Source organism: Ylistrum balloti, unplaced genomic scaffold (assembly GCF_031769215.1).
Source record: "Ylistrum balloti isolate Yb309-2 unplaced genomic scaffold, AGI_CSIRO_Ybal_v1 Utg369614, whole genome shotgun sequence".
Lineage (NCBI taxonomy): Eukaryota > Metazoa > Mollusca > Bivalvia > Pectinida > Pectinidae > Ylistrum > Ylistrum balloti.
The window spans coordinates 1,792,840-1,864,928 of NW_026781888.1; the positions used below are offsets into that span (position 1 = coordinate 1,792,840).

General features: G+C 35.4%; 3 protein-coding genes across 3 annotated transcripts; 1 reads left to right on the forward strand and 2 right to left on the reverse strand.

Moving 5' to 3' along the window:
• Nucleotides 1-1,626: 1,626 nt before the first annotated feature.
• Nucleotides 1,627-6,410, reverse strand: LOC132547943 (uncharacterized). The gene is given in 3 exon segments (XM_060211759.1): nucleotides 1,627-3,386; nucleotides 4,834-5,705; nucleotides 5,992-6,410. Coding segments are annotated over 3 exon segments (3,051 nt in total).
• An 11,562-nt stretch (nucleotides 6,411-17,972) lies between these two features.
• LOC132548162 (uncharacterized) lies at nucleotides 17,973-24,736 on the reverse strand. Its single transcript, XM_060211987.1, has 5 exons — nucleotides 24,452-24,736; nucleotides 22,143-22,208; nucleotides 21,590-21,676; nucleotides 19,105-19,239; nucleotides 17,973-18,278 (listed from the first exon to the last, which is right to left on the reverse strand). Exons 1-5 carry the CDS (start codon nucleotides 24,734-24,736, stop codon nucleotides 17,973-17,975), a joined length of 879 nt encoding a protein of 292 aa, XP_060067970.1.
• A 15,044-nt stretch (nucleotides 24,737-39,780) lies between these two features.
• Nucleotides 39,781-53,986, forward strand: LOC132547950 (b(0,+)-type amino acid transporter 1-like). The gene is made up of 12 exons (XM_060211770.1): nucleotides 39,781-39,895; nucleotides 41,543-41,644; nucleotides 42,710-42,949; nucleotides 43,936-44,061; nucleotides 44,662-44,761; nucleotides 46,659-46,703; nucleotides 47,036-47,159; nucleotides 48,370-48,473; nucleotides 50,126-50,222; nucleotides 51,510-51,659; nucleotides 52,840-53,008; nucleotides 53,919-53,986. Exons 1-12 carry the CDS (start codon nucleotides 39,781-39,783, stop codon nucleotides 53,984-53,986), a joined length of 1,440 nt encoding a protein of 479 aa, XP_060067753.1.
• The last annotated feature ends 18,103 nt before the right edge of the window (nucleotides 53,987-72,089 follow it).

Here is a 72,089-nt window from a genome sequence, read left to right on the forward strand (position 1 = left end):
GGTCAAAAAAGTTATCTATGTCTATAGATCCCATTGAACCCGAGGCTCTTATCGTCTCGAATATATTGCTGACATTTGTTCTAGTGTTTAACTTTTATGATACTGAATGGAATTGAAATTGAAAAAAAAGGTGAAAAATATTTCCGTTTTCATTATTTTTCATTAACATTTTTTACTTTAACACGTGTCAAAAAGTTACTTTTCTGAATTGTGATAAAAATGTTTCAAATTTGCTTTCATTTCAGTATGCAATTATAGAGCAGTAGCCACCAGGTAAAATGTTAAAAAGAACAATTTTGTTGCAGTTTCACAGTTAAGCATTTTTTTATTAGGAATTCGTTGATTACTGTTACGATTTTATTACATTTGGACATCACACATACATACAAAAGTAAAAACAAAAACGAAAGAAAGTTTAACAATTATTGCAGGAAGTCCCAGTCATAGTCAACTGTCGGGTAAAATTACCAATGGAAACCTAGTAAATCTACCAATTATAAACTCTCGCGAGATTAGAGCAAATGGCAGGTTTATAAGGCTTGAAAACATCCGTATATTGTAAATATGATGGAAAGAAATTGGGAAAATGACAAGGAAATATTTCGACAAAATTTTAATTGCTTTGAAACATTTAAGTCAGAAGAATACAAATTTTATTTATCCATCGATATGTGATTTGTAGTACATAAAAGCATGCCTGAATGTCGACCCATGCAGGTTTTTGACATTTTTATATCGGGATGCAGGTTTTTGACATTTTTATATCGGGAGGAAATCCGAATATCGACTGCGACGAAGGGAATTTTTAATCACGTCTAGAGAGTCAAACAAACTTCTTCGGACTACCTCCGCATGAAAAAAATAAATCTTTCAACAAAAAGTAAAAATCACAATACAAATCAGCAAGATGGGATCGAAAATCTACTTGGGAGATGATGTAGTCGTTTCCGCCATGTCACCATCGGAAAATATCATCTTGGTTCTAGACGTATTATTGACGAAGACGTATTGTTCAGAACCATATATTTGCATCACACGAGGGTTTTACAGTCACACTGAAAGGATATTAAATCGATTTTTATGGTCACCAGAGTGATTTCATTGATAAATATTCTATGTCATTGTGTGATATGAAGCTGGACGTATTTGATGCTCGTTAGTTTACCTGTTTGTTCCGTTGTTGTATACCTTGTTCTCATTTGAGAACGTGACATTACTTTCTTCGATTGACCAAGGTTTACACGTCTGGTGTCGTCGATGAAGCAGCAGACGCTTACTCTTTCGGACAACCTGGTCATTATTATCCTGGTACTTACTTTTGTTCTTATTTTGCCCTAGTTTGTATGGCCTTTGGGTTTGGATTATGATTATGTTAACATGGTGATGTTTTTACAGCATGTGCAGCGATTATATCAACTTCCTAACGATCTAGGAATTTGCACTAAAATGTTTCATGTCTTAAAGATGCGTCAGTATAAGAAAATATTTCGAAACAATATAATTGAGTTCTTTCTGTTATCATTCATATCACAGCTTCACACCTAAGATAAAGGATTATTCCCAGACATCTTTCATCGCCGATATTATTATGACACCTGTTCATTTTGTCTTTATATCACAGTAATATCACATCGACTGCAACTTTCGATTGTATAAACGAATGGCTTTGAGGTCCCGCCGATCCTTGATTACCCACATAATCCCATTATCATTTACATCACAGGCACAAAAATATGCAGTGTCGTCTTGACAAACAGTTCGGATAAACTTTCCAGTTCCTTGATCGAACATTTGGATGATATGATCATAACATAGAAGAATATTACCACGTCTGTCAAAACAAAAATCATTGATGTCTAAAGATAAATCAACATCAATTACACATCTCTTGGTCAACAAACCGCCATATACAACGACTTGTTTTGATGTTTTTTGTGCATAAAGGATGCCTATATCCTTTGTTTGTGGACATTCCCTGATACGTGTCGCATTTGTATCAATAGCAACGTCATTTTCTACCACAGAATGTAATAAAACATTTCCTGTTGTGCTATAAAGTGTTAGCTGTCGGGTGTCCATCTCGGAAACAAGTACGCGTCCGTCTCTTGTCACGCATATACTTTCCGGTTGATCTTTGACCGTGAACACAGTTTCAAACTTCTCTGGTGATGTCGATCGTTTAATACTAAAATCACCATCATTTTCATGACATGCATACCAAGCAGTGTAGTCAATAGGTGACAAACACTCACAAAACTCAGTCTCTGTAGTAGAGATGTTCATTATGTTTTCAAATACACACACTGCGGAATCTACGCAGTATAACCTGCACCAGCCATTAGCTGAATATGGCAGCACAACATGTTTTGTAACCACATTGTCAATTGTTATGCAACATTTTTCTCCCTTCTCAATAATATTAATCACTTGGTAATCAGTTGCAATATGTGCACCGGTCCGGTCTGTATTTCCGATAGGAATGGCAGTATCACGTGACAGTCCCTTTTCCCAAACTTTGGCCGTTGCGGGATTTACTTTGTATTCATGGCATATGTCTGTAATGGTATCATTTTGTGCCATTGATTGCATTACTTGATCTGTGCACAAGTCACCATTGTTTGGTTGATGGTCATTTGAGGATGTCGGGCTTTTGCCCCCTAAAACATCCATGTAACAACGCTTATCACTATTTGTCAACGTCTTTACATCGTTGGACGCAAACCGCAACGGCGGATACACATCTCCGAACGTCGGTATAGCTGACACTGTTCGATCAGGTTGTTTTACAAATGTTTCTGATCCTGATTCAGTGGTTGCTGTCATGAATCCGCCAACTGTTTCATTACTGATCTGGCAAGGAATCTCAGTAAGGGTTCCTAGCTTTTCTAAGAGATGGACAGGTCCCGTAGGGTAAACAAGTTTCGTAAGTGGATATTCATCTGTCATAATAAGTTGACTAGGTTTCTTAGACAGTGTTAAAAGTCTTTCGGATACCGGCTGCATCCTTAATTCACTGTTTTTGCTCTCTGGGGAAAATGCTAGATTTTCTAATTGGGATTCAAATGTCTTCAGTTTCCTCTCATTTTCAGACACCTTCTCATTCTGAACATCGGTCCATTTTACCAACTGTTCCTTATAAAACTTATTTCTTATGTTAATTTCTCTTTTCAGTTACAGAATATTATCCTTGTGTTCCTGTATCATTTCCTGATGTTGAGATGTTTCTCTCCTCAAATACTCCCTTTCCTTTTCAGCAAGATATGCTATTAGATCAATCATGTTGTGACTATGATGACCTTCTAGATGGCATTTGTAGCATAAGGGTAATTCATTACACGTCTTACACAGGTAGACAAGCTCTTCATCAGGATGTAAATGACATCGGTCTTTTGACAAAATTAGTTAGCATTACAACACCCATTTAAATTGAATATTACTTATACACTTATCAAGATTGCATGTTGAAACTTATTTCATGTCGGAAATCACATTATATTCAGCTTTTAAGCAACCACGGTTAAAGTACTTTACAATATTGGAACATGGCCATGCAGCCATGAAGTTTAGTTTAGTTATCTTTTGTGTTAAAGTAACGGAGTTACAAAATGTTTGACAGTAGAACTTGATTTGCAGACGGAACCTTAATTTTTTTTCAGAACTTAAATACCAATGCTATTTTGTTAAATATAATTTTTACTGATATCACGTGCCTTATCAAATCATGAAAGTATGGCAATATGTTAAAATAATATCCTACACAAGTTGGCAAACTTTTCTATGTTTTGTACTTTTTGGAAACTTTTTCTATAGACTACTGTTAGCATCAATCAAAAATATCTTTCGTAAGGTCAGTTTGAAAATTGGTGGAAATACTCCCTGCCAATATATGACTAGACTTTCTAAATTTAGTCTTACGGCCATGTGTAAGGGATTGCGCTTAATTTTGCTCACCATTTTTAAGAGATATTTTCTATGACAACTCAACAAGATATAAAGGAATGTTTTCTGTCGATAGGACAAGAAATCTAAACACCGAGAGTACTGTATCATTTCAAAAGGACTACCCAAAAAGATATATATAGAACCGGAAGTACTGTATCATTTTAAAAAGTCTGCCCAAAAAGGTATATACAGAACCGGAAGTACTGTATCATTTTAAAAAGATTGCCCAAAAGGATATCTTCAGAAACGGAAGTACTGTAGCGTTTACAAAAAGAATGTTCAAAAAGATATTTCCAAAGTATAGAAACGTTTTCTTTCATCTGTTTCTTATCAACTGTTAAATAACGAGAACGTTTTACTTAATTATGAAGGTATGACAATAATCTATGTGGTTTGGCATTGTCATCCATCAGGACAGACCGATTAACCAATGGATGGACATCAAATTGCGAAACAACTAAAGTTCGAAGGATCTGATCGTGGTACTTCTGCTCATTTAAAGTCCCATCAAGAACATGCAACTGAATCTTACATTTTTAGAGGAAAGAATTTCAAAGTAGCAACATCATGAATGTGGCTCGCCTTGCCTGTCTATACATAATTCTATTTTCTCTATCTGTAGTATTTCGCGGTCTGCCAGCGTAGTGGTGTATAACGGTAGGTTATTTGTGAAATATGAATGCATACAATTATTTTGACATCAGGGACTTTACACAAACTAATAAAAGTAGAACTAAAGGGAAAATGCCACAACTGGACAAATGCACACGATGAAAAGTCCTACAAATTTGAGTATCGCAAATGGTTGTATAAAGCATAAAATACTATAACATCGCGTGGTATTTTACGGTTTTCCACAACATTTAAATACGTACCCGTATGGATGTGTACCGACTTGCACTCCTGCAAACTGCTTTTGCGTTGTTGAATTGTACACAGCTTCCTTTCTTGGCAAGACAGCAACAAAGTGATTCGGAGTCCACGAACTGGGATTGTGTTGCTTCCCCATTGTGTTAGTCCACATGACGTGAATAATTCGTCTATCGCCCTGTCGAAATTGTCGGGGCATGAGTATACGATGAAGATGCTGCCTCACATTGTACCCACCGTAAGATGGGTAAATGGAAAATATCTGTACACCAAGAACACTAGCTAGCGCGAATATGCTCCACATGCTACAAAAACTGTTAATCTTCAGTACATCCTTCGCGTATTGTCTGAAGGTAGAACGGCATACGTCATTGTTTGTCGGGACGTATATATCGGTATACAACGCTAAGGTCATTGCGAGGTCTTCAAATGGGTTATCAGTGCCTCTGTTCAAATATGAGTCTTCCAAGTAGCTGTCCTCAAACTGGCATAATTCCATACATATCCTTACTCTTATTTCGACGTGATGTGTCTCGTTCCCATAAGCAAACAAACTGCCAATTCTTGGTAAGCAATTTCCGTCCCCGAGAATTTGTATTGGTACGAAAGCATTTGGAGCATCATCATATGGGTACAAACAAGAGGCGACGCTATCCAGTTGGTAATCCTTTGCATCAAGGTTTGGTAGGTCTTTTATTGGAAATTTTTGCTCAACAAGTAACGAATATGCACTACATAGCCTCTTCATGTCGTCAAAGTCAGTAGTCTGTGACAGCACCGTATGTAATGTTTGAAAATAAGCTCGTCGTGCACCATCGTGTGTTATGTTGATGCTTTCGTTTTCTGTTCTATTTTCTAAATTTCTTTGCAGAGATGCGGTTCCTTCGGCCGGCCTTTGAAATAAATATAATATCATTCATTTACGTACGGTTTTCAAACTCACAAATATACGAAAAGCATTTTCGAGAAATAAACCTATCTATTCATACTATTGTTTATGCCACTGACACAATTATTAGAAGCGTTTCGATTTTATCTAAAGTCGACTTCCGGGATAGCTTTGATATGACCATATACTTGTGTGCAGTATTTTTCATTAGTAGCATTCGAATACACAAAAATAAATAAATAAAATAAAACAAAATTGTAATATTTGATTATGCTTATTGTTATCCATACCTGTCACTACATAGGTTAAGTAGAATGGCAAGACATTGATCGTCACCCATGTCATCAACATCGCTACTTTGGGATGATTTAGAATCTATCGCCGATTGGTGTTGATCAAATGATGGATTCGAGTCCAAATCAGTATAATTTGATATAAATGTCTCCAAGGCTGTAGTATGACCTCCGGTTTCATCAATAACTTCGTTTACATTTATAACGGAGACAGCCTGTTTTGAGTCCAACTTCCGCTTCCTTTCCCGAAATTTTTCTTGGCGTTTCTTGCAGAGTTCTTTGTCATGTTGTTTTTTCTCCACTGAACGTTTTCGTCTTTCCTGTCGTTTTCTTTCCCTTTCCCGTTCCATAAATTCTGTATTGTCCTTTCGCTTTTCACGCCATAACTTAGATCGAACGGAGCTTGCAGAAGCCATTTTATTTCTTTTTACTTAAAATCACTCAAGTGACATCCATGCCTTAGAAGAGTTTTATTGGATATGGACATTTTTCTTATAACCTTCTGCGCCACCTAAAACATACAGAAACAACACTTGTTTTCATAAATCTTCAGACGTACTAGTATCTTACGCCTGACAAAACGGATAAAACTTGAATTAACATCGATACTTCGGTCCACGAATTAATTCAAAACTATTAAAACCTTTGGTATCTATAACATATCACGATTTCTTATATATATCTGAAACTGACAGACATATTCAGGAAGAAGAACAATAGTTAGTAGTTTGTGTCGATTTAGTCGAGATCTAGGAAAAGTCGGTGTACTGAGAAAGTCTGTCTTTTGACAAATGTGTTCTGTTTCAAGCAGTAGAACAACGCAAAATCTAGTCTAAATATATATTGTCTTTGTTTTTGCATAGTTTGACATTATTTTTATAAAATAGCAGACATGGTCTATTCACGAAAAGACAGAAATACTTCTTTCCATTCTCTCAAGCATAACAGAGCAATATATCTTATGATACATGTTCCAGCCACATTCAGTCCCAAGCATCATTTAATATTACTAACAAGTTTAAACTTTCATCCTCAAGCATCACTGACTGGTACTGTGTTATATTACCCCTAAGTTAAAACCTTCAGCCAATATCATCACTGACGAATACAGTGTTATGATACCCATGTTATATTTCCTCTGAGTTAAAACTTTCATCTCCGAGCATCACTGACGAGTCTAGTGTTATAATACTCCAAAGTAAAAACGTTCTGCCCCTAGCATCACTGACGAGTCTTGTGTTATAACACTCCAAAGTCAAAACGTTCAGCCCCTAGCATCTCTGACGAGTCTAGTGTTATAATACTCCAAAGTAAAAACGTACAGCCCCTAGCATCACTGACGAGTCTTGTGTTATAACACTCCAAAGTCAAAACTTTCAGCCCCTAACATCACTGACGAGTCTAGTGTTATAATACTCCAAAGTCAAAACGTTCAGCCCCTAGCATCTCTGACAAGTCTAGTGTTATAACACTCCAAAGTCAAAACGTTCAGCCCCTAGCATCTCTGACGAGTCTAGTGTTATAATACTCCAAAGTAAAAACGTACAGCCCCTAGCATCACTGACGAGTCTTGTGTTATAACACTCCAAAGTCAAAACGTTCAGCCCCTAGCATCTCTGACGAGTCTAGTGTTATAATACTCCAAAGTAAAAACTTTCAGCCCCTAACATCACTGACGAGTCTAGTGTTATAATACTCCAAAGTCAAAACGTTCAGCCCCTAGCATCTCTGACGAGTCTAGTGTTATAATACTCCAAAGTCAAAACGTTCAGCCCCTAGCATCACTGACAAGTCTAGTGTTATAATACTCCAAAGTAAAAACGTACAGCCCCTAGCATCACTGACGAGTCTTGTGTTATAACACTCCAAAGTCAAAACGTTCAGCCCCTAGCATCTCTGACGGGTCTAGTGTTATAATACTCCAAAGTCAAAACGTTCAGCCCCTAGCATCACTGACAAGTCTAGTGTTATAATACTCCAAAGTCAAAACGTTCAGCCCCTAGCATCTCTGACGAGTCTAGTGTTATAATACTCCAAAGTAAAAACGTTCTGCCCCTAGCATCACCGACGAGTCTTGTGTTATAACACTCCAAAGTCAAAACGTTCAGCCCCTAGCATCTCTGACGAGTCTAGTGTTATAATACTCCAAAGTAAAAACGTACAGCCCCTAGCATCACTGACGAGTCTTGTGTTATAACACTCCAAAGTCAAAACTTTCAGCCCCTAACATCACTGACGAGTCTAGTGTTATAATACTCCAAAGTCAAAACGTTCAGCCCCTAGCATCTCTGACAAGTCTAGTGTTATAACACTCCAAAGTCAAAACGTTCAGCCCCTAGCATCTCTGACGAGTCTAGTGTTATAATACTCCAAAGTAAAAACGTACAGCCCCTAGCATCACTGACGAGTCTTGTGTTATAACACTCCAAAGTCAAAACGTTCAGCCCCTAGCATCTCTGACGAGTCTAGTGTTATAATACTCCAAAGTAAAAACTTTCAGCCCCTAACATCACTGACGAGTCTAGTGTTATAATACTCCAAAGTCAAAACGTTCAGCCCCTAGCATCTCTGACGAGTCTAGTGTTATAATACTCCAAAGTCAAAACGTTCAGCCCCTAGCATCACTGACAAGTCTAGTGTTATAATACTCCAAAGTAAAAACGTACAGCCCCTAGCATCACTGACGAGTCTTGTGTTATAACACTCCAAAGTCAAAACGTTCAGCCCCTAGCATCTCTGACGGGTCTAGTGTTATAATACTCCAAAGTCAAAACGTTCAGCCCCTAGCATCACTGACAAGTCTAGTGTTATAATACTCCAAAGTCAAAACGTTCAGCCCCTAGCATCTCTGACGAGTCTAGTGTTATAATACTCCAAAGTCAAAACGTTCAGCCCCTAGCATCACTGACGAGTCTAGTGTTATAATACTCCAAAGTCAAAACGTTCAGCCCCTAGCATCACTGACGAGTCTAGTGTTATAATACTCCAAAGTCAAAACGTTCAGCCCCTAGCATCACTGACGAGTCTTGTGTTATAACACTCCAAAGTAAAAACGTTCAGCCCCTAGCATCTCTGACAAGTCTAGTGTTATAATACTCCAAAGTCAAAACGTTCAGCCCCTAGCATCTCTGACGAGTCTAGTGTTATAATACTCCAAAGTCAAAACGTTCAGCCCCTAGCATCACTGACGAGTCTTGTGTTATAACACTCCAAAGTAAAAACGTTCAGCCCCTAGCATCTCTGACGAGTCTAGTGTTTCGATACTATCAATTAAATGCTTTCAGTCCATTGTTTTAATGCACGACGAGTTTGATTTCGGGCAATCATAGCAAAACTTTAAATTAGAATCTTCATGAAATTATAACACTCTCTGAGATAAATTGATAAAAATAAAGCTAGCCGACACTCCCTGTTGTGTCTATCACAGATAACCGAGTTCATCACGTGACCTTTCAAAGCCTCGTTTTAACCTGACGCATTGATGTGTTTTCTTACTAAGTATAATTATGTGATCAGCCAAAACTTCATTTGCAAGCCATGTTTCAATTCTTACTTTGTACAATGACATCTTATTTCACGCTGTACACGAGACAGAAGGAAATAAATGAAACTTAATTAATTTGAATATAAAATTTCATGCGAAAAGACATTGTTTACACCCTCCGGACGATAATGATACAAATCACTGTTAGTCGCTCCTGTTTTATTTGGATTTTTTTTGACGTTGTTTATAAAATGGTTACGACTTTAAAGTATAATAATTAACAGAAACTACACAATTTTTCTGCTCTTTCAGAAAGGAAAACACACACTAACATTTGAAGATCGTATACAATAAAAGCGTTCTAATGATCGCAATTCGCTCATAACGGGGATCGAAATTATTTGTAATGCTAAATAAAACAACTCCAGCTACTACATAATTATAGCCGTCAAATGTACTGTTTTATGATTATCTTCACTCTGCTATAAAAATAGACTGACGCTAGGTAAATATTGCGGTAGGATATAAATAGATCATGCCGTAATGTATAAATATAGAAATGCGTATATTAGAAACCGGAAATTCCAGACCTATTTTTAGACAGCTCCGACGCTGTTACCATTAATAAGCTAACATGGACGTAATCAGGGGCTTTTTATCCTCACTTTTACATGATGATATATGACAGAGATACCATAGACCATACAACAATGATTATAATAAACACATCACACTCTTACGCTGTGATTTAAGTATTATATATTTAGTGTTGGAGAGTTTTTGCTTCCTATATATTTCTCACAGTCGTATTTGTGTTCTTAAGCATGGGACTAACAACACACTTCTAATACTTCCTTGTCCAGTCTCTATTTCAACAATGCATTACAACATTTACATATATACTAACACAATGTACTTGAGAAATGAGTGATTTGCCACGGAATAGTATTAATCGTCACCTTATATGTGTCACTTGTGCTACTGCCGAGTCATTTCCAAAGCAAGAAATACAATTATCGATGTATATGAACATTTACCTGTGACTTTTCACGTCAGTATAACATCCCGGAATTTAAAAATCAAAATGTCGTTCAGGAAAACATAATGATAGAAAAATCATACTTACTGATATCTCTAACGATGTCGATAAGTGACTAGGTGTAACGTTACGAATGCTTTGATCTATAACCTGCTTATAACAGCAGTCATAATGACGTGTCACCGTATATACATATGTACTATTTTTCTTGGTAAAACCGAAGACTATTTATAGCTGCTAGCCTAATATTGTTATTCTGTTTTAAAGAGTTGATGTAATTTCAAAATGTCAACTACTACATTAAAGTCTATTAAGCGACTATAATGTTAAAAAACACCAAAACAAAACAAAAAAATGACATTATCGCGTGTATCGCTTTTTTATGGATATATTTTATTATTCATAAGCCGAATTCTCCATTTCCCGATGTTGAAATCTAAGGTAATAGCCGCTTTAATTGTAATATGTACAAGTCGTTGTGTTTCGCATCCTACAATAAAACTACCAGAGTAATTTTTTTTTCAGACTTATGTTTTTATTCGGTTTATAATGACATGCATTTGTACTTTGTCAGAGATATTGAAGATGACAGTCAATGTCTTATAACTCATGCGACGAGAGGTATTCTACGTACAATTTTTTCTTTTGTGACGTCATCAACATGATCGGGAAACTGTTTACCCTTTATATTTACTCATGTTGTGTATATGTAATGGGTGAAGAGGTGGGAGGTAATTGCTTGATGTTACCGCTCCATCGCTCACTGGATTAGGTACGATTCAGCATTTAGTATTACTTATATTGGAACTCTTTTGTATGAAAAGTTGGGAAAAAGAAGAATAATAAAAGAGATAGAGAGAGGGACTCAGCACTCTGGACAGATTTGTTTATCGTCATTTGTTACCAAACCAAATTCCCCGATCACACTCATCATTGTCTCATTTAGGTCCTTAACATCAATGACGAGTCCTAGAAGGACTAATTAGCTGTATGATGTAGCATCACTGACGAGTCCTGAAAGGACGAAATAGCTGTATGATGTAGCATCACTGACGAGTCCTGAAAGGACGAAATAGCTGTATGATGTAGCATCACTGACAAGTCGATAGATGTAAACAATATATTAAAATGTGCCGTGTATTGTTATGCGTTGCGATATCTCAAACAGATTAAACATATATACATAATCAATTTGATTTTTCCACACAGAATGATATAGCAACGATTGTTCATCCTGGCAACGCAGTTATAATAGAAAGGGGTGTAATAGGAAGTATCATATATGCTACCAGCGCGTAACCATCATAACTTCACCATTGTGCATTCCTTTTTGTGGATTCCACTGACTGTAATTAATGTTTTGTTTTAGTTTAAATCGAGATATAATCAACTTAAGTTAGCAACAATGACAAAGGTTTTTCAGTTATACATATTATATGTAAAATGAGGTTTTCGGCTAAATAAAGCATTTGATGTCATTATAAATAACATACATACAGCTCGAATGCAATAGTTTACGAATATTTCATATGTCTGACTGGGACACATTAGTGGCATATGTGGAAGTACACGTCAGATAACATACACGTCATGTCAACTAATTAGGTAAACGTTTTACATGTAACCAACAATAAAATAATAGATGTGATCAAGGATAGACACAAACTTCTAAAACATGGTATACTTACTGATCTTGTGTAGCCTTACACATTCCACAGTGGTATGTATCAAATCAACATGACGTGGTTTTATAAATAGCACTTGGTAAAACACAGCTATTTATAGCCATATCCTTTTATTGAACAGCGAGTCATTAATATGACATTAAAAATCGTTCAGACTTTAATAAATGTATATTTCCTTAGAGACCTATTTTTCATGCAGTCCTCTTAAGCAATATATGAAGACTGATTTAATAACATTCATAAATCGACAACTTTCAGTTGAGGCCACACACCGCATAACGGATAACAATCGTGTCTGTGTATTCAAACACCGAATAGAAACATTTCTTCTCTTGTATAAGCGTCATGTAAAAACATTTCTTGAGAACAAATCATACTTTGTAGAAATTTACGACCATTTTACTTCTTTCTATGATAAATAATTAATTGTGAAGTTTTAGCTTATTATTACATATCTATTTTAAATTAAACTCTGCGATTTGTTATCAGTTCGTTTTTTTCCCATTGCTTTTTAACTCTAAAAATACCAAAAAAGGGATTTCTGATCGAATTCTGAAATAACATACAGTAAAGTTGAACATAAATATAAGTATCCATGATATTGCTAGTCATTAAATGTGTTCGTCAATTGTATCTGTGTTGTAATGTTAGGGGTTTTTAAGACATCGTAATATATAAATATATCTGATTTATGAGAAACAATTGTCAAATGTTTGAAAATCGTGCAATTGTTTTAAAAGTACACTTCATAGATATTATTATGTTCATTAGTAGTAAGGGGCTTGGTATGTAAACAAGTATAAGACACTTTCAGTATAACAGTATTATTTGTACTATTTCATAGGGAATATCTTTCCTCATACAGTTCCTAGATACAGTAGCACAATCTTATAAACAAACATTGATTATGACAGTAGAAAAGAGGAGGGAACCGAACAACAACAACTCTTCCAAAACAAAGCTTTAAATCTCAACGTTCTCCTGGAATTGAAGGTGAAAAACAAATAATACTAAATTGCTAAAAATGTTACGCCAAGATGCAGAGCAAACAGAGAGAAATTAGTTATATGTATTTTAACCTATGGTTTTCAATATTTTGAATTTTGGATTTTAATTGCCCTCCCTTCGGCATTTGATTGCTATTTTGCTAGCGTATCTGTGATCCTAATTTGCGTCATATAAATAATGATCTATAATGTAAAGGTTGATTTATATTCCATTCCATATGTCGGCATTGATGTAAGCCTATTATGGTTGGTTACACAGGTACGACACAGTTTGATAGACTCATTGGCATATGCAATAACTATAAGTTTATTTGTATCGAAAGGGGAAATTCGCCTCGGCACCTGCTACCATTACAGGTCATTTTAAAATCTATAGACAGGTACACCTGTCCGTAATATGAGATTCCTTGGGATATGTTGTATGTAAACATAACTCAATGGACTGAATTGGTTTGGGCAATTGTTTGAGCCTAACATTACCAAATTTGGAATTTTGACATTGATATTTGTACTATACTTGACCTCTTAGTCATTTTCGATAAAACAGGATGTTAGATTTTGCCTTCAACATTGAGAGTTAGTTTTTTGTCTACGATGGCTCAGATCGCCTGAAGTGAAACATTTTATCATACCACATGGATATTATCTCGATGTTCTCAGAGGGTCATAACCTGAATGTAACAAAGACAGGAAAAACATTCTAACTCCTTCTGTTGAAATGGTGGTATATTGTTATCCCCCGCTTTCATCGAAACGGGAGATATCAATTTGGGTTTGTCCAGTCGTCCGTCCTCCAGTCCCGTCGTCTGTCGGTCACACTTTCGTTTCCGTGTTCTAACTTCCCTCAAATATCATCCAATTTGGGTGAAACTTGGTCAGCAGATGCATCTTTGGGTCATTAAGACTGAGTTTGACTATCAGTGTCATCTGTTAATAATTATGCATAGTGATGAGGTATCCTTTTATTTCATTAATCGGTTCATTTCCGTGCTCTAACTTCCCTGAATATAATCTGATTCAGAGGAAACTTGGTCAGCAGATGCATATAAAGGCACATCAGGCTGAGTTCAGCAATCAGTATCATCTGTTAATATTTATGCATACTAATTAGGTATCCTTTCATTTCAATGGTCGGTCAGTTTTTGTGCTCTAACTTTCCTAAATACAATCTGATTTAGATGTTACTTGAAGTCCCACAAATATTATCAGTTTATCATTAAACTATATAATTCTACCTAGCATTATGACATGTTTACTTTTAACCTCTATCTACTTACAATAAGTTTGGAAAGCGGGGGATATAAATTCCATGGATTTGCTTATTACATTTGGTCTGCAGCATCCTTGTGTAGACAGATTTCATTATGGTATAAATAATGGAACAAACAATCGGAGATGCAGTGGAGCGCAGAAATATATAAGAACGTTCGTGCAGTGCCTAGTCCGGTACCTAATACAATATAAAAAGACTATATAACTTTCCAATAGATTCAATATCTTACAGGCCACTCAATTATCGATCGTTACTCACCAATGTTCACGTGAAATAAAAAAAAGTATTGAAAATGCGATCCGAGAATTTTATATCTTCATTTGCAGAAAAATCAAAAAGATCGGCGCATCATATTTCCATCACCTGTTCCGGGATTCAGTCAAAAATGTAATATATGTTAGACGAAAGCTCATGCAGCAATATGTGGACGACTGACCTAATGCTATTGTGTTGCTAAAGGATACGTTTGTATCACGCTAACGAACAACTGGATGTACATGTATCTGTATTGTCGCTTAATTTTGTGCCACAAAGTGTATGACACCGGTTAATTGGTAATGAAAAGTATAACATTGAATGGCTTGTTACCAAGGTGATTTAAGTAATAAAAGATGATACAAATGTCGAAGGGTGCATCAAGTTGCCACATAAATAATATTACTAGGATTGTCACTATCTAGCTGTGTTTTGTTACTAGAAACAAGAGAGAATTACCTCATTTTGCATATGAAATAAGTTGATATATTAAAGGCAGATCTACCCACTGTTTTCTGCATTAGAAAGGACACGCCAGTTTTCTCTTCCATCCGGTATTTTGTGGTCCTTCCAGTCTGTGTACTCCACAGGATTGTCAGTAATTGGCCAGACCCATTGTCCTTCCACCCTGGAATCCGTGGAGCTAAGGTAATACTACCCTAAATACACAAACGAATTACAAGGATCATACGGGCATCAACTCCGTTGAAATTAAGCATTGTAAAACTAGTAAGATTAATATTAGAGTAATGATATAATACTCGTGTTTGGATTATGACTGTGATGAGATTTTGGCATTCTTTCTTTCCTTCTTCTTTCTTTCTTTGACGTGTGGTAATAACATGAAGCCAATTCCATGTATATCAGTCTTAGCAAGCAAAGGGAAGCGAGGGACACTATCACAATACTGACCATTAACCAAGGAGAAATAGCACCATTAATACAGACTCTGGAATATCTAGTCCAAGAAAGATAACTCAAAGCCTTGCTCACGGGTTGGAATGCTTGTAGAATAACAAACGGAAGGCAGTGGCAAGGGAAGCAATCAATAATTTGGTCGCTTCATAACGCATCAGGCAATGGGGAGAGCCGGTACCATGGTTGCGCCCTATTGTGACTGATAATATGTTCAGTAAGAGCCGGTACAATGGTTTCGCCGTATTGTGACTGATAATATGTTCAGTAAGAGTCGGTACAATGGTTTCGCCCTATTGTGACTGATAATATGTTCAGTTAGTAGCGGTACAATGGTTTCGCCCTATTGTGACTGATAATATGTTCATTTAGAGCCGGTACCATGGTTACGCCCTATTGTGACTGATAATATGTTCAGTTAGAGCCGGTACCATGGTTACGCCCTATTGTGACTGATAATATGTTCAGGCATTATATATATATATAGTTCAAAGTATTACACGTTCCGGATGATTTGGTTCTTTATACATGTAATAATAAGATTTTTTCCATTCCAGTCCTATAACACATCACGTTACATGTACAAGACAATCAACACAATTATAGGAGTTGGATGGCAAGGTATTTGAGTCTGAAAAAAATCGAGGCAGTCCAATATTTACTTTTGAAATCAGTGTGTTTTGAGAGTTTAAAATAAAACATGGTAGCTTGACATTAAAACTGTCTGAAAATCATATAGGTTAACCCTTCAAGTTACCTTTACAGTATTATAACTTTGTGTTGGTGACAAAATAATGTAAAAATCGTCATTTTATATCATATTAAAACAGATCGAAGTAGGTGGTTCTGTTGTTATTCAGTTGTCTAATCTAACCTGATCACTTCCTCAATGCATTGCTATCATTAAAGCGGAAATATTTTGTTTTCATGAACAGTTCCGAGTAAATGAAATTTCCACTGTGAAATTACATTAATATTAATTAACAGTATTAAACTTTACGGAAACTTTTGAGCTGACAATCCTTATCTGGGTTCATCCTTATTGCAAACATATAAAACATTGTTATTTTGACCTGTGCACGTGACAACGTTGACCTATTGGCATCCGCATTCCATATCTATTTACTTCCGGCATCATGTGGTGGTATTTCCACGCTAATGTATAAGACAAATTACGTGAATACATAAGCGAGCAATAAAATCGTTTATTTCTTTGAAAAAAAATAAAAATCGTTTGGTCATTTTTCTACAATCAGTATTTATTATTATTATTTTTTTTTTTTGCAGGATGACTTTCCTTTGTCGGCATAGATTAGCAGCAGCTTATTTCAAGTAATTTAATATATAAATCCATATAAAACCTTAACGCTCATAATTCTAAATTACGCAAATACGAATTATATTCCGTAAGTATTTACATAAAAGCTCATTCACGTGTACCTGTAGTTGGTATGGTAAATGACGGCGAAAACATTTCGTTAAAGTCATTTCAATCCGGCACACCTTTCAGGGAAGGTTGAGAACTGATATGAACGGAACATATTATAATATTCGGGATTCGTTTGTATGGCGTTGTTAAACACTTGATAAATTGTATGCTGCGGGACAAGATTCCTATTAATACTAGAGGAACACCGCTCTAATTATCAGGCTTTGATTTTTATTCTTTGGCGTTATAAAGGAGGTATGAAAAGCATTATATTTTGGTCATGATATGGTCATTAGCAATTTCTCTACAGCGGCAAGTGTCATGCTTTCCCATGCAAGTGTTATAATGTAAGAGAGAATGACAACAATTCATTTTGACGGGGTTTTCTCCGTATGAACATTTCTACAGAAAAAAAATCTTACGAAAACCAAGTCATTGACTTTTCAATAATTATAGCAATTATTCCTAGCCAACATGCAATATAGTCTCATTTATATCACATCTAGAACAATGACCTTTTTTAATAATGAGTACTTTTCTTGATGAAGCGTGTCTTTTCAATGAACATATCAACCTGACTTTATCTCAAGATAATATAGTTGAATGACATTGATGCGTAGATTTGAGAAACCTTTTTCTCTCTAAACGTTGATTTCTGATCACGGGGTATATGAATATTCAAAGCTACACCTTCAAGTTCCTAATTAAAAGGGTGTTTCACGTATCACATTGGTGATTGAAGCCACAATCAATCATGATTTAGTAATTATCTAAAGCAACAGAAAAGCTGTCGATCACATTTGGTTACGTCACACACTGTATAAATTCTCTGTAAGTGCTAAAACCTTTTTGACATTCTCTTATTTTGCTCCGGCGTGCATAGCTTTTTTCTTAGAATGTAGCAACTTGTTCGGACGATGGGAGTGCCAGTCTCTTCAATCGGACATAGCTGGTGACGGAATCTTTCGTGGTTGGGCGGTCCCTGTGATTAGTCACGCTTTCGGTAGGAAAATATGGCTCCTCATCGATGACAACTGGTTCTTCCTGGATCGGTTTGTTTTCCTTTTTTGGCCATCGATCTGGCTTTTTGTTCACGTTTTGTGGTTTCTTTTGTGGTTCCGGTTCCGGTTCCGCCAGTTTGTTGGATACGGTGAACAGCTTACTATCTTCCCTCTGGGTAGCCAAGAGAACTTTTACCTGATGTAAGGAGAGAAAACTGAATCATTTAGATTATAATTTAAAGGATGCCCTTTTTCAATTCTGTTTATCAATTTTATATTATTATGCCGCTATCAACTGAGAGGTCATTAGGTCCAACAAATTGTGAACAAAGAGGTCAAATATTAAACGAAAAAATTAAACCACCAAAAGCTACTTCATTTCAGGATGGATTTGAGTTATTTGTTTACACAACCACGTTCAAACATGTCTTAATTAATTTCGTTAATTAGTTAATTATTTTCAAGAACATTTTATCATTCCATTTACTTTTGTAGTCTATACTTTGGACAACCATTGCATTGAAATCGCCCCAGACATATTATGTATACAAATCTATATAGTTTGAACATCTGGTATGAGTGCATGAATAAAGTTTCCGAGATCATGGTCACAGGCCACTTTTACAACAAACAGTTTGTACAAAAATATGCCAACCAATTTTCGAGGTGAACCTACACGAATCTACCTGTCTCAGTCGAAATGTGGTGTACGATATGAAATAGGCGGAATGTTGAAACTAGAGTTAATATAAAAACCTGCCTACTAACTTGTACATGTATCTGTTTTTCTACTTATAAGTATAATGGCTAACATAATGTGTATGTTTCTTCATTTCAATATAATTTGGGAGTTCTACAAGAGAATATACAACGCCTAAACATTTTGAAATTGATTGTATTTAACGCTTTTCGCTCCAAATTATTTCTAAATAATTTTCGTTAAGTTGTACTCTTCGCAATATCGATGGAATTGTCCATCAATAAATAAATAAATAATTCCTGGTTGATGATGTTGAACCTACCCGGTTGGTCCTGAGAGGGGAACAACAACAACAGATAGAAGCGGATACGATAGCGAATGCAATCTCGTTGAAGGAGAAGAAAGCTGTTAGAATTGGGATCAACCATCGGTACGTCTCGGCATCCATCGAATGTCTCTGTAAACAACGAAAATACATAATAAAAACTTCGATACGTCTCGACATTAATCGTATGTCTCTGTAAATAATTTAAAATGAACAATCAAGGCTTCGGTACGTCTCGGCATCCATCGTATGTATCTGTTACAGGAAAATGTACAACCAAAACTTCGGTACGTCTCGGCATATATCGTATGTCTCTATAGACAACGGAAAACACACTACCTTAAGTTCGGTATGTGTCGTGTGTCACGACATTCCTGAAAACATGAAATAAGACCAGCCTCGTATGCTATTTTTTGTTTATGTAGACGTTCAAACTACTGATGTTCATCTATATAACCTTCACGATTAATCAGCACACCGAATATCAGTGGGCCGTTAGTTACAAAATGAACAACATTTAACGAACCAAAATATATGTAAAAAACATATTTAGAATTAAAATGTTAATGAACCAGACGTAACTACAAACAGCTACAAAAAAAACCGATTATTATCTTCTGGACAGAAAAAAAAATTTTTATGGGCACTTGTTTTGCATCTTGCGTTTGTGTAAATGGTAAAGTAATTTTGTACTATGCTATATAGGTCATCCTTAATATTTCTGTATAATAAACCATTACATAAATAACTTCGATAAATCCGATAAATTTACAAAATTCCGTCTTACATTTTGTAATTTGAAATTGTTTGAGCGAATTTATATTTTTTGGATGAACATTACACGCATCTAGAAAATGTTATCTCAGATATGAGATTTACAGAAAGTAGAGATAATAGACTGTTATAAAGTTATACTATCGTTAACTAGTTTGTAACCTGCTTGTTTCATTATTATTGTTCATAAGACAGGTGAACGATATGGACAGTAACTTTTTTCTGAAGATAAATCTAGTTAATTAATTCACATTGATGATGACTTAACTATGAATCCACCTGTTTCTTTATCATTTTAACCCATAAAAAGACAAACTATATATATAATAAATAGCTGATTATAAGTGTAGGATATTTTCTTGGGGATTTGAGCGCTGAAGGAATTCCTTTGATAGTGAACGGTTTTTTTTTTCATCATTCTAACCATGGACCATACAATGATTATACGTTTCGTCACCGGATAATTTGGCCGAAACAACTGGCGAAGTCGAAGAACATTTACAACAAGATGGACGATTAATGCAAAAATATCTTAAAAATAACGAGGCAACATGGGCTTATATATAGCAGGCAGTTACAATTTCAAAAAATCAATGACATTCACAAAATCGACAGAATAAGTATTAAAGTCTAGCCAGGTGTTTTTCTGTTAAACATAACTCATGTCCGCTATATACATTTGTACTATACCGAAGGCACTTCATTTCACCAGTGTTTTTATTATGAGGTAGTTTAATCCACCTTCATCAACACACGTGGTATTGGTTTAATCCTCACATATCCCCCACATACACTTAAACCTATCTCTTCCTGCACTATTTCCGCGTACCCCTTCCTCACCCTACCAACACACACACATAATACAATTCCCGTTAATCTCTCCACGTGTCCCCTCTTCCCATACCTCCACCCCGTCATTCTCAACACTCCTGCAACTCACCCCGCCCCACCCAAACATATACTCCCATTCCTGAACACACTGCCACCCTATTCCATCACATTATCCCATTCCCAAAACCACTCCCACGACCGCCCCAACCCAACAAATTCTCCTTTTCCCGAAAAACATTCCCACCCCACCCCATCCCAACACATTCTCCCATTCCCCAACACGCCCTACCCCCACCCCACTCCAACACATTCTCCCATTCTCCAACACAAACCACCCCCAACCCCAACATATCCTTCCATTCCCAAACACACTCCCACCCCACCCTAACATATACTCCCACTCCTCAACACACTCCCACCCTAACATATACTTCAATTCCCCAACACATACCCACCCCAACATATACTTCCATTCCCAAGGACACCCCCAGCCCAATCCCAACATAAACTTCCATTCCCCAACACACACCCACCCCAATCCCAACATATACTTCCATTCCCCAACACACACACACCCCTATCCCAACACATACTCCCATTCCCCAACACACCCCCACCCCCATGCCAACATATACTTCCATTCCCCAACACACCCCACCCCCATCCCAATATATACTTCCGTTCTCCAACACATTCTCCCATTCCCCAACACACCCCCACCCCCATCCCAACATATACTTACGTTCTCCAACACATTCTCCCATCCCCGTCATTCTCCCATTCTCCAACACATTCTCCCATCCCCGTCATTCTCCCATTCTCCAACACATTCTCCCATCCCCGTCATTCTCCACGCTATTTGCTTAATTATACGTACCATGACTGAGACAACAGTTGTTATTGTCATACACACAGGTCCAAAGATGGCGGCGTTCATTATACTCAGTACCAGGAAGGTTAGTTTCTATCAAAACATTGACATATATTTTAGTTATCATGACCGTAACATAAATGTCGGTTTTCATAGAATTGTGAATACATCTATAAATTATATATCAAAATACGAAAATAATAACTAGCAACTTGACTTTGTGATATAAATTTCTACAATATGTCATATATCTGGTTCACGAGAATGTTTGATCAGATAAGAATTAATTAAGTATGAAATACTTCTATAATAGGTATCGCTACATCATTGAGATACTTTTTACTGTCACAAAGGCGCACATGTCCTGCTTATCTATTCCCACTACAGATAAAACCATGCGTACATATATTGAAAACTTCACTTTTGTCGAAATGCAGTTTAGGATTACGTAACATACACCACTAAGATAAACAATTCGCTGTTCGTTAAACCTATTGGGTAGTGTTCAGAAATTAAATCGTGTTTATGTCGTCTTTCTGACGACGTCGCCGTGACTTACAAAATAATTGAGCGTCGATTTGTTTCTCTGTGACATGCATGCGGCCATAGCTCCGGCGACACAGAACTGTGAACGATAGAGAAGATTGAACAAAGTATCACTCAGAATTATAGGGTCATGTACAATCTGATTCCATTTTACATGTTATTATTTTGTAAACAAATCAAAACGTCATTTCTTATTGAAGTAACATACATGTCTTGACATGACTTGTGTCCATTATGTCCCCTAAAAAATGGGGGAAACCTCTCTTTCCTGACGTCATCTATATGTAAGTACATGAAGCTTAAATACCGCCCTGTATCGATTCGTTATAGTGACGTGTAGCGGGGGACGGGAGATGAATTCGCTGATGGTCTGTGACGAGTCCGTGGTAAGAGAGATGTAGTATTAAATGTCCAAAACGGAGCTGATAAAACTAATGAAATTTTAACAACAGTGGTGCTAAATGTTTAAATGTACATATGTACAATTCCACTCCCTATCTGTACTTTGTTGACACTAACTGTCGCTAAACACTCAACAAGAAGCGTTTCATACGACGGCACGGTTCACAGTCTGTATAGGTAAAACAGGAAGCGAGTAAGCTAGACTCGTTGAAAAATCCTAGTGGTTTTTGTGTTACATTGAGCAGTAAAGATGGAGATCTTTGCCCGAACTGTGACACATCAACATTATTCAAACATTTCTCAGTGCTCCATGCTTTTTACTCAGCATTAAATAAAATGCACGGACACTGGTTAGTCCGCTGTTCGTATAATGTAACCTGGTGTTGTTTTATGCTGTCTTCTTGTCAATATTTCAATATTTCATAATTTAATGGGATAATACTTTACAGTCTTTCATTAGTGACTCTTCAATCAGTGGACATCTCAAACCTTTGTCGAAGAATCTATCTTTGACACTTTTTAAATGTTATTTTGCCTGCCGATGTATATGGGGGGAAATGCGTGTGTTTTTGGAAGCTGCTATATGTTTCTATAAGCTTCCGTGTGATAAAGATACATCTCTAAAACATAGTGTCGACGTCACCCAGCAGGTCATTCTATCCGGTCACATTGTACTGACAACAGGCTAGTCAGAAAGACTCTGATATGTTTCGGCCAGGGTCCAAAATCCGAGGCCTTCCACACCGGGTTAACTTATTCTAAAAAGTGAGGCAGCGTCAATAGAGGAATTAGAAAGAAACTTAGAGTTAGCAAGGCGAAATCAGATCTCAAATTTAATCACCTCTAACGAATCATGTCGTTGGGTTAGCAGGTACCATTCTTAAGCCAAACCTGCGGGGCAATATTACCTTATCAGAGAAAAACGTTAAAGGTATCTCCGAATCTACAAAAATGTTTTCTTATACAATAGAAACAGTATTAAGTTTACAAGCTTTCATTCATATTCGTAAATATACATTTCAGTAAGTTGTCTGTACGGGGACTTGTCAAACAGTTACAAGGACGGACACATTCTCTATTTCTTTATTTGTATATATTAAAAGAAGTTAAAAATCTCTCAGGTAATTATACTATTTCTAGAATGGATACTACGTACGACGACAACATCTCATAATTTTGGGCAACGCAACACACCACCTAATTAATGAACAATCGCCGGAGTAATATATCAAAGGACACGATCATGTCAGTACATATGTCTTCCGCCTGTCAAATCCCCGTATGTAGATATAATACTAACGGAATTTTACATACGTGCTACAGGATTGCCACACGCGAAAGCCAGATGCTTGTTTGGGCTGATTTCCAAATCCAAATAAAGGCATTGCGTGTTTAATCAAACTCAGCCTTATCGTATGATTAATCGTAATGTTATCCGAATATATTTACTTCGCCTCCGTAACTATTTGTTTATCAAATTTCTGATTTAAACCAAAGTGTCAAACTCGGCGTTGAATCTAGGAGCTTATACTCCGCCACCGCTATCTATAGTCTTAGGTAAAACGTTCATTTTATTTAGAAGACAATGGGGGTTTCCCATAAGTAAGGGAATGCACGGCATTTTCGAGTTAAACGCATCACGATCTGACGGCTTACGAAATTTTTGTCACTTTTAAAATGTCTTTTTGCCATCGATGATGAAATGTCATATAACGGTTTCTTAATTTCTGTTTCCCTCTCTCTCCCTTTAAAAAGAACGTAATCAATGGGGAACCTAGCAAATTGCGAAGAAATGACATTCAAGATTTAAGCTGATAATGGTGTCATTATTATTCTTGTAATATAATGAAATTCACAATTTGAATTGATTGATTGAAAACATGTTTTAAGGACCAGTACATATAAGAGAAGCAAACTGACCCATAGACCACACCAGATTGGAGCGGAGGATATTGTCAATGACATAAGCGTAGATCGTGCCTCTTGCAGTTCCGACGAAATGGGCGTGGCTGATGTGGCAAACAGCGTTTCCTGGTCTTCAAAAACATACATGAGGATATCAACCAAACCCAGTGTAATACAAATTGCCCCTAGTCCAATCTGAACTGCTCCGACGACCTTTAAACCCGATAAAGGAAAATCCTCAATCTTGCTGGTGTCAACACCCTCCACCTCCATCACACGAGCAGTGGGCGTGCCCGGCATTGTTCCTCAATTAATCAGAGTATCTATAAAATAGAGACTAATCTAGAAATTATCATCATTCAATTGATTTCAATTTCAAAAGGTTTCATAAGGAATTTTTTATTTACATTTTCATGCACTTTAATGACTTTTTTATTCATAAAATTTGATCAAATAAAATAAATATGAACAAGAAGCACATATATCACACTTCAACCCGAAAGTTAAAGTGCATGATGTACATAACCTGAGAAAACCGGATCAAGTCGCTAAATATCCAGATATGTATAAAAACTGCGAAATAATTTCATCGAGGTGACTGAAGTAAAGGATATTTCCACGATGCAAATAAAAGACTATATGCCCCCGAAAATTTTCGGGGCGCTTAAAAATAAATAATCAAATTTACTAAGAGCGCATTCTAGACCCCCTCCCATATACAGATATATCTAACTTTGAAAATTTCATCAAAATACTATATTAACATCGTAATCCAACTGCGTTAAAAATTACTGTTTCATAACCCGATTAATTCCTTAGTTCCGTCACGTTGAAGGGATGGTCGCAGGACAAGGGCGTGACTTTTCCGCTGACAATTACACATACGTTGAGCTCAACCAAGTTGCTTTCTAACTTTTGAGAAAAAAAAACCCAATACTCTTCAAACAGTTCAAACTTCAGTCTTTCTTGTACCTTCAATTAACAAATGACTTCGTAATATTTTTAAGTAAACAGTAGGGATTTATGTTTTGATCAGGTTAAGAAGTTGTATGTAAACTTTTACAATTACGTTCCGGTAGAAAAGACATTTTGATTTATTCAGTAAAATGAAAAAAATATCTTTTTTCATAAAAGTGTAAGTGCTCAAACGCAACCTGTAGTTTTGTTTGGTACAGGTGTTAAAGCAATTATGTGGGGCTTGAAATAATTATGTATTCATTAAGTGTTCAAAAAGTCACACGAGACAATAATGAAGGTGAGTGTGTAAAACCTAATATTGGTGACAAGTTAAGGATAGGTCCCATCGCCTGAATATTGACGTAATAAATTTGTCACACAAATCTTTTCATGCGTATGTAAAGACATACACTCTAGCTTAAGCTGTGAGATTTATATATATATCGTACGTCCGAGAGCTAATCGATTTCTTCTGCTCTTGTCACCATTGGGAACTATCAGAAATGTAAGGAATGTAAGGAATGCCGTTCCTTTGCGCAATCTTCTTAAAATATCAATAAGCTAAAGTCAATAACTGACAAGTTATTGTGAAGAAAGCGCCAGGCCAATCTTCTCCAAGATCTTACTTTAACTTCCTTACAAGATACAAAATATAACGGGAGAGTGTCTGCGAGACAGCGCCAAGATCAATTTTCTCTAAGATCTTACTTCACTTCCAACATGATACAACATAAAACGGGAGTGTCTACGAGACAGTGCCCCGATCAACCTTCTCTAAGGTTTTATTTCACTTCCAATAAGATACCAAATAAAACGGGAGAGTGTCTGCGAGACAGCGCCTAGATCAACCTTCTCCAAGATCTTATTTCACTTCTAACATGATACAAAATGAAACGCGAGCGTGACTGCGAGACAGCGCCTAGATCAACCTTCTCAAAGATCTTACTTTCACTTCCTAACAAGATACAAAATAAAACGCGAGCGTGACTGCGAGACAGCGCCTAGATCAACCTTCTCAAAGATCTTACTTTCACTTCCTAACAAGATACAAAATAAAACGCGAGCGTGACTGCGAGACAGCGCCTAGATCAACCTTCTCAAAGATCTTACTTTCACTTCCTAACAAGATACAAAATAAAACGCGAGCGTGACTGCGAGACAGCGCCTAGATCAACCTTCTCAAAGATCTTACTTTCACTTCCTAACAAGATACAAAATAAAACGCGAGCGTGACTGCGAGACAGCGCCTAGATCAACCTTCTCAAAGATCTTACTTTCACTTCCTAACAAGATACAAAATAAAACGCGAGCGTGACTGCGAGAAAGTGCTGGACAGCTCAGGGTCTTTTATGTTATACATTTATACTTATCATGGGTTGTTTTCCTATGATATTTCTATAAAGTTTTTATAGGAAATTGATAGTGAAGATGACACTGCTGTGTTCCTTAACGTTGTAAATACTTATCAAAACTCATCCTTGGAATCTTTCATTACATTACAGATTCTTCATTTATGCTTATTTCGATAATATAAAAATTTCATTTAGGTTTCGACTTTCCCCATAGCTAATAATGCTATCTATGGACACATTGCCAAAATACTACAGGACAGAAAGTAAATCAATTTCCCATAGAGATATACATCAATTATTTGAGAAACACACGATCTTATTATGCTTGTACTTTTTCAGACGTCTCAATGTAAATCTGTCATTTGTTCAGATTTTGTCCTAGTTTTATTGAATTTGAGTTTAGATTATGATTATGTGCACATTTTGGTATTTTTTGTTGTCGTTTTAGAGTCCGGACATATCACATACCTCAGTCGTTATCGTGTATTCCGTTGAACGGTACAATTAAGTTTAATGCTATAAACAAATCATCGACTTCAGCAACGCAATAAATAGGTCATCAAGTATTTCAGGACATCAAGTATTTCAGGACATCTAGTATTTCAGGACATCAAGTATTTCAGGACATCTAGTATTTCAGGTCATCTAGTATTTCAGGACATCAAGTATTTCAGGACATCTAGTATTTCAGGTTATCAAGTATTTCAGGTCATCTAGTATTTGAGGTCATCAAGTGTTTTTAGTCATCAAGTATTTCAGGACATTTTAGGACATCACGTATTTCAGGACATCAAGTATTTCAGGACATCAAGTATTTCAAGACATCTAGTATTTCAGGACATCAAGTAGTTGAGGTCATCAAGTGTTTTTGGTCATCAAGTATTTCAGGACATCAAGTATTTCAGGACATCTAGTATTTCAGGACATCACGTATTTCAGGACATCAAGTATTTCAGGACATCTAGTATTTCAGGTCATCTAGTATTTCAGGACATCAAGTATTTGAGGTCATCAAGTGTTTTTGGTTATCAATTATTTCAGGACATCAAGTATTTCAGGACATCTAGTATTTCAGGTCATCTAGTATTTCAGGACATCAAGTATTTGAGGTCATCAAGTGTTTTTGGTCATCAAGTATTTCAGGACATCAAGTATTTCAGGACATTTAAGGACATCAAGTATTGAAGGACATTTCAGGACATCAAGTATTTCAGGACATCAAGTATTTCAGGACATTTCAGGACATCAAGTATTTGAGGTCATCAAGTGTTTTTGGTCATCAAGTATTTCAGGACATCAAGTATTTCATGACATCAAGTATTTCAGGACATTTCATGACATCGAGTATTTCAGGACATCAAGTATTTCAAGTCATCAAGTATTTCAGGACATCAAGTATTTCAGGACATTTAAGGACATCAAGTATTGAAGGACATTTCATGACATCAAGTATTTCATGACATCAAGTATTTCAGGACATTTCAGGACATCAAGTATTTGAGGTCATCAAGTGTTTTTGGTTATCAATTATTTCATGACATCAAGTATTTCAAATCATCAAGTATGTCAGGTTATCAAGTATTTCGGGTCATCAAGTATTTCAGGAGATCAAATCTTGCAGCTTACAATACAAATATGTACTGACAAGTTAGTACAGTACCGATATCACAGGGTTTACGGGAAAACGTACTTCTACATTAACTGCTCCTATTTCTTCTATAATGTGCCAAACCCATGATATATACAGTACATGTACGTTAAAGATTGGTTAAATTACAGTGAAATCTGCATATCAAAACGTATATTTAGACTGGTGAAATAACGAGTAGAAAATCAAAACATCAATGAACATATATGATATATATTTGGTATGTAAACAGGTTTCATAGCAAATTCTATTTTGTTCAATCGTATGTTTACCGGTAAAGTGCTAATTTGCGCAGCGCAGATAGCTATCGGAAATAGACAGAAATAATGTACACGGAAATAAAAATCTAACAAAATAGCCATACATAAATCTTACCTGTTTCCCGTCTTTAATACTGGAATTCAAACTTCATTGTAAATGTACAAAATTATATGAGACCTACCTTTACAATCCAGACACGTCCAGTGCCAATTTCGGTCCGTACACATTTATCCGCCTGATAACGATTTCATTATTAAATGCTACTACGACGTCTATTTATCAGGTGATAACAAATTTTTCTTAATTCGACCAGACTTAAATTTTGATAAGGCAGTCGGTTATATCCCATAATAAACCTACGTCACAAAAGTACCTATCTCTATCTGGTTTTAAAGGTCAATATTATCAATGGTCACGCTTAACGTAGACATAGGATGAGGGTGATCAAAACGCTTGAATTGTATTGGTTTTGTTGGCGTTCAATATAAGTTGTATGATTGTGAATTCGCTACAAATTAATATATACAACTAAACTGGGGATTTAAAAGGAATTTAAAAGTAATTCAAAACTTATATGTAGTATGAATGTGATCCCAAAGCAACAAAAAAGATACTGGCATGTCAACAGAATCTCCATTCTAAAATAAACTCTTCGAAACCAGGGCAGTATAAAATAATAGTAATAACACAATATATTCTTGGATGGTATGTTCCTACTGGTTCATCGGCGACAACATCAGCCTTGTAAATCTTGGTCAATCCAAATAAGTTACGTTTCCAAATGAGAATATGGAACATAACATTGGAGCTATCAGGCATTTTAACGAATATAAAACACGTCTAGCTTCTTATCGCAGAATGAGGTCATTATAATGAGTTTGTCAGTCAATTTCCGATATCTCACACGACAATTGAATCAGCTACGACATTTTTACACCGCTGGAGATGCAGGAAGGATGCCATCCAGAAATGGAAAATTCACAATAGGAAAAATGACATATCGTGCTTATTATACGGTTTGGTGAAAACCTGTGTTGGTTTCGTTGTAGGAACAGACCGAAGTCATCGATTGATGTAGAAGAACTTGTCGTATCTTTGGTTTCAGGTGGGTCCGAAAGACATGGTCAGTAAATTTCTTGTTATTTTAAGTCAGAATCATTATGTATTTGTCAACTAAAATAGTTGATCTGATTTGATTTGGACGTATTTTTCACAAAATACGCTTCAGTATTGTTTACGCCCATGAACATGTATTATGCCGTCGTTCACTTTTCGTTGAAAAAAAACTCTCATAACAAGAGAACGAAAGCAATTCTTTCAAGTTACTTTTAAAAAATAAACATTTGTCCATTCTCTAGTCATTTACTGATTGGCATATTTATGCAGAAATATCGTTTAAGTCAGGTAGTTCTGTGAATTAAAAAATAAGAAATTGTGTCGTCTAAGAGAAATTGTAGGGGTCAAAAAGGGGCCGACGATAATTACAAATTGTGACCAAAAATATCTTTGCCAGGACTTCTGAACGTTTTATAGTTCTTTACTGTTGGATTGATATCTATCTTTCTTAGTCAAAAGGGCAGCTGATGTTATCATTAGTATTTTAATGCGTGTATTTGTATATTCCATATTTGTCTTTTAAATGAAGTTTATGTAGTTTAGAGGAGAAATAGGTATTTCTAGACAACGACCAGTGTTTACAATATGTATCTCCCTGATGCCTTACTGCAGGTAATTATGTCTGTGTTTTAAGCTTATCACCAAGTAACGACCAGTATTCCACTATGTAACAAGTATTTTTATACAATGCAGTTTTAGGAGACTGTTCTCACAACTTCCAAACGAGGTATAATTGGAAGGAATAGTAAACCGCTTTCGTATTTATTTGTCAATCAATATAACGGATTGAAACAATAAATAGATAATAAAGAGATATGTATCCGTGATGGCATGTTGTTCAGGATATAAGTAATTTGACAGGTACAAACATACATAGGTTCTGCGTCTGTGAAGCCTGACAAAATCATTAGCTATTTCCACTTACAAGTGAATGATATGTCCCCCGGTGACATCATCGAATTAGGATACAATTTGTGTGTTGAATAAAATTATTGTTTGGTTGATAAATAAAATAGGATTTTTGGTTGCATTACTGTACTACCGTCTCAAAGACTGAAAACAATTACACAATCAATACAAAACGGTTTTAGCTGTGAGAGTTACCTCCCTGTTATGTGTCTGCTATAAACGTTGATGTATTGCGTATTCATTTGTTTACATCGAATGTCGACTTATCGACATTCAGTGATGCCATAATGATAAGATTGTTTTAAGTATTCGTTTATTTGAATTTGAATCGTTTCAATATGGAAATATATTGGTACCACAGGAGCAATTGACGATGTACATTTCTTCCTTTCGAGATAGTATTACAAGAGTCATAATACTGAATTTGGCTTGAAACTATGAAAAACTTGAATTTGACCAAATGATGCAAGAGTTTGCGATGGAGTTCAAAACATTATCTGGATCTAATGTGTTTGCTTGTAAATGCTATTTCATTGCGTGTTTTAGTAACATATCATAATATCAAATGCCCATGGTATCCATTCACATTTTCAGGTAATTTCCTCTGGCAGTAAAGATTAGTTGTAATATTGAGAAGGCAAACATGAGATAATGGCGGTACAATGGAAATAACAGACAACATCACACAACGTACCCAAAAGCAACACAGGCTAATATCCAGACTGGTGATTTAATCACTTGTTTTTAATTATTATATATTTACATCGAATTGCTTAATATGAAGTCTTAAAGAGCCAGACCCACTCCGTTATAGATAATTTTCTATTTTTTAATGGCAGGAAATGTTGTTGTATACTAATAGATAATATATAGATAAAGACTTGTATAAAGTTTCGAACCTGAAATTGAAAGGGTACCGGAGATATCGGTGCCGGAATTAGTCTCATTAATCACACCAGGATATGAATATTGATGAGGAAAAGTCACGTGATACGTTCAGACGCGGTCAGAACCAAAACAAAAATGGAGGAAGAGGTGAGTAGTACGTCCGATAAATGCAATCAATACTCTATATATCCTGTATAGAAATCATCTATCGTATGTATTGATCACATCTTTCATTGCTAAGATATGACACAAAAAAGTGAAGATTACGAGAAAAAGTCTCAGAGTCCGTTTAAACACGTTTTCTTCCCCGCTTCCCTCGCACGCTTCCTGCCATGTTGGAAGACGGCAGATTTATTTACAGTTCTTTGCGCATGCGTCAGAGGGCAGAACTTCCTGCATAATTATGAGGATATGCCTTAAAAGTCACATATTTGTAGACAAGCAACAAAATAGATATACAGAACTAATGAACATGTAACTATACTACAATCATTTCATTTTGATTCATAAGCAACAACATATAGAATTATAACATGGCAATATAGATACAAAATGTATATGATATATTCCGTTTGTGCAGGATTGCAGTACACCCAGCAGCAACTACATTTCAGAAAAAAATTATACTACGTCATAGCACCATCATGTCGCCATTAGGCAACTACTCTTTATAGTAGTAACAAGTAACAATCTTCTCTGTAGCGTTTACGATAACAGGAAAAAGTTTCAGTCAGCTATCCTCTACCTACTCTCCCATGTTTAAAAAAGGTTATTAAGACAAGGAATACATAACACGATCATATTATTAGCATTATCACAGCCGTGGAATGAATAAGAGACTACACAAAATATCAAACGGCTGCTACGTTATTGCTAGAAAATAATGTTTAATACAAATTTTTGACGGCAAAATTAATTCTGAATAAGTTGAACATATCGATATAAATTGACTTTCATGTTTGACTATATTCCTTGCACATAATGAGTATTTGAAATATTTTCAAAACCGTTACTTAATTCTTGATGAAATACAAAAGTTCTGATGGTTTGAACGTTGCCATATATGCAGGTACCCAGTTCGACGCTCCCTATCCGTGGCGGGTTGTGTTCAAGTGCAGGTACCCGGTTCGATGCTACCTATCCGTGGCAGGTTGTGTTCAAGTGCAGGTACCCGGTTCGATGCTCCCTATCCGTGGCGGGTTGTGTTCAAGTGCAAGTACCCGGTTCGATGATCCCTATCCCTACCCCTACCTTTCTTTGTTACTGACGTTATATCCTTAATTTAAAAAAAAACTCATCATAAGGTGGGCCTCCCTCTATTGCTCAGTGAGGTAGTAACCAGCGACTTCATGAAGACTCCTTCTAGGACTGGTCCTGTCTGATTAGGGGCTATAAACCCAGAAAAAATGACGACTCTACGCTATATATCAAAAGAACGACCACGTTAAAAATTAACCATAAACAAAACCAACAACTAATTAATAAGTAATTAATACAACGACAAGTTTGTCTTGAAGTGAATAATGCAAATAATTGATGCCGTGTATTTTTCTTTTTACTTTTTACTGTTGGTTCCGTTGTTGTATACCTTGCTCTCATTTGAGAACGTGACTTATTTGGATAGACCAGATGCAACAGAAAATGTTTACTCTTCCAAGACACCTAGACTTTTTCTCCATGTACTTTTTCAGGCGTCTCCGTGCTAATTGTTCTTTTGCTTATATTTTATTTATTTTGTATTTTGATTTTGATTAGGCAAGTATTTTCTTGTACTTTTTACAAATATGGAATGTTTGTTTTTGATGTCTTTGCAATAATGCATGACTATATATAGATATGTTAAAGCTGCAGAAAAAGCGGAGGCCAGATAATGGCATAGTTTATTTATATTCTGTGTGTTGCAGAAATGTGTAATCTTACAATATTTCACTCATTCTTATTGGCTTATTACAAAGTACCTGTGCTCTTTCATTTATCTCAATGGAAGTAACTGGTTTAATTCATTACATGTCTGTAATGAATTGACAATGGCCGAATATTATCTTATAATCAGACCTCTTGAGACAACGAAAGGGGATAGCATGATTGCGTCCAAAGCTCCTGAACATCAATGTTTTCAAGCGAGAATGTGGAAGAGATACTATATGTAAGACATCGTATTTAACAAGCAACTGTTATCTAATGAAGCATAAATTGGTCTTTTACTATTTAATCTTGGTTTTCACCTTCAGGTCTTTATTGAAGCAGAGCCAATCGGATTCAACTTCGATTCAAAATCGTTACCTTAGAAAGCTCAAAAGTTTTCCGAGAATAAATCCCTACTCCATTCACGTCACGTTAACATCCAGTACGAGACTGGCAAACTTGTAAATCAAATTTCTTGGGATTTTCATATGCACATATTGTGACTTATTATCGGCTTACGAGTCGAAAATCAAACGTTAAACAATTCTGCTCTAGATTAACCCAAGCTGCTCCCATCGCTATGCTCCAGTCATTTGATGAAATGGCAACGATATGTATAGAAAAGTATGATTAGAAATCTTGTTATCAAATCTCTACAGAGTAAACCTAAAAGGTCGCAAAAACAAGAGACAGTGTCATGTATTAATCATGGTCTGTGTGGGCGTCTACGCAATCTCGCTCTGTAAACTTTCGAGATTGCGAGGTTACGAGATGACCCTAACCGATCACCATACCAACGAAACAGCATAAAAACCGTTTAGGTCACGTGATATCTTCAAGAAGATCAACCTGTGTGTTAGTGAGATTTACCTAATATCTCCACGTGTTGGTTAACACTTTTTATTGACTACAAGCTGTATTAGTTGGTCTCATTCCATTAAACATACCGAACAGTGGAAGAACTGTTTTAACATACGTTTTCGACAAAACGACCAAGTTACTCTGTAGGTACTGTTATAACGTTTTAAGAACAGTGGAAGAGCTTTTTTAACATATGTTTTCGACAAAACGACCAAGTTACTCTGTAGGTACTGTTATAACGTTTTAAGAACAGTAGAAGAGCTTTTTTAACATATGTTTTCGACAAAACGACCAAGTTACTCTGTAGGTACTGTTATAACGTTTTAAGAAGTATCATGAGTAGTTCATGTTGCAAGCGTCTGCTTTATCATGACTCAGTCGCTAAATATACATTTTGTATGTGTTACTGAAAATTCGAGGTGTTTTACTGATCGGAAATACATTACAATTGTTTATAAGTTGGATGTTTCCGTTTGTTGACATAAGAACAGGAGTGCTTCGTGTATCATATATCCACATTCATGTTAGAGATATCTGTTTGCTTAAAAGAATACCAACATGTCAACATAATCATAATCCAAACTCAAATTCAGTAAAACGGTGACTCATGAAAACGTAGAAGAAGAACAAGACAAAGGATTCCGGAAAGTTCTGCCTCATTGACGACACCCGCCATGTAAACCTTGGTCAGTCTCAGTTAGCACGTCATGTTCTCAAATGAGAACAAGGTCTACAACAACGGGACCCACTGGCACACTAACCAGCATGAAACACATCCAGCTTTTTATCACACAAACAAACAGAATAGTTCTCAATGACGACAGTACGACGTTCCTATGCTCAACTCCGGGCCAGTCATTGCCGACTTTGAGTACTTGAAACTTTAATCTAAAGAAAGACAATGCCATTATATTCCGATAAATTCAATGGGAGAGTACAGTTTATATATCTTATTTACATTATGAAACAATTTATTGGGCAGTTTTTTCTGCGTACATATTTTGATATTTTATCTGCATTGTCCCTGACATTTACCTCCGTTACATTAAATTTGCTATATTCAACACAAATCCCGTGTTTTTCAGTTTGCAACTTCATTTCTTGATGAAATGTATTAAGAATTTTGTAGTTTGATCGTTTCATAGTTCAAATCTTAAAACTTATTTAAATCGTTTTATGTATGGTGAAATGTATGATATTGCTGCTGTTAACCTGACCTGTCAGAATAAGCTAAGCGAACGTTTCTGTTGAAGGCTTCGACATGTTCGTGTACCACTCCTTGTTATAGTGCTGTCACAGTGAAATATACTGACAAAGCATTAGTTTGGTTTCATATCACTTAAATTCCTTGAAATTTTTTACTTTGATAATAACAATGAAATTTCCTACTCTGATGATAACAATGAGATTTCCTTAAAAAACTCATCACTTTCACTTGTTTAAGGTAATGTGTGATACACACTCCACTAGTCATACAATTTGAAGACAAATAAACAATACCCGTGGCATTATGTTCCTGTTTGCCAGAATGTCCACAAGCTGACATGTCAGAATTTAAGTTTTCACGTAAATAACTGTATATTTTCCTACAGCAGCTGCCATCTACCTAATTGAGGTGAGAGGTAGAATGCAGTCAGTATGACAAAACTTATCTGACAATACGTCTTGTTCAGCAATATGTACATTACAACGAAAAATGTCTTTATTTCTAGTTAGGTGTTATCATAATGACGTGACCACGCGTTCTCTCGTGGTATTTGACTGTGTAATTAAGGCTTCGTATTAGTATCAATTTTCATGCACCGTGCATTTATATTCAGCAGGGGGTAGGCGCATGTAATTTAGGGCCGCGATACCCTTGTTTAAGATAATTGGAGACATCAGAACTACATTTTGACGTCACAATTTACCTGTGATGTTTTTCTTTTGCCCTTTGGATCTAAATCAGATGATGACGTAGCATATTTTCATTATGTTCATCTGTAATACGTACCATACCCGCTGTAACTTGTGGCGTGTAAAATGCAAATGTCTTAAACACTTAGGTACTTTGTTACATATGAAGTTACACAGGTACAGCAGTAACAAGTCTTAACTTTGAAATAGATACCTATGTAGATATCATTTATAAATATGTTTTGCATACATAACATCGCTTAAGGATTGATATTGCAGGTGTTTTGTGTTTTTTTATAAACTAAACAAAAAACGCATTTTTTATTACAGTGTTAGCCTGTCTTCCTTCCAGTTTAAAAACGTTCCATCATCTGGGTCTAATACTAATATACATGTATCTCCCTGTCAGCTGCTTATTGTAGCCAAGACAGGGTAAAAAACAAATGCAATATATTGAATAGATAATAGACACCTGGTTCCACAATGACACTGTATTACAGATGTCAATTCTCCTGACCTCAGCAATTCAGTTTCAGTTTTCAGTTTCTTTCAGTTCGTAAACTTGTATCTTTATTTTCCTCTTCGTTCTCGTCATAGTGTTTTATCATCTTTCGTAACTTTTTGATTGCTTCTTAAAGCCAACTAGGCTAGGTTCCATCATATTATTTCTGCCAGCACTTCATAACGAATACCTTGCAATGTGGGTCTATTTTGTCCCGTAATAAAGTATGTTATTGCAAATACACTGGGGAAAAACAATCATTCGTGTAATTCCTTCGTAATAAACATAACAAATTGTTCATTCCTTCCGTTAAACTATTTCAGTCTAGATAACTCATTTATCGAAGTATATGATGTTTCCATTTTGATGAGAGAAAGATAAACGCCGCCATATTTTCGCCTCATGATTTCTACTGGCCCTCTAAAGAATTGCTCTGGTCACCACGTGGCCACTCCAAGAAAAAGATTTTTCGAAATTTTTGCCTTCCTCAGTAATGTTTTCTACTCTATCGGTAACAAATTTCAAATGTTATACGACATTAAAATCAACCAAACCATCCATAAGTGCTGTCAGGGAAACTTATCCCTATCTTATACGGGGCATATAACCATCAGGCACAGAACACTGCAGGAACGGAACAATAAACATGTGTACCAAACTTTAATGACATCATCAGGAGACTAACCCTCATCGCACGGTTTGAAGACAATCAAATCAACACAACTGTTAAGTAAATTCTAAAATTTCAAACAGAACAGAAAGCGTCAAAGTTCCAATATATGTTTCATTGCTATGGCTACCTTGGTATATGAGAAAACTCAATCACTTTAGTTGTAATGGATACATGAAGGCATGTGAAAATATCATAACCTTGATGTTGTAGCATGAAGCACAGATACCACTGTCCATTTCGAAAATGAGAATTGCAGCTTGCATCAATGAAAACAGACATGACTGAATAATATCTGTTCGTATGGAACTCGACATTAGACATTTAAAAACTCGGACACTGTTTTTGAAATTGCATATCAAAAGATGTAATTTCTATATACAGAAAGACATCATTACCTGTTCGGTACAACAACTGTCAGAGTATGTTTACGTCTGCGACCGTTTATTCCACATGTACTCTCCTAACAGTATTTCCAATTAAATATTCGCTCACTGTCAGATTGTGCGCATTAGGATATGAAACAGCCAGTGACATGGTCGTATAGTATGTGTGTAATTACAGCTTTAATGGATAAACTTCTTTGTAAGGACATTCAATACGTGTAAAGAAATAACTGCTGTATTGTAGTGTTATAGCAAAATATTTATACGGATAGTCATGGATTTTACCTCTGGATCTCAACAAAGTAAGATTTTTCAACTTTTATGCAGGCAAACATATCATATTGGGAGCAATGGTAAATGATAAAATAGGACAGTGTAGTTTGTTTATTAACATGTAATGTTTGCATTTTTATTTTCATTCCCGTTCAATTTTGTACAAAATCTGTAGATTTAAGAAGACATTAAAGAGACTAGATGGTTAGATTTCATTATTTTTGCCATGCGTTTGACTTCGGGAAATCATTGCAATATTGAAGTTAGACTACTAACAAAATTTTAACACTTTTTTGAGAAAACATTTATAGATTTTCAGCTTCAAACGAACACTTGTCAACAATTGTTGTTGTGTCTAATGCCATTCGCTGTTTTGATCGGAGAAAGTGGAGTTCATCACGTGACCTCTTGGAACCTCGTTCTAACCCGCCGCTTTGTTATAGTTTTAAAATTTTCCCACTTAATAATATGAATAAGTGATTGGTGCTCATCTTTTTAAAAATAATCTTTATGCAAGCTTTCTCATATTATATTTAACAGAAAGTGCACAACTTAAAACATATTTAAACGTTATAATGTTTTTACCGGCTTAGAAATCTAACAATTTAGACCCCTTTAAGATTTGCATCTCTGAAAAGTAATACATTTCCAGTATTAAACGTGTACTCTGTCGATGAAAGTTTAGGTTTTAGAGAGTAATTTGAAAGCAAAACATAAATTTCTTGCTGCGTTCCTTTTTCCAATTCAGGCGTCAGAATATGTATTACAGGAAATAATTCAGTTTCACATATTTTTCATTATGTTGATCCAAATTACAGACGTTCGTTGTTATTTTCGCGACAGATATATTTTCGTCTATCATTAAGAGGATACGTGTATATTAAAAAAACAATAACGTGAAAATATTCTATTTTCATTTGATTTCACTGGCTTATACCTACGTAGCAACCAAAAACTTGTCTATTTATTTATCTATTTATTCATTTATTTTTTTTTTATTTTGAAAAATGACCATTTTTTATTTGATGATTATTTTATCATCTTTTTTTTAAAATGAGGGGTTGCAGTAATTAACTTGCTTTACAATTTTCACTAAAATTGTCAGTTTTTCCAAGATCTAGGAACAAACTCATATATTCATTTTGATGTACTACAATTTAGGTCTAGTGGTCCCAATCTAAATTTTCCCATTTCCTAATTGTTGCCGTTATTAACTGAATCAAGTCGTCGAAACGGAAGCGAAATGTCTTCAAAATGTCAGATAATGCTTGACGTTTCAGTTTATTTAGCTTTGATTAACAAATTACATCAAAAAACATAAAACATTATGTAGAAATCGATTTTCATATTACATTATTTCTTACATCCGGTCAAAATATCAAAGAGTACTTTCTTAAAGAGACTAAATCGCCCAATACGCAACAGATATATTCGTGTCTTTTCTGCATTACCCATGTTTCTATCTGTAATGTCCCTTAAAATATTCGTCTTTTGTCATGTCGATAGAAATAATTATGACGTCATTATGGTCACTTTTATATGAAGAAATTGTTCCTTAATGTAAACAACTAACATATAAAGACACCATGTCTGTGCTTACTGAACTTTCTTGCCATTTTATTGTCGTTGTATATCTATATAGAAGTTTTGTATGAAATTTAGTAAATTTAGTGAATGTAAATCTTCTATGTCTGATGACACAGGGAAAGTTGGTCGAAGAATGGGATACATTAGTGACAACACTGTTTCTTCGGCAGTGAAAAGAGAGACAGTTGGAATGAAGAAAAATCTTGGACTTGTCAGTGCTGTTTCATTTGCCGTTAACGCCATTATCGGTGAGTTTGCAAGTGTTTGCCAATGATATGTCTTTATTTGCAACTTTCACGAATGTATCAAATTTTCAAATTGATAAGGTATTAATTCTTATTAAATGTTAACATTAAAATTTCATTTATTACCTCATCATGCCCGAAAGGCAAACGAGGCTGTATTTATTTAAGAGCTTATAAAACAGGTCACAAAGACAATGCAACGTCGTTTAATTTTACTTTCAGATATGTTGATGTCTTTAAATAACAAGAAATGTATTGACCACGTCCTTGGCATATACCCACTAGAGTTGGAAATCAAGGTCACAACAGATTTTTTTTACATCAGCCGCTTATTTATCCAACCAAATTGGTCAGCTTTCCACCAAGCTGTATGATAAAACATGATAATAGTATTATTTCTAGATAGCAACATCCCTGCATCCCAAACCTATGATGTTAACATGTCAGAGTTGATTCGATATATTAGCACCTGTTCGCATTATTATGCCTTTCAAGCATTGCGATCTCAATAAGAAATATTCTGTTTCTATTTTGTGCGATATGAAGCAAGACGTTTTCGATGCTCGTTGGTTCCTTTATTGTACACCTTGCTCAGGGTCATTTCCATATTACTATGAGTGGAGTCCTCATTGAACCTATGGAAGCCCTGAACATCTGTATACAGATGTTTATTTACCGTAATGGAGATGGTTGAGTAGTGACAGTAATAGTATGCAGTGTTGTGTGCATTAACTGTAGTGTCGTAACAAGAGTATTGACATACTTTAGATGCGGTCGTGATGAACTGCATTTGCTTACTATGGTGGCCCAGCTGTGTGCTGTGGTAGTTGTGTGGCCATTCACGTTTATTGACGATCATTTTGTTAAGAAGCTGTCGTGAAGATGACATATTTAAAACCCAATTGGTGCTGTAACTGTGAAAATACGTTATACAACGCAAGGATATCAGACAGGTGGAATAGGTTATTAGGGTACTATGCAAAAACAGAGGGAGCTCTACATCAGGATTTACACCAGAAGGGTTTTACTGACATTGTGGAGTGTGCTGTCGCATGTGTTATTATAGACTTTAGAATACAGCTAAGTTGATAATGATTTGTGATCTATTAATCAATTTATTCGCTATTTCCTCTTATATGCCAACATATCGGAGATGTGCAGTCATGTAGATTCTGTTTAATCATTCTTGTAAATTGTAACAAGAGGCCTAGAGGGTCTGTATCGCTCACCTGGATCTTTATGACAAACAGTACTTTATCTGTTAATATAGCAAGCTGTCGATCAACTAATTTGTTGCAATATACCTTTTTAAGACTTCAGATATAGACTACTCAATTCCATATAAGCACGTATGAGACATAGAGGTTGATCATTAAATTTTCATTATGTGATATAAATGAGTTGATGAAACATCAAGGTTGGTGTTGCAGACTCTGGACCTCTTGTTTACAAAGTACAATGAAATTGGCTATTGTTGGCGCTTCATAGCATATCTGTTACAAAGTTGTTTTTAAAATCATTTCACATCGGGATTTTTTGTTGTAATGATATTGTATCACATATTTTTCTATATATATATTGACAATAAATTGCCATTGTCGCGACTTGTAATGGCTTTTTCAGTCGATTGATTTTTTTTTTAAATTCCAGGATCTGGAATATTCTTCTCTCCGACAGGTGTACTGTTTGAAACTGGGTCAGTAGGGCTCAGTCTTTTGGTGTGGGTGTTAGCGGGACTTCTTGCCCTTATAGGTAAGTTTTCATAACATATGCAAAATAATTAGAAGGACTTGATGGTTATGAAAGATATTTTTGGTGTCATGACAAACAGTCTCATCTATCTATGACTAATATCACCTCTAGTTGTCTGCGTTTGGAGAGGTAATAAAAAGGTTTGAGAGTTAAAAATTGCTATCGCTGTTTCTAGACACGTTAGCAATGGATCATTTTCAAAGTTTCACACGTCGGATTACCTTGATCTCTTGTTGTCTGTTGTCCTTTATGAGACTGGTTACTGTTTGTTTTCGTCATTTGTTTTATCATGTTCTGAATAGAAATTTACAGATTAAATTGAAGAAACGAGCCAGCTCATAAAAATAACCTATCAGAATGATGACCGTAACGATCTCTCTGCGACCTCTTCTTAAAGAATCTACTATGCTTATGCCATAGGAGAGAACCCAAAGGTTTTCTCAAAATTTCTCAACTGAAGTCCAACAGCGAGGCAGAGTCAAAGTAGACATTTGCAATAAAAGAAAATAAAAGACGTGCAATGGCGACACCAGGCACAGTGTTCAAACCAAATTGCTGATATGCTGCTGTCTTGGATGATGAAAGTGATAGCTATTCCTCAACAGGTTTCAGATAGTTTTTCCTCATATCTAAGTTCTTATTGGTACATTTTCTGTTTGGGGAACGATCGGAGAAACAAAATGACTGACATTCGGTCATCTTGGACGTTGAGTGTTTCTTACTGACGTATTGTATAGGTGTCATATGATTAACTCACGTATCAATGTAAAGTGTTACTGAAAACCAAATAAAACAGAAACACAAGCAATTGTATTCATCGGATAAAGAACTTAAAAAGATAATACGATGGTTAGTGCCAAAACACTTACGTGATCTCATGAGATCTAGATAGAATTTTTAATCTTATGTGTCCTGTAGTTTTCATGATAAGGGGTATTCCTGTATATGAGTTGACATTATACTTGAAGTGTAAATAAAAACTGAAAGTATTCCTTTGTCCAAATGCTCGTTTGAATAATCAGTTTCACAAATTAGCCATGTCAACAGTTGTTAATATCCCGACAGGTTCGATGTGTTACTGCGAGCTAGGATGTCTTATACCCAAGTCGGGAAGTGAATACCCATACCTGCTGGCGGGGTTAGGAAAGATCATCGCTTTTCTGTTTGCGTGGACACAGAGCATAGTGCTGACTCCTACGCTGATTGCCGTTTCCATCCTGATCTTCGCAGAATACACGGTTATCTTATTTGATTTCTGTGGAACTTCTCAAACTCTCATCAAAATCATTGCTGTTTTGATAATGAGTGAGTTTCTGCCGAAACATAAGGATACATTACTTACTGAAATATCTGAGATGTTGATATTTGTTATAGAATTAATAGCCATATCAGTCACAAATGATTGACAAAGAGAATCTTAAAACTGTGCCATCTTCTAAGACAAACCAACAGAGACAACTTTCCATCAAGCAGATAAGCCACATTTGCACGCACACGCTTGTACCAATTTGGCGTACATCAAAGCAAAGTCTTTGTGAGTGAACAATGATAAATATTGGAAAATAATTAAACTTATTTGGTACTGTTATGTGTTATTGTATAAATTGCTGTCATACGTTGCATTCGGGATGTTAAGTCTTCGAAGATGCAGTTCATCGCTTTAGTAATGCATGCATTTTTCAATGGTTATATAAAGTACTTCAGTCACGACAAAGAATAATTGGTATTCGCAATCTGAAACTGAATTTTTTCATGGAAAGATAATCTGATTGATTTTGATATTTGTATTCGTTAACCTTATTCTACACACGGTAAATACATGGTCGCCCCCTTTCTTAGGCAAAGTTATGTCAACAATACTTAAGAAAATGACCATACCCATTTGACACTTCTACATAAGCAGAACTGTGCAGGAGCAGTGAATATTATGGCTTCATTATCATATGCCGTAATTTTCCATACACGATTTCCTTCGGACGCCCGTCCTCATGCTGATGATACACATTTTACAACGCAGAAGATGGCTACCCTTCCGGAACAACCATTTCTTTTCCGGAGTAATCCTCTGTTTAATCATGTTATACTCTTCTTCAAACAAGTTTGGAGTGGATTTATATATGTCAATAAGTTTTTATTTGTGACTTGCTTTAAGAGAAAATACTTTGACATATGCAGATGAAGTTGCTTCATCGATATTGCCTTATTTTGAGCATGTTTATTTACCATAGGTTAAGATGTCGTGTACTCAACTTCTTCAGAATCGACGATTTTTTATTACATTTCCTTAATAGTCGCCCTTGCCATCATAAATTGCTGGGATACAAAACATTCTGCGGGTCTGCAAGTGTGTTCCTCTGCTGTTAAACTGGTCGTTCTCGGTGTTATCATCGTAGGAGGTTTTGTACTGCTCGGCCAAGGTAAGAACGGATTATCATCTGATTCCACAATGAAACTGCACCCATTTTTATATACGAAACATCTTATTGTTTTAAATTGTTTTAATCACGTCAAAGATAACGCTCTTATTGCATCATAACAGTTTTGATATATATTGGCATCTCTTCAACTCGGGTTTAGTTCACATAAATACCAATATCCTCAGTAACCAAAATTGGATAATCGCGGTTTTTATCTTTCGAATTACGCTCTTAAAGGGAGAGAGGAAAAGAAAACAAGCTTTTGATAGGGTAAATGTAATATCGTGTTCCCTTGTGTTCCTCGGGAAAATATTGTAAAACATGGAACTTCGTTGTGCTGTAATAGAAAGGCTAAGGCATGATGGCTACATATTTTTTTATATCCTATTATCACGACGTCGGCGGGACATCTGGATAAATCCGAGTATTCGATATAAAGGATTTCGATTTTTTAAGTGTGAAGTGAAATACTTCGAATGAAACTTCGTTCATAATAATATAATATTTCAGCATTTCAAGCCTGATATCATCACACTACCTGAAAAAGACATATTTTCCTGTGCCAATGTACATTACTTACAAGATTCAATTTACTTACAGGTGAGACAGCTACTATGCAGAAGGGGTTCTCTGGCAACACAAATTCTGCTTCGTCGATCGCACTGGCATTCTACAACGCCACTTGGGCATATGGAGGATGGTATGTATGAATAGAGTGGCATAAAACGGATATATCGCGTAGCTTTCATTGCGTCAGTGGAAATGAAGGGAGGTTCGACTCTTTTGTGACGCGACTCTTTCCATATCCTGGTAATCCGTTTGTTTCTCTACCTATATCCGGTTTTGGAGTTTGCATTGACTTTGGCGTTTTAGGTTGTTTGCTATACACAAAAATTAAATCAGGTTAGAGAAACACAATGGTAACTCAGCATGACCATGGATATCAGTATTGATAAACTTCGTGCCACTTAACAGTAAATATAACGATTATCAAAACATAGTCAAAATTTGGGGGAAAAATCGTACTTTTTGTTTTCTTTTAGAAAAAATACTTATGATTGGTTTCTAAAATACATGTGAAAACGGATTGAAGAGTGGGTTACGGAACGTTTTAAATATCTGGCCTGAGACAGGCAATATCTAACTTGTTTGGTGCGAAAATTAGGTGTATTGTCGTTATAAATGAATGCTTAATTATCATAATGTAATATTGTCAGACAGACGCATCGACGGGTAGAAACATCTGTATTAATTTGGAATTTAACGATAACTGAGAGCTGACAGCACATTTAATGAAGAGGTACGAGGCCTTCCGGGTGTATTTCCCCGGAATCCTCGAAACTGTGCCTCAACTATAATGTCATTTCACAGTAATACCAGCAATATTATCAATCATAGTTTCAGGAAAACATGATGAGGTATGCTTTTTATTTGTTAATTTCAGTGTAGATATGACAAAATCGAATTTTTAAAAAAAATTATCATATAAAAGCTGAAAAACAATGGTAAATAAACACCTATTTTTAAAATTATATGCCTTTTAATTATGGTCATACGATATGCATATATTTATTTTATGTAAGATAGTAAAGTAAACAAGGAAAGGACAAGCATTTAGTCATATCCTCACGATATAGAAAGATATATTCTTAGTCTATCGATGGTTTGGCCTTGAAATGCTATCAGATTATTACACCATGCAATTCAAAGAGTAGTATGGAAGGCATATACTATTATTCGTGAACGTTCATCTCGTTCTGAAACAAAGTCATATTTTGAAGGCACTATCTATCAATGTTAAAGCGTCAAAGGTCACATTTTACAATTTTTGAAAGTTCATAAACAATGCCACAAAAGTAGGCGTTGGGGCATTTACATCATACAGACAATTTCAAATTATAGTTTTAATCGGTGATATATGCATAGAGACCAGTTATGAATTTTGATTAATCCAATCATCGAATAAAATATCACAATTCCTTCGTCATCCATTTAAGATTTGCAAAGTTTTCTGTTGGTATTCTCTGCTATATAAATGGCACATTAAAAATAAAAAAATCAGGTAAGTTTCTATGTCACATAACTCGCATTGATTATGCCCATGAATTAAAGAAATTCATTGCAAATCTGTATTAATTCTAAATTTGATCTTGTTGTAAAGCGACAACCATGTTATATTCCTACGTCGGTGTTAATTCCTTACCAGATAATACATAGCTAGTTGGTAAAGTTATAATGTAGTAATATTAAAGAAACATAAATTGTCTTTCACTTCTCTCTTACTGCTGTAGACATGTTTTCTCCATCTTTTGCTATATCACATAGAATCTAACATCGGCTCCCATTTGTATTTGCGACCTTATCACATGATCAACAATTGAGCCACGTGTAGCAGAAAAAAATTCAAAAACCCATCAAATCCTGACGTCATAATAGGCTATAACACTTGTGGTAATTTGGGGGGAAATATTACACAGGTATATAATACAATGTGATAAGTTTTTGAATTAGTAGTGTACGTTGTAAGCATAGATAACAAGAAGACTGGGGATACCATTAATAATTAATCTGATTTCGTTCTCATCTATTCTTTTCAGGAATAGAATCAATTGTGTGACAGAGGAACTAAAGAATCCGAAACGGTAGGTATACACTTATCACAATGGAATAGTCTATGGAATAGATGAATTGTGTTATTAAATATTCTTTCTCCGCTTTTGATCTCTTTACACATTTTTACACTGTATCAAAAGTTGCCATATATGGCTGAAATGGATGTCTTGCTAGTTGATTATTCAAAGAAGGTAAGATATATTACTGACTTTTCCCACATTCATATTGAGCTTAACTTTAAGCTTTGTCCTCTGTACACGTTAAAAACATCAAACTTACATAAAATGTACAAATAATGCATTTCACAAATGCACGAACGAAAACGAATAATTTTTGTTTGTTTGATTTCTTTCACTTCTAGAAACCTGCCACGAGCGAGCATCCTGGGCGTGATTATCGCAATCATAGTATACTTCTTGGCAAACATTTCGTACCTGACGGTACTGGGAATAGAAGGAGTTATGCAGTCAAGAGTTGTAGCTTTCGTAAGTCTAGTCTAACACAAATACAAACAATGTATTACAGTATCCTGGCCTTGACATCTACAGCTAACTTCAATCTTCAATGGCAATATTGGGTACGGTGAATATGATAATTTCAATTCTGCTTTTCTTGTGTTCCTTTCCGTTATCTTTGAAAAGGCTACATCCTCACAAAATCACACGCAATCAACTCTTATACATTGTGTCTTCCTTAAATGACCGAGCATGGAAAATAAATCACAGAAATAAAGCGATAACCCATGTGTTGTAATAGGAGGAGCAGATATTGTTCTGTAAGATAAGAAGGAAAGAAAAATATCTAGATCCTATGTGTGAAAATAGTGGCAGCAGATACATTTTGGTCCTTTTATTGTCCCCTTAGTAGCAGACAAGGTAACATCCACGATCAGGAAGCCCAGTCTTCTCTTCAATGTCCCTTGCAAAGGGTTTGAATGTTCTCTTCTCTAGCGGTGGATGTACAGTGGATGCTCATATTTATCATATTTACAAAAGAAACGGATATCTAGTGTAATTTATCTAGTACAAAGATATTTGTGAAAACAAAATTGAAGACACAAAATCAGCACGTTATACTAATGGAGTAAGTTGAATGTAATAACACATTTTGAACATGGAGTGTTCACCTGTTTTAACAAGTGAATTATAGTTTCTTACGTTTTCTCTAATAATTAAAAAGAAGCATTTTAACTTCCTTTCAGTTCTTATTGACTTCACGTTGTCTTATCTTAATTAGGATGAACACGGCAGTTGTGTGTTCGAGTGGCTCAGTGGAACATAATTGAGTAAATTTCTAATTATGTATTTCAATTATCAGGTTGTGGAGTGATGGCGTTGTTTTGCCATCCTTCTGTCTGTCTTTCAGGTTCCACATACTGTCCATTGAAATTATTTAAAATTTATATCAAAGCTCAACCTGGTTCAAAAAGGTGACAGGAAATTCAAATAAAAGTTTTAGCGGCTTGTTTTGTTCTGTTTGTTAATTCTTGTATAAGCTTATGGTCTACGGAGCAAAAGCGTATAAGCTAAACTGCTCTTAAGAAATATTTCAAGCAGATCGATGTTGTATGAGTCTTTAAAAGACATAATATCAATATTCAGTCACGATTGCAATTTTGTGAACTACGTGTGTATTACATGAATGCTCAGATGTGTTTGACAAGTAATAATGCACATAGTTTTTGGCATGTTTTAGACATGGGGAGAGACTGTCCTTGGACCTGGCGGTATGCTAATGACAATTGCTGTCTTGCTTTCAATATTAGGAACAGCAAATGCAGACTTATTTGGAGGATCGAGGTAATTATGTAATATATAGTTTGTCAGTTTGTACACAATTAACAAATAAGAATGAACCTCGTGGAGAATAAGTGTTGTATTATGTACTAAATAAATCAGAAACCTATTACGATTGAAGAAGTCGCGAGAGAAATCTGTATTGTTACATTTGCACAGCAATGTTTCAATATAAAGTTAGCAGAAAGAACTGTTATTGAAGGTTTCAAAAATGACACCAAACACGTGAAAATTGTGACGCCAATATTGAAGGCAGATAAAATGCGACTATTGACCGTCAAAATGGTTGTTTTACCTTCCGCGAAAAACTGCCATAACGAGCAATTTATTGAATAGTTTTAAGGATGAACTCATATGAAAAGAAGAAAAAAAAGTCCAGCTTAAAACTTTTTTAACGATGATTTTCTAAAAGGTTTGATTGTCAAATATAGTGTAAAAGCAAAACAAATCAGCTGTCACACTGCCGGTACAGGTGTAAGAATATATATGCAACAGAAATTCTCTTTTATTTTCCAAGCATTTTTTAAAAATAAATTTTGTCTTTTTTACAAAGTAAGGATACGAAACTTGGATATTAAGAAAAACAACTTAAGTTAAAATTCATTTCACGAATTTTAACTACATAGCAACAAGAACATGAAAATGTGCCAAAATAACTTAAATCCATTATTTGACCATCTTCTAGTTTTGAATAGACAAAATAAATAGCCAGTTTTCCGAAGGTCAAGAAAGAAACTGAAATGTATATTTTTGGGTTCTAAAAATCCGGCAAAGTGGTTCACCAAGTCAGAATTCACAAATGTTAAACTTGTTATCTGTGGTAATGGCTCATGCAAAATTTAGCTGGAATCAAACAAAGCCTTCCGGAGTTGTTCTTAGAAGAAGTACTTCAGCAACCAAACAACGTCTGGGTTAAGCTGGGAATTGGCAATATAGGGGATTTAGTTAGAGGCTCGGTTTCTGTGTTAAAATATTACCTTCATTTCTGTATATGACATGTTCTATATTTGGCCCGGTAAGAAATTCAAACCTGTGTGATTCCTTGATATCGCCATTCATTTTGAAAGTCTTACTGAGACTGGACTTCCATTAACGAGTTCTGCATGAACAACGCTACTATTCCGCCTTGTTCTTCGTTCAAAACCTGCCAATAACATACATATCTCTTGAGTTAAAATTTTTACTGACACAAGACAGCTTACTACATAGTGATCATATTGTGTCCACATTTAGTCGTATATACAATTTAGACTTGTGCTGCTACATTCAAAATGACATCCATTATGAGCAGTTTGGAAATCATATTAAATGCAGCTATTCAAGTTTGCATCTATAATTAGCAGCTTGGAAATCACATCTTTCTTGAACGACAGGACTTTCAATAAATAATTAAGGCTATTCCAAAAAAATGTCAAAAACCATTTATATTGCTACCATGACAGTGTGTTTAGAATATTTTCTTACAATTCTGGTTACTGCTGACCGTTCGGAGCTCATGGCTGAAATGAAGAGTTAATCTGTATTTGTTATACCTTCCTTATCATTTTGTGATATGTCTTTGGGAGGTTTGTTTTTAGCAGCTATAACTTCATTCACAACAAGTTTGGTGATTGCTTTACCATCTGATGGATTACAAAATTTAATGTTTTTTTCAGGATCCTGTATGCTGCTGCCAGAGAACATCAATTCCCTGAGGTTTTGTCATACGTCAGTTGTAAAAGGTGTACTCCGATTCCCTGCATCATATTTACAGTAAGTCATCCCTAATCACACATATAAATTCATGTATTCTTGTTTCTTAAATGACACATTTTTATTTTATTCCAATGGATGCACCACTTTTAGCAAGTCATTTATTGTCCTATTATAAACAAATTGGTTTGAATCTTGTTCAGATGTGTGATTTGAGAGTTTGATGTACAGAGCAGGACACGACTTGAAACATAATGCAAAACTTGGAAAAGGTTTTCCCCATAAATCAACATTAGATTTTGTCTGATATCGATAAATAACAGTTTCGGGTATGTTTTCATTCCAAATATACATAAAATAGGTATGATAATGGAAACTCATAAACGTGTTGTAAAGAAACATCAAACATATGTCACTGTTTTTTTCTAGTGTATATCATTTAACAACCTATCAACAGCAATATTAGGAACGGTCTTCCTATGTATTCGAAATTATTACATTTGTTTCCGGAAGGCTGTGGTGTGTTCATGGACACATTCTTGTGAAAGGGCGTGGTTAATGTTGATTGTATAGTGTTATCACACTGAAGTATCATGTTGACAACATACCGCAGGACATCTCACCTGGTCATTACAACTGCCATGTTCAAGGATTTTGGATGTCTCGACAAGGGAAAGGTACCCATACATTTTGCACAGATAGGGGAATGTAGATACGCATCTAAAGGCAAACAGTGAGGCAGTGTCAAGAGAGCCATCAGGAAAACATATTCGTTTAGGAAGATGAGAGAAGATCAGGTCCCAAACTTCTTGCAAATAACAATGAGTATAGCAAGCACTTGTATCTTTTGTTCATTGTTTTACAAACTCAATATTGGTTTTAAATGATATTAACACTGATAATGTAAATTTATTACAGTCCAACAAGAACATAACTGTTTCTGCAATATACTACGCTTATGTATACAACCAAATGACATCAGAATGTCGATACATGGGATAGGTCGGGAATACTTATCATAGCAGAGCAAATTAGTTTTTAGATTTTTTTTTTTTTTTTTTTTGCGATTTTTCCATACTTGAATTTATAAATAACGTAATCCAACTACAGCAATAACCTCTGTAAGAACAAACTCAGACAAAATGCATTTTAACAATATCATATAATGTTTGTAAGACAAAATCGAACTGGTCTTCATCACCTTATCTAGATTACGTTAGATAAGAGAATGGCTTTCGTTATCGGGGTATTTGGAATAACAGCAGGCATCATCAACCTCTATTGAATAGTTTTTAGGTATCATCCCTCGCCTCGCTTCTCTCTGAATATTTGATTTTTATGTTGTAGACATTGCTAACCGTGTTGTTGACGGTACTTGGCGATATTCGGAGCCTTATCAATTTCTTCAGTTTCACAGCCTGGCTATTCCATGGACTCACGGTGTTTGCGTTATTGGTGCTGAGGTTTACCATGAAAGACACGTATCGCCCTATTAAAGTAATACACGATGCCATCCCATCCTGTAGCAGTAATTATTTATGTTAGGTCATTACGTCTTCACAACAGCTCAAGTGCCATGACGAGAGTTAGTTGTACAGTAATTGACAGCCTATGAACATAAATTGTTCCTTAATGTACAACCTCATGTCGTATGCGGGGTGGGTGTATATATGGGTGCGTGTGTATTTGAAGGTTGTGCTTTGTGCTAAGCCTGCTACACTACGAATACTGCAAATAGCCTTTATCAGCAAACCACAAAAGGTGACATTACACTGATAGGCAAATCATGATACTGAGCGTTAGGTAAGGAGTAGTAGAGTCGCCATTACTAAAATATCTGGAATGTCTCGAAAGGTTAGTTAGCTTAAAGACTTCTTCACGGTTGCTAAGCCTCTACCGAACCGTGAAGTAGGAACACCTGTAAAAATACTGCAATCAAACTTAACGTAATAAGTTGGAAACTGTAACGAGTAACTGTTCGTCACATACAATTCTACACGAAAAGCAGGTAGCTCGATGTACGGTTTAAATAGTTTAGTATGTATGTCATGGCTTGGAGAAGCAACCTATAGTCTTCAGTACAAAGGAAAAATCAACACAAAATCTAAATGAGCGGTAATAAGTCAAGAGAGACACCAGAGAGAAAATGAAATTTTTGAAACAAAGCCTTAACTTGCACATGGAAGAAAAACATGTTTATACATATGGAAAACAAGCAAATAGCCGAAGTATTCAAAACTATTAATTGATTTTTTGTACAAAAGACATATAACTGAATAGCATGTTTTAATATAGATTAATTTAGAGTAAATACAGTGGAGACAAACAGTGAAATTCATCAGCATGAAATCGTTGTGTTGTCCTTTAGGATTCGTCAGTGATGCTACGTGCCTTAATTTTGAAGCCCAGCAGGTTTCTGAGGTAAAAGTGATGTAAAAAAAAAAAGACGATCTAAATAGGGAGATGCACAGGCAACATATTTTCAATAATTTTCATATATGACAATCTCAGAACAACGTCAAGCACATGTGTGTAAAAGCTTGATGTTTCTGACAATCAACATATTTGTGTGTAGGTCGACACGAAAACGAAATAAAATTGAAAAGCAAAAAAATGGAAACCTTATTGTGCTTCAAACCCTGAAAGTCAGTAAAATGATTCCATTTTCTGTTTGCAGATCTTCATTTTGTTTCCACTGATTTTCATAGTGTGTTCGATGTACTTAGTGGTAGCACCGATCATCCAGAATCCTACCGTTGAGTTCCTGTACGCATTCTTATTTATGTCGGGAGGACTTGTGTTCTATGTACCTTTCGTGCACTACCATGCAGACCAGGGCTTCTTCAGTTAGTATTATTGTCTATGGCAACAAAACAGGCCAACGATTCTAAAGTATACATTTTTCCCGTGATCTTAAAAATTATTTATTTACTTTTAATAGCATAGATTTAAAAACAATTTATAGACGATCTTTAATGAGAAATAATCGAATCCTTTAGGATGTAATGTTATGACATAACAGATCACTGGTAGACCAATTAATTATCTATTTATTTTCCAAATGCGCTCTCTTATTTACGAAGCACGCTTTCATTGATGTCCGACAAGTAGGTACCAGATATCTGGGCGGACGAAATGATTCAATACCTGCTTATTGCTCAGACCTTGGTAACAATGTCTAACTTATTGTATTATTCAAACACTTTTATTTCTATGATATAACATTTGAATAATGATTTGTCACGTAACACGACCCAGGTTCATCTTACCGCTCCGTCCATCTATCTTTCAAATATGATGGTTTCGCATGATACGAAATACAATAGTGTATGAAGTAATAGAAAGTGATATAAGTGATGAAGAAAAATTAAAGGAAATTTAGATTTTTTTATCATATTTATAATTTCATACGATTTCTTATTAAGTGCTCAACTTTTCAAACTTAGGAAACGTCATTATTTACCCATTTTGTCATAAAATAATGTGTATAAAACGAAATATCAAAAGTTAGAAATTGAGACATATGTAACAATTCTATTTGATATTTAATTCCGAGCTTTGAAAATGTGAGAATGGGAATCTGATATCTACAGGTATCGAAAGTTAAAACGTTACAAAATACCAAATGTTTCTTGGCGTGCAAATATCTTACTTTTTTGGGTAACGAAAGTTATAATCAGTTACAGCTTGTCCACCATTACAAAAAAATATCTATTTTTGAGTCTAAAATATTAACTAACAACCCTCTTTTCACAGAGCACGTGACCAGATTTGTTCAATGCCTGATGGAAGTTGTACCGAGTCCATACAAACATGCTGACTAATTTCTGGTGTAAAGGGGAGATAACTATGATACCAAGGAAGCGTGCTACGTGTTAACATAATACTGCGTCTATGGGTTTGCATCATCAATATCAAAGTTATGAATTGTCCGAATGCGATAACATTTTAGTCCATCTTACCACCATTGAGATTTACTTGTTCTTTACCGATCATAACTTTCTTTCTGGTTCATCTGTATTGACCTTCCACATGTTAATGAATCATTGTGTAAATGAGACGTTAAGACAATTAATCTGTAAAAGAAAACAGAATCACTAGGAAACAGAATACAGGTAATTAATTAGCAATAAAAATGTTGATATTTATGTTTTGTTTTCTTTTGTCTTTTTTCTATAAATAGCCGCCTTCAATCGAACGAATCTGAACATGTTTTCTGTTTAAAGTTCGGGTCAGCCTTTTACAGACTACACGCATTAAAACCCTAATATGTTCATGTTATAACATATTATAAGATAAATAACTCACCTCACTTTGCATTTATCCGTGTCTCTTTGTATATGAATTTCGTCAACAGTTACTGAATACATATGACAAAATGGTTTACAGTTTTAATAAGAAAAGATCGCGAAGACTATTCTGTGATAATAGTAAATAATTAGTGTAAGGCACATGGATATTTTGCACAAGTGTCAGAAAGTTGATAATTGTGGAAATTTCCTTATTTGGTTTCGAAATTATCTTTTACGTAAAATGTCAAGTGATGGTTATCACTCTCAATTCAGGGTTATTGATCCAAAGGGATACCACAAGGATCTGTTCTTGGCCTGCCACTCTATATTCTTTGTTTTAATAATTTTATTGAAATAGTTTCCTCTAATGCTAAATTTGTGGTACGGTCTATAGAAGTTCCCAAAACATTGTACTGTGTACGGTCTCTATATTTCCGACATACATGCATCATACTGTGTACGGTCTCTATATATCCAGTATACAGACATTATAATGTGGAAGGTCTCTATATTTCCGGTATACAGCCATTACACAGTGTAAGGTCTCTATATTTCCGGTATACAGACATTATACTGTGTAAGGTCTCTATATTTCCGGTATACAGACATTATAATGTGGAAGGTCTCTATATTTCCAGTATGCAGACATTACACAGTGTAAAGTCTCTACATTTCCGGTATACAGACATTATACTGTGTAAAGTCTCTATATTTCCGGTATACAGACATTATACTGTGTAAAGTCTCTATATGTGACATTAACTGTGGTCTCTATATATTTCCATTATACAGTGTAAAGTCTCTACATTTCCGGTATACAGACATTATACAGTGTAAAGTCTCTACATTTCCGGTATACAGACATTATACTGTGTAAAGTCTCTATATTTCCGGTATACAGACATTATGCTGCGTAAGGTCTCTATATTTCCGGTATACAGACATTCTACTGTGTACGGTCTCTATATTTCCGGTATACATTCATTGTACTGTGTAATGTCTCTTCATTTCCGGTATACAGACATTATACTGTGTACGGTCTCTATATTTACAATATACAGACATGATACAGTGTATTTATATCACACAACATCGCGCTCAACGTATTCTCGGTTTGCTTCTTCGGTACTGTATACATAGAATAACAAATTTTCCGGCCAATATAATTGATCTGGTTGAACTTCAAATGAAGTGCAATATGCACGATTAGTTAGAACGAAGCAATTTTGAGAAGTTGCCATACAAGTGCGTGAGAACTGCATCGAAGATGTTCAGGCTAGCTCGGGACCTGTCATACAATAGTCATCCGGGTCGTTTGTGGGAGGAGTTTATTACATCATGTGATTCTCGCTTGTGACGTTATACCAGCAAAATGTCAGTCTAGTACAGTGGAATTTTGTGACAGTTATCAAATACATTGCATCGATGTGTCAGTATCAAAACGTTGAAATCCCAGGGACATGTTTACCTTGTCATATCATCGGTACTTGCATGAATATCACTTTTGATTTCACAGGATTAGATATGATTTACGCTGACTGTGTGAATTAAAAAAAATAGCGTAACACATTGTAATTTATCAAATAGAAGTTGTCTTCTATGTGGTCAAGTTTTAATAATTGACTCCTATTACCAGGTATGTATATACTTTCAGGAGTCAAGCTTTGACGGGAATTCCAACTCTTATTCATGGAAACGTATAAGATACATGGTATTTAAATATATACGTTCTTATAACATGTAATACACGAGTTATTTCATACCACAATACAATATCTATACGTCCTTACTGTCAGTGACTTTCTTATAGATCTTGACGATTTTATCCTATAGCCTAAACTCAGCGTCAGTCATTTCGTGGCTGTATAATAGTACACAAAACAAACTTAAAATGAAATACGTTAAAGTCGATAAGGAATTAAACTTCATCAAACAGGATATCAAATGAGGACGAATGAGCTAAGATACAGAAAACCGACATGTGTTACAAACGAGAAACATGTGACCAACCAACCGGTACTGATATAATATAAAAACGGTTATATAATGTAGGCGATGTTTTTTGTTCCAATTTGACGCTTTTTTACCAGCTGTAAAACTGTATAGCCTATGTGCCATCTTGTTTTGTCTTTTATATTGTTATAACTATGACTTCATAGGATCAATAGTTAAGATCTAATATCATTTCTAATTTCTTTATAAAAACAAATATTAAAATAAACTCCCTACCACTTAATCTGTACGGTATAGCAATACTCGATTGCAAACGTCAAATATATTTTGGTGTAAATATGTACGTGTCTGTTGATTTTGTCCCTTTGTCTTGGGAGAAGACAAATACGAGTTTTGACTTTTACCTTAATATAGATTGTTTCAAGGAATGGATTGTGTCAAAATATCATTTACTTGTTCTTTAACATAATTATCTGCTTATTTGTTTATCTTTTTTCCAGCTACCTACATTTTGTGTTGTATTTACTGATGTTTCCAACTGATATTGTATTGTATAAAATACTCCATACGTATTTTTGAATCATTTATATAGTTACAAAATATTGCGTTTTTCTGTCTTCTCAAATCTTTTCTGGAAAGATCCATCTTAAAATATATCCCATCTTCGATACTCAAGGGGCTAATTTCGCTCTCTGTACGCCTGGAATATGTCGTGGCAAAACTGATGGTTACATGTACAACATCTTGACCCTTTGATGTACTTCCAACAAATCTCAGATCGCATAACGGTATATTGTAATGTCTTTGAAGTTGGGTGTCGTTCGATTCTGATATTCAAAAGGAGCGTATCAGTCAGTGATTGGTAAGATTTTTTCTCTTGGAACCAATTAAATTACTTCGCTTGTGCCTAGAATTTTGCCATGACATGTTCCGGGGTTTAGAGAGGGAAAGTGATTGTAACTCCTGGAATATCGAAGATAAACAGATATATGTCTACGTTGATGAAAGGTATATGAGCCTGATTTGACAAAGCAGCCCGTAATTTATAAATTATTGTATACAATATAGTTTAGACAAACAGATGGTAGTTGATGATAATACGCAATAGCTCGCAAACCACAAATAGTTTACTAATGTTTAAGCATTACAGACGTCAGCAAAATAAAAGTTTATTTCAAGAGAAATCAAAACAATAAAAATATACAATTACAGAAGCGTGCCGGTTTCCATTTTTCTTTCTTTTTTTTTCTTTAATTGTGTGTCAGCATTAACACCGATGGAATTCTTATATTCAGGCAATTTGGTGTCTAGAGTCCAATGTTACAACAACATAATGGGTCAGATAAGACGAAAGCAGGGAACAGAGAATTCCGCTTATAGAATGTTTGATGTTTTTATTTCACATGTTGTTTATTATGTTCAGTTTCCTCATGGAAAACTCTGAAAACAGCAAAAAACCACAAGAAAACATTCGGCTACAGAGAGAGGGAGTGAATGAATTTGCCTAGATGTGAAATTATCTGGCCGCGCACTACCAAATTGAATTGGTTCCAATGTGTGAACATGTTTATATTTATGACGGTCTAAGAAATATAACTTTTTGGATTCAAAAATGATTTATTTTTTGTAAGCGGTTCTTTTTTATCTTCTATTTTTTTTAACGTTTTTAACTTTTAATGACTATGATTATCGATTGACCGTAAAACATTAGAAAACATATGTAATATGATGTGCACATGAACTAAGAGAGATAACTCGTACTACGTCTGAACAGATCATCTTGTTGACGAGAACCGACATGATTTATTATTATTGTCAAGTGAAAATATTGAAAATTAATTAGATGCCTAATGTAATTATTTGATTTTTAATTTTCTAGATTTTCCTGCTGCTCTTACAATACAGCAATAGCTGATAAAACAAAAAACTTTCTTCACAACTACTAACGATATGGATGATGATGCTTTGTGTCTCAAGTACTGCCTTGTGTTTAGGGGTGAAATGAAGGTCGTATTTTCATTTGTTATATTTGTAATCCAACTATTGTGTATTTTGATATTTTGGATATTGTAAACGTTTATGTCGGATTAATATTTTAACTATATACAATATTTTTTTCTTTAAAAAGAATTAGTTTGTGTTTCATAGGAAATATCATATGATGTACAACATATGGTAAGTGCATCTCAAAGAACTTCAAAACTAGCGCATAGCTAGTTTCAAAGCGAATCTTCAAAAATCTATTACATGCGTTAATTGTCTTCCTGTACTGTGAAACAATCGAATTCCGGAGAACTGAGGATACACAAGTAGATGAAGCTGAGCGAACGTTGTATACAGAAACATCTACTCAATAACGGTGATATTAGACACAAATCGCGTTATGTTGATACCGTATGACCAGGATTACTTAAACACATACACTATGAATAAAATAAGTTCATAGCGGTAGTAGATGTTGTAGCACCTCTCATAAAGATGCTAGAAAAACATCATTAAAACGGTTCAGGAAATATAGATTTATTCTGTATTCTAAATACTACAAATATGCAAAAGCTGTATCCTTCCTATTTTCATTTTTTTTTTTTCTTTTCGTTTTTTTTTTTGTTTTTGTTTTTTTTTTTTTTTTTTTTTTTTTTTTTTTTTTTTTTTTTTTTTTTTTTTTTTTTTTTCTGTTTTTGTTTTTGTTTTTTTTATACTTGAGTTATAACTGAAAAACTTAATAACTTATAACTTATAAATTAAACATAAAGATCGGGAAATTTTCTAGAAAAGTACAGAAATGATGATATATATATACTAGGTAGAACCTGACGCTACTGTCTGGTTACTGAATTCTATAAATTAAATCCACTATCTCCGATCTGTTTAAATAGTTTCATGGACACAAATTTAGACAAGTCACTCGCACTTATTTGATAGCTATCAAAAATGTACAACAGAAAATAAAAATAAAATTTATTGATTTCCAGATACAGAATAACAAGGACGTACATTAGACACATGCCCGTATTTCAAAATGTGATAACCGTCAATACGAACGGTAGTGTTGTGTGGAGAAAAGAAAATCACAAAACTGCCCTGATGATTGCCTAATATGTGTTTCTCTTTCAATCCCCTAAAATCTACAACACAATAACCTCGAGTCAATTTCAGACATTTCTTAATTACAAGTAATACGGGAGATACATCAATCACACCGATGTTACTGACTTCAGACCGCTTATCTTATTCCTTGATCGAACAAAAAAAAATATGTCAAAATGTTCAATTATATTAAACAAAACGTTACTTTCTTTTGGTAAAATAATCAGGATACAGTCAAAGCACAATTCAAGGAGTTATCTCTCTTAGTACAGGTCTTCAGTTCCAACACTCTATTGTCGATATGTTGACATAAAACAGTAAGGACAATTACAAGAAAAAGAAGTATGACGTAATATCAAACTGATATTTACATGTTTTTATGTTTCTTATTAATTGTAAACAACAACTACTGTCACAGGGTTATTGGAGTGGGTAACCGGGATTATAACAGTAGATGACAATATGTTACAGGGTTATTGGAGTGGGTAACCGGGAATATAACAGTAGATGACAATACGTTACATGGTTATTGGAGTGGGTAACCAGGATTATAACAGTAGATAACAATATGTTACAGGGTTATTGGAGTGGGTAACCAGGATTATAACAGTAGATGACAATATGTTACAGGGTTATTGGAGTGGGTAACCAGGATTATAACAGTAGATAACAATATGTTACAGGGTTATTGGAGTGGGTAACCAGGATTATAACAGTAGATGACAATACGTTACATGGTTATTGGAGTGGGTAACCAGGATTATAACAGTAGATAACAATATGTTACAGGGTTATTGGAGTGGGTAACCAGGATTATAACAGTAGATGACAATATGTTACAGGGTTATTGGAGTGGGTAACCGGGATTATAACAGTAGATGAAAATATGTTCCAGGGTTATTGGAGTGGGTAACCGGGATTATAACAGTAGATGACAATATGTTACAGGGTTATTGGAGTGGGTAACCGGGATTATAACAGTAGATGACAATATGTTACAGGGTTTTAGGAGTGGGTAACCAGGATTATAACAGTAGATGGCCTTTGACTGTGATATACAGTATATTAATGTAGTGTATTCCGTAGAATACAAACGTCCGGTAGGATGTTATCACAGTATATATATGAAGTGTATCACCTTATGAACATGGACAGTTTGTTTCCGCTAAAATATACGGATGGAGAAGTTAATTAATAACTATTATAAGGAAATCTTAATCTGTTGATAAAGTCTGGATATATAGATTTTGGTTCGTATATGATTGCGCATGTGCACATAACCGTCGCCTGTACACAAAAATGGCTACCCGTCTGAATCAGTCGCGAAATTGTTGGCATTTAATATCACTTAATTCGTAATCCTGAACTTACTTAGAGTACCCGTAACAATATCCAGCGCTGAAAAACGTGATTTCACTTACTGTGTCACTTCTGTTGTTGTCATTTCTGTCCGTCATAAATGCCTTGTTTTTTAAAACTATGGCGTGACGTTATCAGAGCTAAATTTGGGAGAGGTTTCTCTAACCAAAAGAGTGGTCAGACTGGACATTGGCAACCGACTAAATATCGGGATAGCATAGAAACGTAATTGGAAATATAAAAAGTACAAAAAATAACAAAATTAATGTTTTTTTCCGTGCCGTCCGTTAATGTAGACTTTACCTACGTATGTAGATGAGAGGTATTGAGATTTGAACGATACTTAGAGGCTGTATGTGAACGACAGCCCCTGGTGTTTGTCAACAACCAATTCAAGGTTACGGAAGTAAAAAAAATTAAATTTAGGAAACTGAGAGGTGATGTTGAAAGTGCCGATAACTTTGAATCCGTAGCAGATTGTTTGAAAATGAAGAACTTTATGTATGGAATAGATAAGATTTTACCCGTTGTGAATTCAAAATCATTTCAAAAATAGACATGCTGGATCTATTCCAATATATATAGTTATCTGTAGATAGGATGTATGCTTGGACCTAAAGCTTACATTAATTTTTAGATGTGATGAAATGGTTCTCCTATAGAATGACGTCACGACGTTTTATAAATGTTGGATATGGACTTTTTTCAATGACAATTTTCCCCGTTTCATGTCTTGACTACAACACCGCGTTTATCTCGTCAAATGTATAAAGCATAGCTTAAGTAATGAGGAAATCAATATATATGTATATATATCAATAATCGATAATTAGACAGTTTCAATTTTAACAACACGGTCTCGCAATATTATGGATTAATTGATAACGAATTTCTAAACACTTCGTGAAATTCATCCTTTCCATTGCTGGTATACCTAATAGCTAGTGTTGTATGTATGATGTGAATAGTTCATAGGTATTGATGTTTGTGTATAGGGTTACATTAGCGGGTGTTACATTCAACGTCCCTTAAATATGGTACATACTTCTGCAGAATTCACTGTACGATTTTGTATTTTATTCAGAGCTTTTGCAACTCAACTTCATAAGCCCTTAAACTCTGATTTCAATTCAGAGTAAAATTTCTTGAAATACCATTACGATGTATACGCACATAGACTTGCCATGAATTCACCACGGTCCGTGGATGCGTGGATCAAATTTCATTATCAAATTCCGATTACCATCTCAAGATATAACCATCAGTTTTTTTTATTTACAATTAATTTGGACACCGACCTGCAGAAACGACAAGATATTATCATCGTCTTGGTTATTTTCTTTCTTGTCGTAAATACAATTACAGATGTATTATAATTATCGCGAATTCCTGGGTTTATTGACGAGAAGGTTAGCTTGCACACTTGACGGATTTTATCGTCGGCGTTTTCAATTCTCTTATAACATTGATTGTCTTCTCCATTCTACTGAACTTCAGATTCGGATTCGAAGAAATGACGGACCCTCATAATGTTAAAAGTGCCCGCTATGTTTCCTTATTGGAGACAAAAAAAACAGTCGTTGTGACAGTGTGCCGTCTACTATGCCTGTAGAAAATTCATACACACAGGAAATCTTTGATCACCATTTCTAATCATCAAAGAGTCAGATATTAAGAAATTCATTACAATTCATTACAGTATTTGCAATATTCCAAATTGAATTTTCTGTCGTGTAGTGAATAATCGATAGTAATATTACCGTCCGACAAGGAAAAAATAAATAGTCAAATCATCGCATTTTCGTCTGCTCAATTCTTTTGACCCACTCGTGTCCAGACAAATTGTCAAGGCTAATCGGTATAAAACATAAAAGATTACCGCATTTACACAGATCGCTTTTTGTGAATTAGTTTTGAAATGACAACTAGAATATATAACAAATAACGAATGATTGATAGCGTTTGGGCTATTCAGGTTAAAATTACAGTGGAAGTAATTTTTCGGCAATTTTGGCACTTGATCTGAATTAGACAACATTTTTTCACGGCAGATGGTACTCTGCTCGAGTAGAACATTAATCAAATCCGAATCAGCATTTGAACCGACAATGAATATTGTGTTGTATTGTCCCGCTCCATGTTCATAATTAGAGATTCGAATTTTAACAGACCACACGGCCGAATGGTGAAGTAATCAGATTACGACACACTTAAAAATTCATTTGCAATTCCTACGAAAACATTTAATTTCTCTGACAGTCTGTGAAACACGTGATAAATACCCCATAAGAGGAATGCCGGGATACGGACAAACGTCACATGACACGTGCAGTGACGTGTTGGTCATCTTGATTCTTGTCCTCCGTCTTTTTCAGGAAAGAACAAAAAGTTGATACCGTTCGGTGGGAAGTGAGATGCACAAGTGTGTCTTCATGATTAAATAAATTTCCAAACGAGATTAGTAAGCGCGTGCGTTTTATGTTAAAGGACATATTTCTATCAAATATCAAGAGCCAAATGAATGAAACATTTCTGTACATTAAAACATTTCTTCAGCAGTGTTTTGGAGTAACATGTATACATTATGTCAATATGTACAAGAGTCGTATATTTACACCTCGTTATGCTATTTATTGTAACTCCCCCCACCCCCCACGCGTGACCACGTCGTAATAATAATTATAGTTGCACCCACTATTCTAGGGGTAGGGTTACAATAGTGGGTGGCGATGTCGATATATTCTTAATACCAATCATTAGTTTAACCGCCTAGTGATTATCAAGAAGTTATCAAAATCACGGATTTTGTAGAACGCACAAGATATATTATGTAAATAACATATTTCACTACAACAGACATAGCGAAGTCAAATAATGTAACATTTCGAAAACGGCAAAACAAAAATGTATTCTCTATTTTTTCCGGAAAAATATCGACAGGGTAAAACTTCTAGCTATCAGGATAATAACTTATAAGGGACATGAGTAAATATAGAGGATTTTTCAGCTCTGTCACCACAGCCTGGTCTAGCTATGAGGTTGGTTAAAACATTATCAACTAACACACACAACTGACCCATGTCTCTGTTTATTTCCAAATGTCCTCGCTGAATTCCTTTGATGTTGACACAATGTATTGATGAAGACATGATGAAGACAGACAGACAGACAGATGTTATATACATGTACATTGTAGTTTTAACAAATATTAAACAAAGAACGAATTTTTGATATATTACAAATGCATCATTTTATTTTCGTTCGTTTACAAATATTCGCGAAAGAAAACGTGCCAACTTTTCTTTTTTTGTTGAGTATATATTAATTCCATTCCATATGTTAATGTTATGGCGTTTTCAATAAAACATTCCGTTAAAACCTTGAATACATCAAAACATTCGCAGAATATCTCACCCTTTATCACTCTCTGTACCTCGGCCAATTTTTCTCTGACATATTTGCTCATATTCCACTCTCTTTCGAAGTTGTTTTAAACACTTTGACACCTTGTGGCAGGTTGGTTAGTTTTCTGAATGTGTTTAAATTGCTTTAATGAGTCGAAGTATTGTATTATTACAGTGTTCCGTAGTAGCTGTCTATATATATAGTACTGGGGAGGAATTGACAGGATACGGAAGTGACGTCACAACACCTTGTATTGTACGACAAATTCCCAATGGCACCCTGAGGTAGTTGTGTACAGCACAAAAGAGAAGAAATATGTAACAATCCTTTGTGGTAGCGATAATATCTACGGGAGGGAGTAGACATCGACGTCAACAGAATTCTCAGAACATTCCGTCAAACGCTACCCATGTAATAATGATAAAAACTTTGCATGGTCGAATTTCAATTTGACCAACAGCCATCTTCCTTTTCTTTCAATAAATTTCAGACTTAGAATACAAAGTATATTATAGGAAAGCTCCACGTATCAGAAAACGTGCTATCTGAAAGTCTACAAATATTTAAAAACAGGAAAAAAAGGTTAAAATTACAGCTCACTCTTTATATTTCATAGGTAATACTGGGTAACAATAATAGGTTCAGGTAAGCTGTTAATATAATTGTGTTAAAATGAGCGAGCGAAAGAGTACCCACTACTGCAACTGGGTTGAAATGGTGGGTGTAAACCCAACGCTAGTGCATTCGGGACACAAAATATTGGATGGGATGACAACAATGGGTTCTACACTCACTTACGTGAAGAAGGCTAGTCTGAAAAGTTATGACTATTTATTCGCTTATTCATTTTTATCTTGGTGGCGGTCGATAGTCAAAACATTCCTTATATAATTTGTGATCCGTGAATGGACATACGTCGTTATATGGAAAAAATTCTGACTACAAAACTATATCGTCCTCCCAATGGGGCAAAAGGCCGTACTAGTGGGGATAAGTCTTCACGTGTCAAACGCGACCAAAAATATAAATAAATAAATAAATAAATAAATAAAACCGCTGAGACGGATGTTCCTACACGACGGGGTGTGTTAAACCCTTACCGACGGGTGTCTTAAATCGGTATGGCTTTAGTCCTCACAACTCCAAAGATTCCTACGCGACGGGCGTGTAAGGTAATTTCACTATGTGAAGTCACGACATGTATCATAGGTCACTACGTGACGGGTGCCTAATGTCCCTCCAAATTCATGTCTGGTGTCTCGGGCTCAAATTCCGACACGACGAAATCCTTTTGTAAACTCATTGGTGTTTTAGGTCACGTGGTTATCCACAGATGACGTCATCAAAGAGATATACTTATTATTATCTGCTATGTTTTAATGTTAACTTTGTCGGGTAAAAACCTATTTTTGTTGACGATAATGTCTTGAAAAAAATAGACAGAGGTTACCTGGATAGTGGTAAGCTATTGTCATACTTATTGTCAGCTTTGCTTCGTGACCGCCTATGGTAACCAGAAATAATTATATTGGATTATAAATCTCCGTTTCTACTTCCGGTCACATAGATCTAGCCTGGAACATTATGCTCAACACGCAATGACCAACAGAGTTTCCAACACAAGAATCATGAAAAATCCTGACTAGACGAAATCTATAATTGTGCTACGTTAGTTCATACCACTGATCAGGTTTCAGGTATATTAACGAACACAAAACAAACAAAATCACGTGCTTTCCTGGATCAGAGGGGAAGCTAGGCCTCGCCGTCTCGATATCCTTACCAGTAATTGACAGTAGTGACAAAAGCATTCCTATATATATTCATTTGCGATTAACTGGCTAATGATGTGGTGTCATGCTGTTGCCTGGCTTCCGATGTCTGTTGCCGATAGCTAGGGTCAAGTACCAAACAAAACTTCCTTCTTCAACTTACACGGAATACACATTAACAAAAGTGAACTCTAACTTCCATTATTTTTTCCAAGTAATTTTTTTTATGCTTTGTTAAATTTATAATTGGTTATAAAAAGTTTGTAGAGGTCATATCATGACGTCATAATGCCATTACGTCATGTACCTCCACGCCAATTCTTTAACGGGATTACGAAATGATATTTTCATATCTATCAGAATATTGTAAATAGGAACATTTGGCGATGCCAGATATAAGTGTGTATTGTAATTATAACTATATATTTATTTTCTTGATGTATCTATCATACAACATTTAATATTAGCTTGCTTTTCGGAAGTAGTTCTCGCATTTCTGTTATTTTCTTGCATTACTTGTAAATAAAACATACAAACCTGCATAGAAATTCCCGAAAGAAGCCGAATGGCTCCATGTAACGAGTTTTAATCCCCAATCCCAATTCCATCTTTTTGAGTTTCTGTTGTTTGGAATGTTGTGGAAGTTTGAATTTGAAATACATTGAAATCTTACAAAACTTCTTTTCTATCCAGTTTAATGAGGGACATTGTACTGTTCTCGTATCGTAAATACAAGTTGTTGGTGCCCCTGTTTCACAATTTCCAGAGAAAACTATATTCCTGACAGAAAAGGCCCGGGAAATAACGCATTCAAGTCGTTAACGATCTCTTTGTTTGAATGAAACGGTTAAATGTCGTTCGTTTACATTAGTTCCATGAGAACTATTTTTCGAGGATGATTTGAACTTTTGACCTGGAAATAATTTGACCTCTTTGACATCTTTGGTAGAATTTGGTTTACAGTCTGGTTGTCTACTGAGGTTAATGTGATATTATGTCATTATGAATGCCTCATCTGTATCAGAATTTCGGGCTCATTACAATGTCATTAGGAGGTCATTAATTAAGACACGGCAGAAAATCCGAATAATACACAATTTTTCAGACTTTATGTAATTCAAGTCAAATTTAAAAAAGAAAAGAAAAACAAGGAATCCACGTGCGTTTGTTCAAACTCCTCTTTAATTAAATCTCGAATAACGAGACATCGGCGAGACTTTATAACCAGTAACAGTGTACCTGAGAAACCACATTTGGGTTGGCTGGGTGTTAATCACGCGGATTTGTTAGTCACGTGGAACCGGTAACCATAGTAATGACGTGTTCATGCGTAGTGGAATACGGAAAAATTGCTGTCATTTTATTTTACTTGGGCGCATTCGCACGTGTCTAAAATCATAGATGATAAATTGAAATCTTAAAAATTTTTAAAAATATTGAAATTACAATTTTCAAAAGTATTCAGAGGTATTTAGCATTTATTATAAACTGTGATAAATGTGAACATTAGGGAGACGGTTTATCAAAAGATACAGAAATGAACAATTGCCATGGTTACATGTATATCCGGGAATTGTATGCAGGGACATTGGTACATAACTTCGGTGCCGGAAATCGTGGCCATCTGCCTATAATAACGTCTGTGTGCATATCATATCGTTTAAGATGGAAGATTCGTGTGAAGTAGCACGAGGTGTTTGTATACCTAACCTGTGTATATGTGGTCTATCTGTCTACAGAGACCATTTGTCTATCAAGCTTGTCTATTGAGAACACCTGTTGATAAGAAGTTTTCTATGTACAATGAAGCACCTGTCTGTGTTCTTCCTCGTGCGAGTTACACAGAAGATTTCAATGTGGTCATGTGATCATCAGCTTCACGTGCCTCAGATCAGCGTTGACATGCGCCGATCGGGACAGTGTGTACATCAACCTGGAAAAATCATGAATATTTTAACATGACCAACCCACTAATTTAAATCTTGACCTCGAATTTGTGTTGAAAAGTACAAAGAAAATGTCTTAAGTTCGCTAAATTCCAATTATCACCGCACTCAGATAGCGGAACCTTGAAGGATGCCGTGAGTGACAAAAGCGAAACGTCTTTAGTTTCCACACCGGCACGTGTTTTCATTTTTATGTAGATGGCGCCACTTGCACTTCTCCTTTCTTTTATGGCGGGAACTGTCTCGTGCACTTCTTTGTTTTTGTCTGCTTCACGAGGTGGCGAGCAGAAAATAATTAAAATGTATGAGAATTTTGACAAGTTATTTAATTGTACATTGTTTCTGAGTGTAAAGGCAGCCAATAGCTGACAAAATGACAAACATTTGTATATCCGTTGACAATATTATACATTCCTTTAGTCTTAAACATGTGTTGTCAAGACTGCAGTGACATTTGGACTGAATTTAAAATGAAAAAAAAGTTTTCATTGTGCGTAACTTATCAACTGAAACATATTTAAGAACATCTCCATCTCGTTAAGTCAGCCTCAACTTATCCGATGTGAACTGTTGTATAAGAAAACCTCATCAATCCGGCCACATCCCTAATCCGGTTAGATGTATTTCATTCTCCAGCATCGTTAAACCAGTCAACAATTATTCAGGTATTTTATTATCCAATCTCTGTAATCTACATCATTATTTCCAATAATTCTGTCTCATTTTCCGTTCTATTAATCCAGCCTCCATTAATCCGCCAACCTCTCGTTAATGCAGCCAAAATGCAGTCTCGTTAATCCAGCCTCCGTTCATCCGACCTCACCATTCAGTCTCGTTCATCCCGCCTACACTATGGCTGTTAAAACCTTAATTTTCAACGGTCATAATTGCAATATTTCAGGTGACTTACAGAACATTCTTTTCATGTAGAACTATTCCAGTGTCCCACGACCCTCCAGTCACCGTGTTTTATACATTGTAACTTATGTAAAACTATTCCTGTGACCCATCACCCTCCAGTCACCGTGTTTTATACATTGTAACTTATGTAAAACTATTCCTGTGACCCATCACCCTCCAGTCACCGTGTTTTATACATTGTAACTTATGTAGAACTATTCCAGTGTCCCATCACCCTCCAGTCACCGTGTTTTATACATTGTAACTTATGTAGAACTATTCCAGTGTCCCACCACCCTCCAGTCACCGTGTTTTATACATTGTAACTTATGTAGAACTATTCCAGTGTCCCACCACCCTCCAGTCACCGTGTTTTATACATTGTAACTTATGTAGAACTATTCCAGTGACCCATCATCCTCCAGTCACCTACACAGTATTTTATACATTGTAACTGATATAGAACTATTCCAGTGTCCCATCACCCTCCAGTCACCGTGTTTTACACATTTTAGTTTCATTGTAAACCACAGGTTATCACAAAACATGTTTGGATCTTTAACGCTATAAAAGTTCATCTTATGCAGTCTTTCAATAAAACTTGTACAGCTATATCGTCATTTCACCGTTAAAATGAGTGTAAATAACTATTTAGATCGATATTAAAACACATCGACCATTTATAACCATTTTATATAGAAGACCTAGATATATTATTATAATTATTTTTTATGTAAACAAAATAGAAACTGTGTCTTTTTGTAACAATGATATCTTTATGTAATAATCAATTTTTTGGACCATCTTTTTCATTTTTTTATCTAACAATAGATTTACTCATACTATTCGAAGCCAACGAAGAGATTTTTTCTGAGTCATATTGAGTTAGTAATCTTTTCTCCTTAATTAAAACCCGACCCCTGGAGCTGTCGTACTGAACACATAATACAGTTGTAATATGATGTTGTATACAAACCCAGAAATCGAAAATTACAATTTCATTTACCGCACTGGATTATCACGCCAAGGTGGTATAGTAGCTGCATTATTTATTCAGCTTTCCGCTGCACGTGTCGGTCGCGTGCCGCACTGTCCGCCGCCGTTGATCGATGACTACCCGTCGCGAGGTTCGTTTGTCCAGCCGGTCGCCTGGTGGATGATACGGTTTCTGATTCTGCCATTTAATCTACTTTCCATGCTGAGTGGAAGAAGTGACTGTAAAAGAACAAACCTCCGGGAAATGACACATTTTGTTCACTTGAAATAACGCTCATACACAGGACACTCATGACACGAGATTTTACTCGTAAAAAATGTTTTATCAACAGACGATCTTTAAAGAAACTTTCATATATTTGAGTACGTCCTTAAACTGTGTATATTCTTATTACGATTAATACAGCTGACACTATATCTGTTCAAATCTGTCTGTATAGAAGTTCATAGAAAGGACGACATTGCATTGAATCTGGATGTTTTACTCTCTAATCCTTCGTAATTCTCGACATAATTATCCTTCCTTCTTTTCCTTTTATTTATATACAAAAATCCTTGATTTTCTTTGCTATTCTTTCACTGGAACTAAACAACCACGGTTAATTTAAACGTTGATGTTTCGTCCGGCATGTAATCATTATTTCGCCCCATTATTTTGATATTTCGTCCGGCTAATCGTTCGTCTTTCTTTCTGTAAAGACCATCCAACTATCATGCTAATCTTCAACATTTTACCCTGTAACGACCGTTATTCTAACTCTTGTTACAAGTATTTCGTACCGCTGACGTGGGTAATTTCGTCCCGTTAATCTGTATGTCGCCCTGTAACGATCGTTGTTTAGTCATTATATTTGTCTCGTTCAATATTGATTCCTCGCTAGTTTATTATGTAAACTGTGTTCTACGTTACGTTATCTCGCCCGGTACGACTAGTTTTTTTTGTTTTTGTTCTTTTCTTTTTTGGGGGGTAGGGGGCGGGGTTGTGTTTTTTCGCTTTACTTTTCTGTTATTTCGCTCCTGTATCTCGCCCTGTAACGATGAATGATTAGCCCCGGTTAACATTTCGCCTCATCACTTCGTCCTACAAATCTGATATTTTACCTGGTACCTATCATTATTTCACTCTGATATTCTTCAATGTTTCGTTTTGCTATGCGTTTTATTTCCTAGTAAATGATTCCGATGAAAAGGAACGCATTCTTCGTGTTGTTCTTTGTTATTATCTTAATCTAACAGTATGATTTAGATACTTACAGTCTTATAACAATAATTTTGTTAAAAAAGGGGCATTAATTACCAAGAAACAATGCAAATTTGTTGACAATTAGGCTGTTCCTAAAGTATACGAGAATGTAAGCCAGCCCCGGTAAATCTCGACCCGTTGTAAGGATAAGATCGTGTGATATCATTAACACTGTACGAGAGGAACTTTTCACGCCCACCCGACCCTTCGACATGTGCCTTCCATTTTTTCTATTCATGTGAGTACGCGCTCATTCACACGCACCAGCGGACGGTATTTTTTAGACATGGTTGACATCTATTGGTTGGGACGCGGCGCGTGCTGACAAATTAGGCGGAAGGCGGAGTCTGTTACGTTAAATCGATTTCTGACAATTGCGACAAGAAAAATATTGATCTTTTCAACACGTTTATGAATTGTAGTAATCAGAAACATTTATCATTTAGTATGGTTAACGTCCAATCAAGTATTATTCATAAGACACAATACGTTTATACCAAAGACAATTTTATGTAGGGTTAACTACTATGATTCTTGCAGTGAGTGCAAACAGGAAGACAATGGAAATGCGACAGTTTGTGTTGGTTCTGATACTATTTGAAATAACCAACCGTGAATGCATGAGTTCAATGTGTAATAAAAACCTGACTAAGTGACTGTTGGTTTAAGTCTTAATCGAACGATTTCGTAGTAATAAATGGTATTTATTATCCGGTATCGAAAACTACCACGATGAATAATTCTCGTTGAAGATTCTATAATATTCTTAATCAATATCAAAAATTAGTTTTATTTCTTACGGTTAAAAAAGAATGTCACATGTGTTATTGCCAAAAAAGGCAATTTTATTCTGAAGGGGTCCGGGTTTTCAATATTTCCTCGTTAAAGAGGTTTCCGATTTCGAAAGATTTCTTCATCACTTTACGATTCCGATTTAGTCAGATTTTCTTCGTCATTTATGGTTCCTGTTTATA

What these genes read in the sequence shown, in the direction of transcription:
- LOC132548162 (XM_060211987.1), bottom strand. Translation starts at nt 24,736, where the DNA reads ATGCCGGGCACGCCCACTGCTCGTGTGATGGAGGTGGAGGGTGTTGAC. An exon ending in CAACTGTTGTCTCAGTCATG is followed by an intron (nt 19,240 to 21,589) that starts GTACGTATAATT and finishes CGTTGTTTACAG; the next exon opens with AGACATTCGATGGATGCCGA. An exon ending in CCCCTCTCAGGACCAACCGG is followed by an intron (nt 18,279 to 19,104) that starts GTAGGTTCAACA and finishes TCCTTACATCAG; the next exon opens with GTAAAAGTTCTCTTGGCTAC.
- LOC132547950 (XM_060211770.1), top strand. Translation starts at nt 39,781, where the DNA reads ATGGGATACATTAGTGACAACACTGTTTCTTCGGCAGTGAAAAGAGAG. An exon ending in GACTTATTTGGAGGATCGAG is followed by an intron (nt 48,474 to 50,125) that starts GTAATTATGTAA and finishes TGTTTTTTTCAG; the next exon opens with GATCCTGTATGCTGCTGCCA. An exon ending in TTCCCTGCATCATATTTACA is followed by an intron (nt 50,223 to 51,509) that starts GTAAGTCATCCC and finishes TTTATGTTGTAG; the next exon opens with ACATTGCTAACCGTGTTGTT.